The sequence below is a fragment of the Benincasa hispida genome, chromosome 9, assembly GCF_027475165.1.
Source record: "Benincasa hispida cultivar pf3 chromosome 9, pf3_genome.v1.1, whole genome shotgun sequence".
Classification (NCBI taxonomy): domain Eukaryota; kingdom Viridiplantae; phylum Streptophyta; class Magnoliopsida; order Cucurbitales; family Cucurbitaceae; genus Benincasa; species Benincasa hispida.
This window is the reverse complement of record NC_143486.1, coordinates 81,545,275-81,609,476: the sequence shown is the minus strand read 5'-3', so window position 1 is coordinate 81,609,476 and position 64,202 is coordinate 81,545,275. Positions and strand designations below refer to the sequence as shown.

Here is a 64,202-nt window from a genome sequence, read left to right as displayed (position 1 = left end):
GAATTAATTAATTATTAGTTTTTTTAAAAAGTAATTATTGAATTAATTTTTTGTAAAATTAATGAAATTTTAGATTAATCGATAGATTAATGCTGAAATTTAATATTAATTTTGAAAAAGAATTTCAAAATTAATAGAAAATTTGTTTTTGGAGAAATCCACTAAAGTGAGATTTTTCCACTTGCAAAAACACTACATCTTCCACTCAATTCCACTCAAATTTGACTAAGTAGTTGTTGTCTTCAAATCATGTAATGTGATTGCATAAAAAAGAGGCTAAATAAAACTCAGCAAATTTGAGCTAAGAAGTGAGCCATGCAAGTGATTCCCCCCCCCAAATTCAGCTTATTTTGATTCTCACAAATTAATCTAAGACCCAAGAGAATAGTAAAGAAGATCAAGTGGTGGTCTACTACAAATTTATGAAGAAAATCAAGCTAAATTTGAAGTTTGAAGAAGGTCTTTAGAGGTAATTCTTAAAACCCTATTTTTTTTATATGAACATGCTTACTAATTTGCTAAAATTGATGAATTAGAATGTCTAATGATCCTAAATACTTCCGCTTGTTACTTGCTAACTCCAATAATTGGTATCAGAGTATGATTTAAGTACTGAATTTGTGTTAATTTTAGCTTGGTGGGTGTTTTTCACAGGTTGTATGAAAATGATGATTGATATGGATATTTTCAATTTTGGCATTTAAATTCTCTTTAATTAAATATTAATTGTTGTAATTGGTTCTTTATTTATGGCCCAAAATGTGTGATTAAGAGTCTTATTAGAGTCAATAGAGTTGCAATTAGGTTGTAATTGAAAAAAGAAACAAAGAAGGTCAGCAGCAGAAATCTGGTTTTGAAGCTTCTACCAGGCAGCGTTGCGACGCTGCCCCTAGAGCGTTGCAACACTAGGATGAAGCATCACGACGCTGTTCATCCCAGCTCTGGAGATGCGCGCATCACCCAACTGGTGGTCCAAGTGAACCGGTTCAGTCGATTCGAGTCTGAGAGGTCCGATTCAACCCGTTTCGAGCCAGTTCGACTTGTTTTGATGACTTGGAGGTCTGGTTCAGGTGGTTCGAGTCCGATTCGGGTGGGTTCAAGCGGTCCAGAAGCATTTTGGAGTTGTTTTCAATTACTATTGTAATAATTTAGGTTATTTGTTTACTTAAAATGCCAAAACTGGTTCATATCAGTGCGTGTTTAATTATTTATACATTGTGAATGTATGTTATAATCAAATAAATCTTGTATGTGCATATAGTATGCCATGTAGATTTAAAATCTCACCATAGGAAGCATGTTGCATGCACTGAAAATAAGTTATAAAGAGTTATAATATATAGTATGCATATTTAGGGTTTCAAGTGTTTAATATAAGGTGTTATATTAAATCCCGAAATGCTTGATGATTGTTATGGATGCAAAGCATGTCTAAAGTTTTATAAGTTGTTATAAAATTGGATCAGACATTTAAAACCCATAACAAAGATAAATTGCATGCTCACGTAGGTTAACAAATAACAACTGTTTTAATAGATAAAATAGGTTGTTATCTTGTAAAACATTGGTTACAAACTCAACCAGTATATAATCTTGTCTAAGGATGGAGGTACTTAAGTTGATGGTCTATGGAACACTTCCTACCTAGGGATTATGGCCGAATAATTGAGCGTTGTTAACCTAGTTTTATGAGCATACGTGAGCGATGTGAGGTTTTAAAATTGGTTTATCACTTAGACATCATAGGTTAATTCCAAATATAAATGTTATACTTGGATAATCACCTAGACTTAGATTTTCTTAATTAGTTAGAACATACCTAAGTAAAGATTTATCCAAAATAAATAGAACACTTCGGTGGGAGATTAATAACATATACAATATGTTATTCTTAGTTCTTACGTCCCTAAGAGTTCACACTGTGAGATTCATGCTCAACTTCGTGTCACCTTGGGAGTGACCTTCATTCAGAAAGTGTTTGCATGGGTCAATAAGATGGTGAATAGGGGAAATAGTTCATAGTAAGTGGTTGAAGAATGTGTGTCAACATGTCCTATGGTCTCTTCCATTAGTTTGGACCATGAGATTCCTATGTTGCGCCTGCTTGCCGACTTTATGTGATCTACACTAGTCGTTTTTAAGGCAACATCCCCTCGGAGGGTTGTAACATGGGATTCGGAACAACTCAAACTCTAGGAATGGATAGGATTTCTTAGGTCAATTCCCAACCTTGACTCTCCAATTCGGTAGCACCGTTGGGGCCACTAACCTTTGAAGTCTTAAAATGAAGGGTTACACTTATAAAATTACTAAGTGTTTGTAAGTTCTTGACTGAAAATGATAACTAAATAACTAAAGGAATAAGAGTTATTCTGGAGATAGTATTTAATTAAGAATATCTTGCTTTAGTGAAGGAGTATTTGACTGCCCCTTGGTAGCACTTATTCTGATTCATTATAGTATCGTCACAAATAAAATAATGAAATATTGGGTACATTATTACTTTGCTAAAATATAATTGAATTTGAAAGCAATTCACTAATAGAATTTGTTTATACTTTCAGAATGACTAGCTCATTAATACAGTTGTTGGCTTCTGATAAACTTATTGGGGACAATTATGCTATATGAAAATTGAATTTGAATATGATACTGGTAATAGATGATTTGAGGTTCGTTTTAACTGAGGAATGTCCTCCAATCCCCAACTCAAGCACAAACTGAATTGTTCGGGAAGCATATGACAGGTGGACAAAGGCAAATGAAAAAGCTTGAGCCTATATTCTTGCCAGCATATTTGATGTTTTGGCGAAGAAACACGAAAGCATGCATACCGTTAAAGAGATTATGGAATCACTGTAGGGGATGTTTGGATAGTCTTCCTTCTCCCTGAGACATGATGCTATCAAGTATGTTTACAACTACCGTATGAAAGAAGGGGCCTTTATTAGAGAACATGTCCTGGACATGATGGTCCATTTCAATGTGGTCGAAGTAAACGGAGCTGTCATAGACTAGAAAAGTCAAGTTGGTTTTATTCTAGAGTCACTTTTGAAGAGCTTTTTGCAATTCCACACTAATGCGTTAATGAACAAAATAGAATATAACTTGACCACTCTTCTCAACGGGCTTCAAGCTTTTCAGTCCATTTTAAGGACTAAAGGACATGAAGTAGAAGTAAAATATCATATAAGTATAAGAGATCAACTTCTAAAATTTCTATCAGCATCTATAATTGATTGAAATGAAATAAGTGATAGAAATTTAAAGTAAGCCAAAACAAAAACAAAAACAAAAACAAAAACAGAAACAAAAAACAAAAAAAGAAAAAAAAAGAGATATAAGAACATATTAGAATTAATTTTTAACTCAACTGCAAATAATAGTACTTAGTTGTATTTTATAAAAATCATTAAGGTGAAGCTTACTCCACAATATTTGGCATGCACTCTAACCTTATGTTATTTAAAAATTAAAAAATATTCACATACAATGCATGTGGTAATAGACTAGTATCCATAAAGTACTATGCATTAAAAAAATCCATGAATAAATTCGTCAACACCCTATAACAAATGAGTCTAGCTATTCATAGTTGTCAAATACATATTCTCATACAATTTGACAAACATAAACGGTAAAGAAAATGGCACGTCATCGAAGTGATTCCTCGTTGTTGCACACAGTTGATCAAGCATTGATTTGCACTCAGGATCAGAAGCAGCCTCCAATGAATTTCCTTCACTCTTAACTCCTTTCTGCAGCAAAACTCACTTTAGGCTCTAAAATTTCGTGTCTTAGTTGGTTGGGCATCCTCATATCTTATAGAAAAAGTTCTCCTAAAATGCAGAAATTTTCAAATTTGGAAACTTGGCGTCAAAGTTCTCTCAAGGGATGCTTATAAATGGTGCCACATGCAATGCTTAGAACCGTCGTGGCGCCATACTGATTTGGGTTTCTTTACATTTTTTCACCCCAATTTTTGTAGGTTTGGCTGGATTTGACTCTTTTGACTTCCAAATCTTGTTTTCTTACTCAGTTCTTGAAAAACACTCACAGACGACATCAAATCTAACAAAATATATATATATAAAAAAATTGCTCTAAATGAAAGGCAAAGAAAATACAGTATTTTTCAGTTACCAGAATTAATTTTGTAAAACAAATACAAACATAACTCGTTACCTTCAAATCCTGCTAACATTCTCATCAACCAAACACAACAATCTTTTATTCCCAACAATCTTATTATTCACAAGCATCTATAAAACCTTAATTCAAACGAACCTAAGTGTTCAAACAAGAAAGTCATCAATAGCTGATTTAAAGCACATCCCGAAAAGAATTGAACTAGGTTCAACAATGGTTAATTTCATAATCGATAATGTTAATGATTGATGGATATAAGCCTATTTGTTTAATGAAAAAAATATCCTAGAGTTTTATATATTATGGTTAATTTCATAATCGATAATGTCAATGTTCTCCGTTTCTATTTTTTAATGAATGGTTAGGTCGTAAAATCTTATTCCTCAATTTTATTTGAAATTAATCAAAATAAATTGCCCCTAGAAAGAATTAAATTGGAAATTACCCTTGATATCGATGATAAACAAAGATGCCTCTCGAGACATCTGAGAATGATTTGAGGGTGTTGATTCTCTCTATTCCTAAAACTACTATATTATGCTAAAAGTTGAGGTTTTGAACCTAAACGGGTCATTCGTGTATCCAAAGAAAATGGAAATTGTTTGATGCTTCTACTTAATATATCATTCTCTTTACATGCAAGTATGGTATCGTCACCAACCATCATCTCTTTTCGGATCTTAGAACAGCAATAAATACTTCATTTGTTTACGACAACCACCTGTTTCTAGTGTCACCAACCTTTTCACATGATATTTTTAACAATCTTAGTTTCTAGAGAATGCCCCAATGAACAGATGTTTGGATATGTCAACCAAATGCACAGAACAGGTGAGCAGATTATACAACATATATAACTAGTTGAAAAAAAAGTTAAACTTCGTCTACCAAATGCAGAAATTCGACCCATTTATATTCCATATCGATAAAGAACACAAACTATAATCGTTCTTCCCTCCAGTGGCCAAGTGTTAACTCAGAACACGTGCACAAACATACTGTAAACTATTCTAGAGAGGTTGTCTTAGTCCTGCCATGAAAAATCTCCCTTGGCCTCCCTTAGGCTTCTTCCCCTTCTGTAGTCAAACTTTTGCATCAGAGCAGAGTAAACCAAGATTATACTTGCGACTATTTCTGGATGACCCTATCTTTGAAAATACGTCTTTTTCAACTTGGTTTGAAGTACTTAATCCTAACATGTTACCAAGTTGTCTTTGCAACTTACTGTCTGCATCAAACAGGTAATAATCGTAACCAGAGGTGGGCAATGAAGAATCTTAACTATTTATATTATCGGAATTGTGGGTCACGGTTTAGACTAATAGCTCGCTTGGGAAGAAAAACTGGAGCTAATATACATCGTACCTCCAAAAATCAACGCCCCTCCCCCCAAAAAAATAATAATAAAATAAAAAGAAAAAGTAAAAAGCTTTAATAATTTCACATTTAAACTCGTTTATCAAACCATATCTATATCTATATTTCTTTTGATTTCTCATTTTATGGAACAAGTGTGTGCTTCGGTGCCTGCAGTAACAGGGAACAACAGCTCACCTTTATAACCATTGTATAATGTTGGCACTCCAGTGCAGGTTTCCTTTTTGACAACCTTGTTAAGGAGAAGAATGATGAAGACCATGTCAGCAACAACAAAGCCACCGTGGTATTAAATGTGATACAATCAGCTGTTGAATGAATAGAGAAATTGCTTAACAGAATTGGTTAGGAAATGATTCTGATTGGCTAAGGATCACCTTTCCCATTCCAGAGCATCTCTTTGTCTCCTCAAATTTTCTTATTTTGTCCTTCTTAACTTGGTATCAGAGCAACTATGGCCAACACAAATTCAATAGCAACTCCCCCTGAATCCTAGTAGTAACATTTTCAGTAGCCCTCCTTTAAACCAGCTCCTTAATTAGATTACTTTCATAAAATTGGACCAGAGCAATTTTTTGTTGTGGAAAAATCTTGCCCTGCCTATTCTAAGGAGCTATAGACTTGAAGGTTACCTGACCGGCCAAAAGACATGTCCACCGATATATCTTCAGACCTCCATGGGAGAAGAATCGAATGTTGCAGGAGCCGTGAATATCGACACTAGTGAGACTCCTGTTAAAAAAAAATCTATTTGAACAGAATTACTTCTATTTGAGAAATATCTAGACCTCAGGCTGTGCAAAAAAACTTCAGTTGGTTTCAGTCATAATGTGACGCCCCAAAGTTTTTTTTTTAAAAAAAAAAGAGAAAGAAGAAAAAAAAAGTTGGTGGTTAATTTAGGAAAAAGAAAAGGGAATTAGGGTTATAAAGGTGTTTTGGGGGACCTTGGGTTGCGTGCCAGAGAGAAAAAAAAAGGAAAAAAGAAATTCTTTTCTCTTCTTCTTCCTTTTTCCAGAATTGCGCCAGAGAGGAAAAAAAAGGAAAAAAGAAATTCTTTTCTCTTCTTCTTCCTTTTTCCAAAATTGCAAACCCCCCTCCCCCCCCCCCCCCCCCCCCCCCAAGCGGTGTTAAAGTTTGATGCTGATTCATGGCCTTGATTACATGCTTATGTCTGAGATTTTAATGACTGTTAATTTCAGGATTCTTGATTGTATGCTTATCTCCATATGAGACTTCAGTGGCTGTTACTATTACCATTGAGCTATGCACATCGCATGTGTGAGCCTTCGGGCCACACCTTATGCTTATGTACGGTGTCTTTTTTGGGATCACCACTTGTGTTTATGCCTGTGACCTTTGTGTCACTATTTATGAAAGCGTGCCTTCGGGTTCGCCCCTTATGCCTATGCCTATGATGTTCTTGGGCATTTTGGTCCAATGGAAAGACTAACAGATCACTGAGTGGGCCCAGTAGTGGGCTGCTTACTGAGTATATTTTTATACTCACCATTTTCTTTCCCTATTTTTCAGTTAAGGGTAATGACAAACTACCGCATGACAAGAGAGATCCGTGACCTGGCCATTAGGATGATTTACTGCTTCTGCACTTAGTATCATGTTTTGAAATCTAGTTTAGGAGTTAGGCATTTTACACTCTCATGCAAAATTTATTAATTTTATTATTTGACTATTTAATTGTCTTCATTTTAAAGTTGGGTTTAGGGGTACCCCGAATTGTAAATTTTTATTTTATTTATTTTTATTTAATTATGTTTTCTTATCTTTGCTCATTTGAGCATTATTAAATAAAATTTGGCTTTTTTATTTGATGGTTTAAAAGAAAATGTACGGTTGAGCCTATGCATGCATGAAGTAGCATCTTAGTATTAAGTAGGAAACTAGGGTCGTTATAGTTGGTATCAGAGCCTAAGTTTTAGGTTCTGTAGACTGACTAACATCGCGAGTCTAATCTATTCCTTATGGCCACAAATGGATCTTTCGTCATCGCCAAGTATGTTGTTTTAAAATCTTTAGGGAAATATATTTATATATGAAATCCTACTTTTTGTGCAGTCATTTGATGATTTACCTTGCGTGTGGTCACTAGGTATGGCGCCACGAACTAGAGGAAGGGGCAGTTGAGGCAGGAAATTAGTTGGGGAGCGGGACCCCGACCTGCAAGAACCCGAGGTGCAGAGCCAAGAGGTGTGGGACCCACCACCTCGTGACCCCTCTGAGTCAACTTGGTATAGGGTTAGACCAATAAGTGGGTCTCGAGCTTCGACTGTGCCCCCGCCAGGATCGTCGTCCTCAGAAATTCCTATAGAATATACGGCTATGGCTGCAGCTATTGGGAATGTCGTCACGCAGGCCGTGGTGGGACAGCTGAGGGGCATTATGGCCGAGCAGATAGCCCAGCACGTACAGTCACAGCAGGCACCATCCTCGCCAGTCCCGTTTCCACCAGTTCAGAATCAAGATAGGGCCATGAGTCGAACCGTGGCAGACCCTTCTTTGGAAGTTGGATACCTGTGAGATTTTAAGAAGTATGATCCCCCGACGTTTAACGGGTCTCTAAAAGACCCCACAAATGCAGAATTGTGGTTGTCCAGAGATTTTTCAGTACATGAGGTGTCCAGAGGAGCAGAAGCTGCAGTGTGTCGCTTTCGTTCTCATCGACAATGCCAAGCGCTGGTGGCGCTCGGCTGAGAGAATGATAGAACTCGGTGGAGGCCAAGCCACATGGGATTAGTTCAAGGAATGGTTTTATGAGAAGTACTTCTTTGCTCATTTGAGGTACAACAAGTAGGCTGAGTTCATGAACTTGAAGCAGAGGACCATGACAGTGGAAGAGTATGAAGAGGAGTTTGACAAATTGTCTTGCTTCTCCTTTGATCTAGTGTCTACCGAAGCAAATAGGGTTGAAAGGTTTGTGCAAGGACTCTGAGACGGGGTCCGAGGCATTGTGCAAGCCCTAGAGCCTCCCACCTACAACGCAGCCTTCCGAGTGACAGCACGCATGGGTTGTCCTTCAAGGATAGAGTTCCTGAAGTCCCTGACAGAGAAATCGACCCTCGAACAAGTTAAGCAGAAAGCTACGGGACCTCCGCAGAAGTTCCAAAGTACAAGCAGGTTAGTAGGGCATGCCTAAAAACAGGCTACTACTTCATGAGGAGTTTGGAGGGAAAGGTCGGTGTCCATTCAATAAAATAACGCATCAAGTTTTTTGCACCGTTGTCGGGGACTTCGGCAAAATAGTTGTTAATGGTAATTTTTGTGATTTCTTTGCAGAACTCTCAATCTTTGGCGAACAATGACTCGGAGATTGAGAGAACATTTCGAAGGAGACTACGAGACTGCTAACAACAACCACAATTCGATAAAGAAGAGATGGTGGAGAAACCTGGAGATGGAGTACCAAATATATAATGTCATGGCGAATCCGATTTTGTTGGAAAATGATCGCTATAGGCCCATTAGGGACTATGCATCGCCAAACCTCTATGATTTCTCTCCGGGAATCATGAGACCTGCCTTCGACAGAAGAAGATTCGAGATGAAATCGGTGATACTGCGGATAATCCAGACTGCAGGTCAATTTGGAGGAAGGCGTGGCGAGGATCCGCACGCCCACCTTCGAAGTTTTATTAAAATCTGCAATACTTTTGTGTTCCCGAACATCTCTACTGAAGAAGTTCGACTAACATTGTTCCTATTTTCTCTTTGTGATCAGGCTAGGAAATAGGCTTATTCGCTCGAACTAGGAGAGATTACTTCTTGGGAGAAGGTAGTGGAGAAATTCATGAAAAAGTATTTTCAGCCTACCGAGAACGCAAGACGAAGAAAGCTTATTACTAATTTTGAACAAGATATGGACGAATCGCTCAGTGATGCTTGGGCGAGGTTTAAAAGGTTGGTTCGAGATTGTCCGCATAATGGGCTATCAGACTGCCTTCAAATAGAAATTTTCTATCACGGTTTAAATCCTGTTTCGCAGACCGCTGCCAATGCGGTAGCCGTTGGTGGTCTGCTTGACAAAACTTACGAGGAGGCGAAGAATATTTTGGACCGCATCTCCAAGAACCATGAAGACTGGAGGGAGAGTGACTAGAGATTGAGACTTAAAGATTCCGACGCAAATAAGGTGCCATTGTTTCGTTACAAAACCAAATGACTGCAATGATGAATTTGATTCAAGGAATGGCGATCAGCAACCCAACGCCGCAAAGTGGGCAAATTAATGCAATAAGTCAAAACACCGCAAGGTCTGCAACTTGCGGTGATGGGCATGCGATGGAAGATTGCCCACAAAATCAACAGTCTGTATATTTTGTAAAGAATAATCCTTTTTCAAACACTTACAACCCCGGGTGGAGAAACCACCCTAATTTTTCTTGGAAGAATCAACAACAAAATTTTCAATCTGTGGCGCAAAAAGAAGGGCCACCAGGATTCTTCCAGCGCAACAACGGTCAACAGAGCAATCAAGCAAGTAGCTCACAACAACCAACGCAATCTTTTTCTCTAGAGAGCCTATTGAAGCAATATATAGAGAAAAATGAGACAGTGCTTCAAAGTCAGGCTACGTCCATCCGCAACCTTGAATTGCAAATGGGCCAGATTGCGAATGAGCTAAAAAGCAGACCACAAGGGGCGTTGCCAAGTCAATCGAGCTTCCACGCAACCCAGGGGGATCAGGTAAGGAGGAATGTCAGGTTGTGACATTGCACAGTGGAAAAACTGTGGAGGGAGAAAAGAAGGATTAGAGTAGAATAACTTTCATCGCAACTGAGCCCAAGATTGCAGTAATGCAAGAAAAAGAAAGAGAGAATGAAGCAGTGGAACCAGAGGTTGCGTCGACCTCAAAGTCAAATGAAATAGGAACCGTGAAAGTCCAGTTACCACCTTTCCCTCAGAGGTTAAAAAAGAAGAAAAACGAAGAGGTACAATAACAACGCTTCTTATCTATGTTAAAGCAACTACATGTTAACATCCCTTTTAATGAAGCGATTGAGCCTGCCTATGCCAAGTTTCTGAAGGACATGGTAACTAAGAAGAGAGGCGTTGGAAAATTTGCCACGGTGGCATTAACGCAAAGTTCGAAATCTATTATTCCACCGAAGATAAGTGATCCTGGGAGCTTCACTATTCCTTGCTCCATAGGAGGACTCTATATTGGGCAAGCCTTGTGTGACTTGGGGGCTAGCATAAATTTAATGTCGCTGTCAATCTTTCGACAATTGAATGTGGGGCAACTTGTGCCCACATCAGTGACTCTCCAATTGGCTGACAGATCTTTGGTTCATCCAGAAAGTAAGGTGAAGGATATGCTGATCATGATTGATAAATTTATTTTGCCAGCCGACTTCATCATCCTAGATTATGAGGCCGACAAAGATGTGCCCATCATTTTGAGGCGACCTTTCCTATCAACGGGTCGTGCTCAAATTGATGTGCACAAGGGAGAAATCATTTTGAGCATAAACAGACAGAAGCTCAAATTTAATATAATTCGTTCTATGAAATTCCCGTATGAGGAAGATCTACAAGATTCTGACGATGACCTGAATTTGATTGAAGAAGAAAAGTCTGATGAAGAGTGTGAAGAAGAGGATGCCAATGCATCCGTAGCTGCCTGCAATGCGATCGTAGTAGAAACAAACAAAGAAGAAGGAACGATCACAACTCAAGAAGAAGAACTAAAAGAAGAAAGAAAAACAATGCAACATTCCCTCGTGGAACCACCAACACTTAAACTGTAGACCCTACCAATACATTTGAAGTACGCATTTCTGGGGCAGAATGAGAAGTTGCCAGTGATAATTTCCTCTGCGCTCAACGCAGATCAAGAGAATGCGTTGATAAGCATTCTCAAGAAACATGAGCGAGCAATTGGCTGGACACTCGCTGACATCAGAGGAATTAGCCCCGCGTACTGCATGCACCACATTCGTCTTGAGGACGACCACAAAGCAACTATTGAAAATCAACGCAGATTTAACCCTGCGATGAAGGAGGTCATAAAAAAGGAGATTATCAAGTGGCTAGATGTGGGCATTATCTATCCCATTGCAGACCGCACGTGGGTCAGCCCCATGCAATGTGTGCCGAAGAAAGGCGGAATGACGGTAGTCCCCAATGAGAACAATGAATTAATACCGCAAAGAACCATCATTGGATGGTGCATATGTATGGACTACTACAAATTGAATGCAGCCACAAAGAAAGATCACTTCTCTCTGCCATTCATTCATCAAATGATAGACAGACTAACAGGGAATGATTTTTATTGCTTCTTGGATGGATATGCTGGGTACAATCAAATCATGATAGCTTCTGAAGACCAAGACAAGGCCACATTCACTTGCCCATATGGGACATTTTCTTTTCGCCGCATGTCGTTTGGCCTCTGCAATGCACCGAGCACGTTCCAGAGGTGCATGATGGCGATCTTTTCAAACTTTCTTGAAGACTCAGTGAAAATATTTATGGATGACTTCTCCGTTTATGGGAACACTTATGAAGTCTGCCTAGCCAATTTGGAGAAAATTCTGAAAAGATGTGAAGAAACGAACTTGGTGCTCAACTGGGAAAAATTTCACTTTATGGTAAAAGAAGGTATAGTGTTGGGACACAAGGTCTCCCGAGAAAGGTTGGAGGTGGACAAAGCAAAGATCGACACAATTGAAAAGCTTCCACCTTCAACTAGTGTGAAGGCTGTGCGAAGCTTCTTGGGGCATGCTAGATTCTATAGACGATTTGTTAAAAACTTTTCTAAGATTGCATGACCATTGAGTGCGTTGTTAGAGGCGGACAGAAAGTTTGAATTTGACAACAATTGCCTCAACACATTCCGAGTTTTAAAAGATGCACTGATTACTGCGCCTGTCTTGATTACGCCGGATTAGACACTGCCGTTCGAAATCATGTGCGACGCAAGCGGGTATGCGATGGGAGCCGCATTTGCACAAAAGAAGAAAACTATTTTGCACCCCATTGCATATGCGAGTAAAACTCTAAACCCCGCTCAAATCAATTATACCACCACTGAAAAAGAACTCCTGGCTGTGATTTTTGCGTTGGAAAAATTTCGGGCATATCGGGAACCAAGGTACTCGTTCACACTGATCACTCGAAAATCAAATATTTGATGACAAAGAAGGACGCAAAGTCGAGGTTGATCAGATGGGTTTTCCTCCTTCAAGAATTTGATATTGAAATAATTGATCACAGAGAATCAAGTTGCGGATCATTTGTCCAGATTGGAAAATCCCGAGGTTGACCACAATGAATCTGAGGTGAGTGTTGTGTTTCCGGATGAGCAGCTATTCCACATAGAAGAATTGCCCTGGTATGTGGACATCGTTAATTACTTGGTTTGTGAACAATTCCCTGAAGATTACACTTACCATCAATGAAAGAAGCTCAAGAATGAATGTAGACACTATTCTTGGGATGAGCCGAATCTGTATAAAAGAGGTGCAGACCAAATCATTCGATTATGCATACTAGATGCTGCTCAACAATACATATTGTCACAGTGCCACGATTCGCCATATGAAGGGCACTTTGGAGGGCAACGTACTGCAGCCAAAATTTTGCAAAGTGGATTCTTTTGGCCTTCATTGTTTAAGGATGCTGCCGACTACGCAATGAAATGTGATCAGTGTCAACGCACAGGCAACATTTCATGGAAGTACGCAATGCCAATGAATAATATCTTGGAGTTGGAACTATTTTACGTATGGGGGATTGATTTCATAGGACCATTCCCTCCTTCAAACGGTACGCATTACATTTTATTAGCCATCGACTATCTCTCCAAGTGGGTAGAGGCAATTACATGCGTAGCAAGTGATGCGGCAATAGTCTCCTAGTTCCTGGAAAAAAAATATTTTCACTCATTTTGGCACTCCCCGTGCCATCATAAGTGATGAAGGATCAACTTTGTCAATCACAATATCAAGGAGTTGCTGTGCAAGTACAATATCCTCCATAAAGTGGCCACCATATATCATCTGCAAACAAATGGCCAAGCTGAAGTGTCCAATCGAGAAATTAAATTGATACTTGAAAAGGTAGTAAAGCCTTCACGAAAAGACTGAGCAACAAAGCTTGACGAGGCGTTGTGGGCATACCGGACCGCATTTAAAACACCCATTGGTATGTCCCTCTATGCGCTGGTATTTGGTAAGGCGTGTCACTTGCCTTTGGAGCTGGAATATAAGGCATTGTGGGCGGTAAAAAAGCTGAATTTTGATTTGAAAAAGGCAGGGAAAGCGCGAAAAATGAAACTGGTCGAGCTAGAAGAATGGAGAAATAATGCATATGAAAATGCAAAGATTTACAAAGAGCACACCAAGCATTGGCATGATCAATGCATATACAGTAAGAACCTCAAAATCGGGCAAAAAGTCTTGCTTTTCAATTCACGTCTGCGACTCTTCCCAGGAAAGCTAAAGTCACGTTGGTCTGGACCGTTCATAATTCGACAAGTACTTCCGCATGGTGCAGTGGAATTATCAAATGATGACGGAACCAACATATTCAAAGTCAATGAGCAGCGAGTAAAGGCATACCATGGAGAAGACTGGCATCGCCAAGTTGACTCCATGGAACTAAGAGACTTTGAATGAAGAAGGAAGTAGGTGGTCCCTGCGTTATCAAATGATCACAACTTATCTGGGACACAAGTTTTGGGAAACCTCAAGTCTTCAACTATTTTCTCCACTACTCGAAATTTTCACTATCTTTTCAATTCTGATTTATCTTTACTTTACTGTCACTATCGTTTTTACAAAAAAAAAAAAAATTGCAATAATGATTTTTATTTTGTTTAAAATAATTTGACCCTCTCTTTGTTTTTCTTACAACGGTCGAGGTGTTGGATTGCGAAAATGTTATGCGAAGCAACATTTATCTTATTACATCGCCGCAACCCAACGAAGAGTGATTGCCGTAAAGATGGATGTGTCAATACAATGCGGGCGACAGCGCAAAATTTGGGGTTGTACTCTTCTTAGCTCTATTTCCAATTTTGCGCTATCACATTGCATTTTAGTTTTCAAAATTTTATCACCACATCCTCTTTAATCACAGCAATCATTTGACACAGATAAATTTAGTGAGTTACCGCATTCTGTTTCTTATCCAAGTATGATTTCAATGATGATAAATATACTTCTATCTTTCGTATACACTAGAGTCAAATTAGTCTTAAAATAGTCGCCTCATGAAATATTTCTAGAAGTTAGGGGTTTGCTAGCTTTCTTTCAAACTCTCTTTACAAGCATTCTATGACCGTCGCATGACCTATTTTAACTTCTTTTGACAATAAGGACATTGCTGCATTTTAAATTTGGGGATGAGGTATTTATTTTCGACCTTGCTATCTTCTACAAAAAAAAAAAAAAAAAATTTAAGAATAACAACTCCATTGTCAATGCAATGGGAAACCCTTGTTGATAAGAGTTAAGTTGTGAAAGACACTTACCCATAGTTGGATGGCCGCATGACACACGTGGGGGCAGGCCAAAACGAAAGTAAGTCACCAGGATCAATGCATAAATCAATGACCACAATTCCACTGCCAAATCGGTATGAGTTTAGTCTAAGAAAGAGTGCATTGCTCGTAGTTGGATGTTCGCATGACACACGTGGGGGCTAGCCAAAACGAAGGCAAGGCACTCGGATCAACTCAAGGTCAGAAAAAAAAAAAAATAGCAATGAAGAAATTTTTTGTGCAAAGATAAAATCATTTAACACCCCGGAAGAAAATTTTCTTTTAAAATAAATCATGCGATGTTCCGGAATTTAGTAAAGTTCTTTTGAAAGTTAAGTTTGCAATCCCTAAGTCTTAGAAATATTTTAAGAAGAGACTTGAATAAGACTTAAGAAAATTCTAGTATATAGGATTTGAATGAAGTATTCTTGAGAAATCTAGGGAAGAAAACTTTGCAGTTAACTTGCTAAAGAAATCTTTAGCTTATGCTTGAGGACAAGCATTGTTTAAATTTGGAGGTGTGATAACGAGCAGAAATGCACGTTATCATAGTGCTAAGTTCTTAAACAATGTTGGATTGTGTTGATGAAATATGTTAAATTGCGTCCATTAAGCATAAATTCTATAATATTGCGGTCGCATGCGTCCAACGCATTAGAGTAGTTGATCTTTACATTTTTGTGTAGAATATGCATTAACGCAATGCAAAGATTGCGATCATAGGAATATATTGGTCGAGCACAACTTCACCGCAAGACTTTGCGTTGATCGTGCTCGCAAACATTCGTCCAAGAAGAATCATCGCAACTTGGTCAGCGCAACAAGGTGGGCACATCCAGGTGATAGGATAATTAAGAGCAATGGGATAGAAAGCTGATGACAGTCGGATCCAAATTAAGTAGACAGCCGATAACGGTCACAAAGTACATTCAACTTTATCGATAACAATCATCCGGCTCGTCAATCAGAAATTAAAGCTATCCCATCTGTACAACCGGGAGAGAGAAGCCGCCTTTCACCTTTGATGCCCTATAAATACCAAGTGCAATATTCAGAAAAGGGGTTGATCAGTTAACGAATTCATCATTGCTCTGTTCATAGTTTTCTTTTCCATTTTACGGCGAAGCACGAGAAGAGTGGTGACGCCGGAGATCACCCAAGGCAACTCGAGAGAGAACCTTGGGGCGTAAGAGCAGAGAGCGGGCCGACTCTCGCGAGAGCGAGATTATCTTTAGAGCACGAGTAGAAATAATGTAAACACCTGGCAGCAAGAAATTGCTACCAGACTCTTTACTGTACTTGCTTTGTTATTTTGTACTTCATCTCATATCTATTCAATGGAAGTTTTATTTCTACATCTGTTCACTCTCTTAATACGCATGAGTAGCTAAACTAGTTAACTGGGTTGAGAAGAACTAAGCTAACATGACCTAGGAAGTTCATCGCTTGCGATTGTCTTGTTGTATGTTGTGCAAAATACCCTTTAGAGTTATGCGAGAGAGAATCTAAAGAAAGAACCTAATGACTCGAGAGAGCTAGGTTAGAATCTGAACTTGAAAGGGCAAGATTAGGTTTGCATAAACAAGAGATAGGGACTTTGAGATAAGCTCTGTTTGTCAACTTGCATCACATGCATCCTAGGAATGGGAGTGATATTATGTGGTCGTATATTTGTGTGAATGTCATGTTGTTATCGCATAAATAGAGATAGAGGTTTATATGTAAACCCTGTAGACTTATCGTATATTTATCGCATGCATTCTAGCCTTAGAAGCCGTAGCATTCACGTTGAGAAGTGGTTTACTATTGTATGCATGTTGCATGATCACAAAGCATGGACGCATTCTAGGGAGTGTTAGCCGAAACTTTTCTCAACCCGTTCACCGCATATTCATCGTATTTCTCGTTTACCAAATCTTTTCAAACTTTGCCGCATTCATTATTTATTTTCATCAACGCAAACAACAAACCCAACGATTTATTCATTTAACTGGTTACAGCAAGTTTTCATAAAAATCACCAACGCAACTATTTTCACAAGTCCCTGTGTTCGATCCTGGACTTACCAGAAAACTAAGAGGAATTTACACTTAAATTCCACTGGGGAAACTTGAGTGCACAACGCAATCCATCAATGCATATCATCCATAATTCCATTCAATAAAATAACGCATCAAGTTTTTTACGCCGTTGTCGGGGACTTCGACAAAATAATTGTTAACGGTAATTTTTGTGATTTCTTTGCAGAACTCTCAATCTCTGGCGAACTACGACCCGGAGATTGAGAGAACATTTCGAAGGAGACTACGAGACCGCCAACAACAACCACAATCCGATAAAGAAAAGATGGCGGAGAAGCCTGGAGATGGAGTACCAAATGATAATAATGTCATGGCGAATCCGAATCTGTTGGCAAACGATCGCAATAGGCCCATTAGGGACTATGCATCGCCAAACCTCTATGAGTTCTCTCCGGAAATCATGAGGCCTGCCCTCGACGGAAGCAGATTCGAGATGAAATCGGTGATGCTGCAGATGATCCAGGTTGCAGGTTAATTCGGAGGAAGGCGTGGCGAGGATCCGCACGCCCACCTCCGAAGTTTTATTAAAATCTGCAATACTTTTGTGTTCCCGAACATCTCTACTGAAGAAGTTCGACTAACATTGTTCCTATTTTCTCTTTGTGATCAGGCTAGGAAATAGGCTTATTCGCTCGAACCAAGAGAGATTACTTTTTGGGAGTAGGTAGTGGAGAAATTTATGAAAAAGTATTTTCCACCTACCAAGAACGCAAGACGAAGAACGCTTATTACTAATTTTGAACAAGATATGGACGAATCGCTCAGCGATGCTTGGGCGAGGTTTAAAAGGTTGGTCCGAGATTGTCCGCATAATAGGCTACCAGACTGCCTTCAAATGAAAATTTTCTATCACTTGTTTGAATTCATCTTCGCAGACTGCTGCCAATGCGGCAGCCGTTGGTGGCCTGCTTGACAAAACTTACGAGGAGGCGAAGATTATTCTGGACCGCATCTCCAAGAACCATGAAGACTGGAGGGAGAGTGACTAGAAATTGAGACTTAAAGATTTCGATGCAAATAACGGTGCCATTGTTTCATTACAAAACCAAATGACCGCAATGATGAATTTGATTCAAGGAATGGCGATCAGCAACCCAACACCCAACGCAATAAGTCAAAACACCGCAAGGTGTGAAACTTGCGGTGATGGGCATGCGATGGAAGATTGCCCGCAAAATCCACAGTCTGTATATTTTGTAAAGAATAATTCCTTTTCAAACACTAACAACCCCGGGTGGAGAAACCACCCCAATTTTGCTTGGAAGAATCAACAACAAAATTTTCACTCTGTGGCGCAAAAAGAAGGGCCACCAGGATTCTTCCAGCGCAACAACGGTCAATAAAGCAACCAAGCAAGTAGCTCACAACAACCAACACAATCTTCTTCTCTAGAGAGTCTATTGAAGAAATATATAGAGAAAAACAAGACAGTGCTTCAAAGTCAGGCTACGTCAATCCGCAACCTTGAATTGCAAATGGGCCAGATTGCGAATGAGCTAAAAAGAAAACCACAAGGGGCGTTGCCAAGTTCAACCGAGCTTCCACGCAACCCAGTGGGATCAGGTAAGGAGCAATGTCAGGTTGTGACATTGCATAGTGGAAAAAATGTGGAGGGAGAAAAGAAGGATCAGAGTAGAACAACTTTCATCGTAACTGAGCCCAAGATTGCGGTAATGCAAGAAGAAGAAAGAGAGAATGAAGCAGTGAGACCTGAGGTTGTGTCGACCTCAAAGTCAAATGAAATAGGAACCGTGAAAGTCCAGTTACCACCTTTCCCTCAGAGGTTAAGAAAGAAGAAAAACGAAGAGGTACAGTACCAACGCTTCTTATCTATGTTAAAGCAACTACATGTTAACATCCCTTTTAGTGAAGCGATTGAGCCTACCTATGCCAAGTTTCTGAAGAACATGGTAACTAAGAAGAGAGGTGCTAGAAAATTTGCCACGGTGGCATTAACGCAAAGTTCAAAATCTATTATTCCACCGAAGATAAACGATCCTGGGAGCTTCACTATTCCTTGCTCCATAGGAGGACTCTATATTGGGAAAGCCCTATGTGACTTGAGGGCTAGCATAAATTTGATGTCGCTGTCAATCTTTTGACAATTGAATGTGGGGCAACTTGTGCCCACATCAGTGACTCTTCAATTGGCTGACAAATCTTTGGTTTATCCAGAAGGTAAGGTGAAGGATGTGCTAATCACGATTGATAAATTTATTTTGCCAGCCGACTTCATCATCCTAGATTATGAGGCCGACAAAGATGTGCCCATCATTTTGGGACGACCTTTCCTATCAATGGGTCGTGCTCAAATTGATGTACGCAAGGGAGAAATCACTTTGAGCATAAACAGATAGAAGCTCAAATTTAATATAATTCGTGCCATGAAATTCCCAGATGAGGAAGATCTACAAGATTCTGACGATAACCTGAATTTGATTAAAGAAGAAAAATCTAATGAAGAGTGTGAAGAAGAGGATGCCAACGCATCCGTAGCTGCCTGCAATGCGATCGTAGCAAAAATAAACAAAGAAGAAGGAACGATCGCAACGCAAGAAGAAACAAATAGAGGCCATCCCATTATCTTCAACCCCAACTACTCAGTTGCCTCCTCTCCTTCTTCCTACACATCCTATGATGACTCGTGGGAAAACATGTATTTTCAAGCCAAGAATACTTCTAACTAAGCCTTCCAAAGATTGGTCCACCATAGAACCAACTCGTGTTGCTGATGCACTCAAAACACCACAGTGGAAAGCAACAATGGATGCTGAATATTCTACCCTGATGAAGAATGACACCTAGTGCCTTGTTCCTTATTCATCTTCTCTTAATGTCATTGGCACCAAATCAGCGTTCAAGATTAAAAGGAATCTCAATGGTACAATCCAACGTTACAAAGCACGACTTTTTGCAAAAGGTTTTCACCAAAACCCCATGAGTTGATTTTTCCGAAACATTCAGTCCTGTGGTTAAAGCATCAACTGTTCGAATTGTTATTACTCTTGTAGTATCTTAAGGATGGAAGTTGAGGTAGCTCGATTTCAACAATGCCTTTCTCAATGGCACGCTTCAAGAAGATGTTTACATGAGTCAACCACCAGGATATATTAATCCTCATCATCCTAGCCATGTGTGTAAGCTGAATAAAGCCATCTTCGGGTTGAAACAAGCGCCAAGGGCATGGAATACCACTCTCAAAGAAGAGCTACTATCATGGGGATTTCGCAATGCTCAATCTGATACTTCTCTGTTTGTTCTTCAAAATGGTTCCACCCTTGTGCTGCTTTTAGTATATGTTGACGATGTCCTCTTAACTGGTAATGATGCCTCTGTGATGAGCAAACTAGTCAAGATGTTGGACAATGGTTTGCCTTAAAAGATCTTTGTTCTCTCCATTATTTCCTAGGCATTCAGATTCACTATTTGGACAATGGTGTCCTTCTTGACTAAGGAAAATATGTTGATGATCTTCTCACTAAATTGGACCTTCTTGATCTGAAGGTTTCTCCCCCATGCAGTGTCATGAATCGACAATTTTTTATCACTGATGGCACTCCTCTAGAAAATCCGTTTATGTATAAAAGTACGATTGGTGCTCTTCAATACCTAACAAACACAAGACCTGATATAACGTATATAGTTAATCAGCTCAGTCAATTCCTTAAATTCCCAACTGATACTCACTGGCAAGCAATAAAATGATTCCTCCGATATATCAGTGGCACCAAGCATTTTGGTCTATACATTCAATCAAGCTCAGATCTTTCAATCTCAACATTCTCTGATGTTGATTGGGCTGCAAATATTGATGACGGGAAGTCCGTAGCAGCATACTGTATTTTTCTTGGCAGCAGTCTTGTGTCATGGTCCTCCAAAAAGCAATCTGTTGTGCACGATCAAGTACTGAATCTGAGTACAGGGCCCTTGCTCATACCTCAGCTGAGATAATTTGGCTTCAACAACTACATGGAGAAATCGGTATTGTGCAACGTGCAAAACCAATCCTTTGGTGTGACAATCTAAGTGCAGGTGCTCTGGCCATAAACCCTATTTTTCATGCTAGAACAAAGCATGTTGAGATTGATGTTCACTTTGTATGAGATCAAGTTCTAAAAGGAAACTTGGATGTTCGATATGTACCTTTTTCTGATTAAATAGCCGATTGTCTTACAAAAACACTTACACATTCACAGTTTTTGCTATTCGGGACAAACTCGGGTGTTCAGACTCGGGAATCGATGTCGTTACTCAACCCCAAATTCGAACAAAAATTTAATTTATTTTTACCGATCTAAGACTTATACCATAAACGTAGTAAAGTGGTAAGATCGAAGTCGAATCCACAGGGAGACTGTTGAATCAATCTAAGATAATTTATGAATTCCAAAAGAAAGATTTTGATTATTTTGGTTTTAACAAGCGAAATTGAACAAAAGGAAACAAGAGCAAGTGCAGAAAAAAAGGTTTTGAGTCAAATTTAGGGAAAAATCTTGGGATTAGTTTGTATACTTTTTATTTTCTATCCTTAGGTCCTAGTTATTTTTTTCAATTATGTAAACCCCTCGACCTATTAGAAATTCTAATAGCCCAATTAGCCAATTTTTGATAAAAATCTAAATCAGCCCTAATTCAGTTTAAAACTTTTCATTCCTAGCGACGCCCAAGTTAAAACTGAAAAGCATTAAGAAAGGGTTCAATCGTCAAGACATTCAACAAGCCGGAAAGTCACATCTTGATGAATAATTTATTTGGGAAAGATTATATTAGAACCCACATGAACTTGGCCAGAAAAATTCTAGACCTCAACCATGCGATCCTAATGTTTGCAACTTAATCGATCAACAATGCATAGGCTAGAAAGATTTTGTAAACATGAAATTCAACAAATCAATTTGTCAGAAAAATTCATTAAATTCAATTAAAAATCAAACAAATCCCCGGGTTCACAACAATTGAATAAAATAAACTAGATGACCTTCAACAATTAAGACATATAAACTATCCCAAGAAAATAATTTAGCCTCTAAAAGACATAATTCAAACTAAAATGATTAGAAAAAGTAAGAATCGGGGCTAATTATACCAATAATTCCTCAGCAAATTGACTCAATTACTAAAAAACTGAACAAAAACTCTCAAATTCTCCTTTATTTAGTCTTAATCTCGATTGTGTAGTGGCTCCTCAAAGCTGACCCTAGAGGCCCTATTTATAAGATCCTCGCAGCATCGCGACGCTAGGGTCAAGCGTTGCAACACTGCGTTGCGCCGCGCATGCCTTAGGTCTTTCGTAAAAGTTTGCAAAGCTGCGACGCTCTAGGGGAGCGTTACGACATTGCACTACTGTCTTCTAGTGTCAGGGGGGTTGTAACGATGACGATGATTCAAATCCGACGCGTCACGACGCTCTAGACAGTGTTGCGACGCTGCCTTATTCCTGGAGCTACTACCTTTCAGCGTCGAATGAGCGTTGGACTAAGGCTTGGGATGAGCGTTGTGACGCTGACGCAGGGCAAAATCTCCCTTTTTCAACTCAACTTGATTTAGTGCGTTTGGACTCTAAATTTTTCCACTCTTTTGGCTTGATTCTTTGTCTTTTCCACGTGTCGGCTCCATGGGATTAATTCTCCTACAAAATAAGACAATAGAATCCAAAAATTACCTAAATATAGGAAGTTAAGGCTATAAAATTAGCTCCTTTTGAGAGCTAGCATCGGGGTTGTTGCACTCCCGTCTCGTTTGAGGGGGGATGTTAAGGAGAAGAATGATGAAGACCATATCAGCAACAACAAAGCCACCGTGGCATTAAAGGTGGATACAATCAGCTGCTGAATGGATAGAGAAATTGCCTAACAGAATTGATTAGGAAATGATTCTCATTGGTTAAAGGACCACCTCTCCTTTTGTGCCATTTGTAAATCCCAAATATCCCTTTATTCTTTATTTTTTACTTCATTATTTTAGGGCTCTCACTTGTATAAATCAAAACTGGCTGAAAGAATAATATCATCAATTCCAGAGCATCTCTCTGTCTCCTCAAATTTCCTTATCTTGTCTTTCTTAACTAACCTCAGGTACTGATTTAATACTTCTCTGACACTGTAAAGTTATATGTGTGGATTTTAGTTTTTTACCCAACAATGAGGTTTAATACTTTCTTCTGCTGACAGAATAGTTGAGGTAAAAGGTCCCACTGTAATTAGATGAACACGGTTTAGGGATAGTTTTTCGCTTTCGTACGAAATTTTTGTTCTTCTTTTTGTTTTATATAATTGTTTTCAATTTAATATTCCTTCAATTTTGGATTCAAAATTTTTGAATTATTAGGCTGGATTATAATTCCTACCTTTAAATTAGTTTTGAAATTTTGACCATTTTGATTTTAGATATTATTTAATATTGCTGATCTTTAGGACATATGTCAATGTTAAAATAATTATTAAGTGTATTTAAATTTAATTTTTAAATGTTTAGACATTTTGGATATAAAAACTTTGTTTATATATTTTTCAAAATTCCATTTTTAAATTAGATATTCGTCCACTCAACCCCTTATTTATTGTTGAGTTATCATGGACAATGTAGGATTGGGCTTGGATGGTTTTTGAGCTCCAATCAATTTGATTTTGGGCCAAAATAGTTTTTTTTTTTTTTTTTTTTCTTTTCTTTTCAATTGGACTTATGACCAGATATCATGACTCTAATGAATCAACCTAACTTATTCAATAAAAGAGTCATGAGACAAAAACAAATACATGATCGAGATCTCCCATCTTTTTTAATTTCAATTTGGGACACATGTCAAATTGCAATTAATCCCAAATTCAATGATTTATAATTTCATCATTAATTTGAAGAATAACAACAATCTATTATTAGACAAAAAATCTCATTCAATGATATTATTTGATTGTTTCATAGTCACGGCACACCTACAAATAATATATGCCATTTCCATTAAAAATCAAATACTAATTACTCGCATGTTAACCAGTGTCCAAAACATTTTTGAATGTATGCGTGTTCTAAGTTGACACTTTGTGCATCTTATTAGTGTAGATAGATAAGTTAAACCATTATTGCATATTCTCTGAGTCACACGTGAGATATGGTCTCACTCCCTCCACTCATGCATGGACCAAAAAAAACATGAGAAATTGTGAGAACGTGATGTATTGTGTATTGGTACTTGCATAAATAAGAGAAGAATCTAAAAAAGTAAATAAATAAAAGTTCTCCACTTACAAATGACGTTTACATTTTACCATCGGTTCGTAGCCTTACAACTAACCTCTTAGCATAAATAATATGAAGAAAAAAAAATAAATATACATACATATAAACGTATAAATATAAATGTGAACAAGAAAAATATAATTGGACGGACAAGGTTTCTACATGGGCATATAATATCTAAAATTAATCGGTGCAAGGATGAGGGATATGGATAAGTCTAAGTCTAGACTCTAGACACAACACAATGCAATGACCTAAAAAGACAAGGTGAAATTTATCCTTTAGACTCACCAAGTTCAATATCCTTAACAGGCTTAGACTCAATTCCTTCCTTCAGAAGTCTAATTTCCTCTTCCGTCAGGCTATTTTTCACATTGATATTAGTCTTCATACTAGATTGCTTCTCAACCTCCACAGCCCAACTATAAATGACCATACCTACAACTGCTAAAATCATGCCTGATATGTTCTTCAAAGTCAGTTCTGAATCAAAGAGCAGCCATCCCAATGTGAGAACACATACTGTTTTCATGTGACCTAACACCTGGAAGGAGACAGCTGAGAAACGCCCAATGCACAAGTATTGGCTGACATTGCAGAACACAGCAAGCGTGCATGAAAGGAGGATGAACAACTGCAAATATGGACCATCCTCAGAAATTAGTTGAAAATTGCGTAGATAAATGAGTTGGCTAGACTGATGCTGGAAAACGGCTGGTACTTACAATGGCACCATAAGACATTTTATAGTTCAGTAGAGATTTGTCACTAAGGTAGTAATCAATAAATGGACCGAGAACCAGGAGAGAAAGGGCTTGAATAGGTGCTGTCTTGCTCAGCAATTCAAAAGATCCAATGGAGTACTTCTTTTGTAGTGAACCTATAGTCTGTTGCAAGAATATACTTCAGAGATGAGAGTCAGAGTATCATCATAACTGCTGGTACTTTCATCGTTGTTTTTATAGTCATATGAGATAGATAAAAGTAGTCTGCTACAAGCAAAATACCATGTCAAGTTTAACAGAGAAAAGAATTCTTTTACATGCAAACCACGTCAAACGTGTATAGGCTGTAGGGAATAAAGTAAAGCTTTCTGCTGGCCTCTACCTAGCCTGACCGTAAGATGATCAGACAGAACACCAAAGTTCAGTCCCTTCAAAAAGTTCAAAATTAGAAATTAAACTTCAAAAAGTTCTCAATCTTGCCTGACCATGAGATAATCATATTTAGTGATTATTCCCAAAATGTCTGTATCCAAAACAACCTCAATTGAAAAATAAAAAATAAAAAATCAGAGGCCCAATTGCTATTTCTGATGCGATATTTCTATGAACATTGCAACAAGATTGCCTAGAGAGGAGCCCAAGGGTCTCTCGCTCAAGGTCGTTAGATTAAAACCAGAGTCGTAGAAACAATTTAAGTTTCACGGTTCTACTTTTTCTGTTTTGCTTCTTTCAGAAGAATAAACAAAAAGGAAAAAGAAAGAAAAACAGTCACGCCCTTGCTGCGAGAGGGAAAGAGTAAAAAACAAAAACCAATCAATCAACATATATACGAAGCATAAGGAGTAAAGGCCAAAATGGAGACCCCTCTCCCCCCCCCATAAAAAAAAAAAGTCAGCACGAGTATATAGGCGAAGTACTCACAATTTGCTGCAAAGATGTGGACAAAACGGCAATGCATGCACATAAAAACCCTTTGAGATTAACTTTTACATCAGTGACAGTGCAAACTCCCACACCAATTACTACTACTACAACAGCAGTTTTAACTTCTTTTGAGTAGTGCTTGTTATGAAGGATCCACTCCATCACACAAACCACAGGGATCATACTGAGTTTTGAGATCTGAAACAAACATATAAGAGAGGGAAGTGATCACAATAGGGAACAATAATGCATGAAAACACAGTTAGCATTCTTTAGCATAGCATACCCGATGCATTCTTATAAACTAAATTAAAGTGTCAAAGGTTCTCAAGATAGTCATATAGTAACCAGGGAATCAATCTTCTTAGTAAGTTCTTACTTGGTAGAATCCCACTGAGTTCAACATAAGACTAAAGTTCATTCCCGTGATGGACATATTTGCGACAATAGAAAACCAAAAGAGCTCCCACAAAGGAACGTGCTTTGATGAGGAATAACCAGTGGCATTTGAGACCAAACCAACCAGTGCAGTCACCGCAAAGTGGAACCCAGTCAAAGTTGTGGCTGAAAAGACATTTAAAATAAGTAAATAGGTAATATATCTTATTAGTTGGAAGCTAATAAGCATCACAGAATAAAGATCCACACAAAAATTCAAGAGAGAAGAAAACGTTGGTAAACTACAGCATAGAAAACTGTCCAAGCTTGCAAATTGCGATGTGACAATGAGGTAAAAAAATTTGCCTACAAGTGTAAAATCGTCATTGAGCATTGATACTAGATGTGAAATTCCACCGTAACAAAGAGACGGATCCTTAATTTTTCGCTATACATGAGAAGAAACGAGAGCGAAGTTAAGAGAACGAGAGCCAAGGACAGGATCTAGATCGATGAAAAACGAAAGTTACCACGAGGAGTTTTCAATAATTTAATCATTTTTTTTTTATTTTAAAGAAAGTGCATAATTTTGCAATCAGAGATCTACAGAACTCTGCGAGGAATGGGAAGATGAGAGAGTAAGAGCGATAAGATTTAGTGAGTCTCACCGAAACTGAAAGCATAGCCATTGGCAGACATGAGCTGCTTGTTGGCCATGATTATCCCGACTGAGCTGACGATATTCATCGCCCACGCCCCAACATCCGATACCGCCGATGATTTCTTTTCAGCTTCCATTTCTCCTCTCTCTCTCTCTCTCTCTTTCTCTCTCTTTTAAATAAACTAAAATTCGACAAAAATCTGAACGAGAGAAAAGGAAAAGGAGGAGATTGGAGGGACGGAGAGAGGAATTGAAGGACCCCCAAACAGCAGATGCCCAGATCGGATCTTAAAATATGTTTACAGATAAGTGAATGTAAAAGACGACGGAAAGACAGGCAAGACAACAAATAGGGAGGCAAAACAATAAAATTTCAAAAGAATGGGAAAAAAAGACAATATGAAGAAGGGGGAGGGGCGAGGGATGATAAGTGCTTTTTGGGTTTCTAAATACTACTTTCACAACCAATATTTTACAAATCTCTTAAAACTTACATTATATTTTATAACTAGATATTTTATTCATTAACAAATATGGTATATAAATTTTAGAAATATGATAGGGTAATTTCGTCTAAGGCGTTCGTCCATTGTTGTTCGAATTTCATTTCTTTCTTTTGCATCTGGTAGTGAGTTCTTGGCGGTATTTATGTATATATACGAGGTGGGTTTAAATGTTATTTTCATCCAATATTTATTTACAAAAATCTAGCCCAAATGTCTATATTGTTGGTTTTATGCCTTAAACTCGTGGTTTGTAAATAAATAAATAATTTACTGATTATTAATAAAATAATTTTCTACTTTATTTTGTGTCTTAAATTTGCATAATTCTGTCCAATAAAGCAAAATCCAAGGTTATTTACATTATACTTGAACAATATGTAGTTGATATATGGTGAATTATGTTTTACATTAGACTTGAACAATATGTAGTTGATATATAGTGAATTATGTTCGAGTAATAACCTAAAGGGTCTATAATAGATGAATAAGGTTGGGTGCTTCATTATGGTGACATTATAAATATGACTCACTTTGTAATTATTATTAATGATGTAATCCAAATCGTTCATGTAGAGACGTGAATGGAGGTATCCTATATAAAGAGTTCGTATAAGATTGGACCGCGAAATAATTAATCTCTCTTTGTAACTTGTTAATTGAAGAGATTAATATTTCATAGGATGAATATATATAACTCGATCTTAATTCTAAATGAGTTATGAACTCCTATTTATTAAGGATCGTCCTTTGATTTGCATGGTGAGAGTGTTGGGTTGGATGCCTTAAATCTCCTGGTCTTATAGTTTGTAATTGTATTTGTACAAACATTTAATTTATCTAATAAAATAAGAGGTATTTTATTTGATATTTAGTTGCATTAACCCAAAAACCAATAAACTAAGATCCAAGGTTATCTGATGCAACTTAAACATGTATGTGGAGACATACCAATGGACCATGTTTGAGTGATAACCTAAACGACTTGTAGTAAATGAATATGTTGGGGTTGATGCCCTAAAGTCTCGTGTCCTGTAGTTTGTAAACAGTTTGTACGAATGCTTGTGTTGTTAATATATGATATTTACTTCACATTTAGTATTTTGCTCATTTACTTGTTTTATTTGCTTTACCACAAACCAATAAACATAAAATCCCTGGTTATCTATATGTGACTCAAGCATGTATGTGGTGACATACAAGTGGATCATGTCTTGAGTGATAACCAAAATGGTTTGTAGTATATGGATAAAGGAGGGAAACCTTATCCTGGTAATGCTACGGATGCAGCCCACTTTGTGGAATGGTCACAAGTGTTGTGACTTATCACATATGGTTTGATCCTGATCATTCGTGTTGGGGACATGCGAGCGGGGGCGTCCTGTACAAAGAGTTTGTATAAGACCTAACCACGAAGTGTTAACATCTCGTTATATAATACCGTTCATTACAGAGACTTCACTTCTCTAGGATGACCATAGGTAACATGCCCTCAATCCTGAGTGAGTTGGGAACTCCTGCCATTGAGGGCGGTCCTTTGATTTGTATGGGTGCGAGTGGCCAGGTCTTCGATTCAAACCTACCATTTTGGGGATTCGTCTGATTTGGGAGCTAGAAACTTAGCTATACAAGATGGAATTCACTTCTTCCCTGAGGCAGGGGTAAGTAGATAGATGGCTCCTTTAAGGGCTGATTCTGGGGCTTGAACGATGTGGCGCCACACACCTTTTCCTAGCCCGAGAGGTGTTCACACATAGTTGGACTATGTTGTATTGTTCATTAGAGGAATCAGTGGTACTTAAGGAGTGAGATGTAACTATAGGGGCAAAACGGTAAATTGGCCCAGCTGTACTTACGAGCATCTGTGAAGGGCATCATACTCATGATTGGTTATAATTGATGGACACAGAAATATATCTGTGGTAAGAAGAGTTCAACTTTTGGTCTTTAGTGGAATGCCTGACAGTTAATGGATGGTGGATCTCGTGGCTAAAGAGTTTAGTCAGCTATTCACGTACCGTTGGAGCTTCGAGCCACAGGTCCATTAGGTCCCCTGGTAGCTTGGATAAAGTCGAGAACCAGTATTTGGGTTAATTTGAAATGTTCAAATTGACAAGAGGAAGTTCGATTATATATGATATAATTGGACTGGTTAATTATATATGATATAATTGGAAAATGTATGAGATGCATTATTATGGAAGAAGTTAGATATAAATATGATTTATATCAAGTAGAGGAGAAAATACTATAGTAGATATGTGATATCAAACTATAGGATATAAATATAATATGATTATATTAATTAATTAATTAATTGATTAATTATATGATAATTAGTCCATTTTTCCACGTTTGAACGTGGGTTAGTGGGCAGCATTGGTTATGGTAACCGATGGGTTAAAAATGAAAAAAATTTTCATTTTGAATCGTGCAATCGATATTCATTCTTCCGCCCAAAAGATTTCGTGAAACGATCGCCTGAGAGCCTATACGATAATTGCTTCTCCGCCTAAACGATCGTCCACCTTGCAATTTAACTGAACGATCGTATACATTTTTCCTAAACGATCGTTCAGCATTTCCTACACGATCGTGTAGTGTAAGACCCTAACCCTTAACCAAGACAATATTGGGTTAGAATAGAGAAAAAAGTCAGGGTCAAAGAGGAGAAAAAAATTCTAGGTGTCTAAATGGACTGCTTAGTAGTTTGAAATAAGTCATAACTAGTGAAAATTTGGTTAAGAATATTGTCAAATAGGAGTTATGCTTGGAAACCAAGGTAAAAATAGCTTAAAAATTAGATGATGTGTTGGCTTTGTGCTAAGTATTGATGTTAGTGTTGTCTATGCGTTGGTTTTAATCATTTAGAGGTTATTTGGACGTTGAGGGGAGCCAAAGTGTGGCCAAGAGGAACGCATGCGGCAAAAATGTCTTTAGAGGCTAGAACAACGCATGCGACGACCTCAAGTTGCGCATCCAAAGGTGCTGGACGTTGGACACGATGTATGTGTTGGTAAGCAGCCGAAGGCATGCGGCCGAAGGAAATGCGTTGGTAGTTCACGGTGATACGAGGGCATGCGATGCAAGGGCATGTGGTGATACAAGGGCATGCGGTGCAGGAGCATGCGGTGATGTGAGGGCATGCGTTGATGCGGTGCGAGGCATACGGTGATGGAGGCATGTGGCGATGGACGTGTCAGTGCTATGCGATGGATGCGGTAGTACTACGCTATGCGTTGGTGATGTGCTATGTGATGGTAATGTGTTATGCGATGGACATGTGCTATGCGTTGAACACTCGAAGGCATGTAGGCGCATAGAATAAGCTAGTAGTATGCATTGAAAGAGTGTTGGTCATAATCTTAGGCGAGCGCATAGGCAAAAGGTAAGCTATGCGGAAGAGGGCAAGGATGCGATGCTTTGAGTTTGACTCAAGTAATGCGCTGATAAGAAAGCCTCAAGTTAAGAATGGCTAACCAAGAAGAGGGCGTAAGGTTAAATGAACCTTGCGAGCATCTAGCATATGCGACCAAGTTGCACAAGGGAAGATTACACAATCAAGGTTAGTAGGTCACATATGGGAAAAAGTGTTATGCGACAATAGTTTGGAGAAACAATTCAAAAGCGCAAGCATTGATGGATGCATGCGCCAAGGAAGTGTCCAGACATTTGATATTGCGGTGATCGGATGAACGCATATGTGGTTGACCCTATTGATGATTGAATGAATACAAGTTGGCTTGCGATCAAGAGAGTATGGAATGTGCCCATAAGTGAAGCTAAATCATCCGGATAAATACTCTTAAACATTAAGCAGATGAGGTGGCTTAAGGATATTACATGCAAAGTGATTCTTATCTACTTAAGTAGGAGGTGTAAGGCTAAGATTACATGCAAAGTAAACAATTTTGTTGGCAATCCAAGATTAAAACAACTAAAGGCTTTGTTGACAAGGAATTAGTGTTGGCAGCATGAAGGAAAGACATTTGGATTTTGAGTTGTTGCAAGGGGAGGAGCCCCAGATATCTATAAATAGGAGGAATTGGTGTGAATAATTGACTCATGCCATTTCCAAATTTCCAGTGCTAAAATCCTAAATAGAGAGTTAAGAATAAGTTCTCAGGCTGCCATTATAATTGGAGTTCGAAGGAATTAGGAATTGTGTTGACAAGTTGAAGGGCCAGACAGACGCACAAGCCAGCACTTAACGCATCGACTGGACGCCGCGACCATCAGTGCAACGCATTGCGTGCCCGCCTCCTGCGTAAAGTCTGACGCTGCAATCCCTGCCCAACACCCTTTGCGCGCACGGCCTCGCCTTGTCACAAGCAGCAACACCCGATTTTGGTTGAAATAACCTCTAAACAAACTATTTGAGGTTTTTGGTTGAACTTTTGAGTATGGTAAGCTGGTAATTTTGGTATAAAAGGGTATTTTGAATATTTTAAAGTTATTTTGTGAAATAATGGTATTAATTGAGAATTTTCATTGAAATGGAGAAATTTCAGGAAAACACTTCAAAAGTAAATTGCAGTAGGAAGCCTTGAAAACATTGTGAGTGGTTATTGTGTATTGTCTAATTAATGCATTTCTATATATAAAAAAATGTATATATAGGGGGTAATATCAAATAGGCATGAACAAGGATGCATGTTTATTATGTCACTATGCTTGCTAAGATATTGCCTGTGTGTTGTAATGGAAACTGGAATTATACCCGGGATATATAGTTAGCATGCTTGAAAGGGTACTTGACGGGAAAATGTAGTCGACTTCGGTCGGCGGGAGATCATAGTCGGTGACGACCGGTGGGAAATATAGTTAAGTTACCTAAGCATAGCTAGCGGGAAAGAAATAGTCGATGTGCACATTGGCGGAAAAATAGGGTATAGGGAAGGTTTCCATAAGAATTATTGTTATGTTACTTTAAATTATTTCTGGTGGCTGGGAATGTTTGACCAGTGGATGAACTAGGGATGATTCAGTAGTTTAGCTGGAGGAATAATTGTGAACTTATGGTAATGTATTCATTGATTATGTATTGATTTCCCAATATTTCTATAATCAAAGTTATTGTTTATTTAAAAGATACCACTCACTGGGATTTATAGCTCATGCTTTCCAAATGTTTTCTTCTCTCTCCCCCCCAGGTAGCGTAGCGGAGCGTTCAAGGAAAAAGTCACCCAACCACCAAACACCAGGAACTTGGTAATCTCTCAGAGCATGACTCAGATTGGGTAGTGCGAAAATCAGTAGAATAGCTAGATCATTTGTATAAAAATTGTATTAATATTGTAGACATTCTAAGATTCTAAATCCTTAATAAGAGTAATGTAGATAGAATAGCTGTCCTAGAAGTAGATTGGCATTTCTTCACGCTCTCTTCTAAATCTTGAGCTAAGGCTCAGGAGGGGGTGTGACATGTAGCTCCTCTATGCGATAAGCACTTCTGCTATACAATAGCATTGCTAACTCTCCCACTTGCTTATCTCTTACACAACTCGTTTCCTCCGTCCTTTACCAAATTCACCAAAGCCCACCCTTTGGGTTTTCACTCCGAGAATACCCGAGGCTCATTAGTGGTGGTGTCGTCCTCGTTGCGGCGTTCATGTTTGCATTGATTGTGCTGTTACAGTCGACGTTCCTGTCGGGTGTTGGTAGATCTCTTGGAGGGTTTCCACTGCGTTGGAGTTATGGAGTGTGAAGATAGTCTTCAACTGGTATAGAACTCTATCCCTCATGATTTTGTTTATTCTTAGTATGCCGATAATTAGATTTATTTTCATAACTGTACGTGATGAATGTATATTGTTATATTTCGGTCACGGTGAGATCGGAGCGATCCATTTTGTAGTTGTTACAATTGTTGTAAAGTGTTACAAATGATATGATGATCCTGGTCATTCATGTGGAGACATATAAGCGGAGGTATCATATACAAAGAGTTTGAATAAGATTGGACAACGAAATGAATAGTCTCTCTATATAACACTGTTGCTAGAAGGGACTTACATTTCATCGAGATGACCACAGGTGATTTGATCTAAATCTTGAGTGAGTTGTGAACTCCTACCTATGAAGGTGGTCCTTTGATTTGCATGGGTGAGAGTGGTTAGATTCTCCGACTCAATATGCCTACTATTTTGGAGATTTGTTTTGATTGGGGAGCTAGGACCATAGTTAAACAAGAAAGAATTCACTCATTCCCTACTGATAGGACAAGTACATAAATTGTTGTTTTAAAGGTTGATTCCAGGGCTTGAACAATGTGACGCCACACCCTTTCCTAGTTTGAGAGGGGTTCAGTTATAGTTGGACTATAACTAATTGTTCATAAGAGGGATCGGTGATACTTAAGAAGTTAGATGTAACTACAAGGGCAAAGCGGTAAAATTTGGCTCAACTGTACTTAAGAACAATTTATGAATGGTTAACGCATTGTTGATTGGTTATATCTAATGGACACAAAAATGTATCTATAGTGCGAAGAGTGCAGTTGTCGGTCTTTAGTGGAGTGACTTAGAAGTTAATAGAAGTTGATTAATTTAATTAAAGAGTTTAATTAATTAATCAAGTACCATTGGAACTTCAATCTATAGGTCTATAAGGTCCCCTCTTTAGCTCAGTAAGGATCAATGATAATCAAATTAATTTTAGTTTAATTTCAATAGTTCAAATTCATTAAAGGGAATTTATGAGATCTAATTAATATAATGTGTATGATACATTATAATATAAAGTTCTAATGAGAGAAATAAAATATTTGAATATGATTCATGAAGAGAACGAATCCCACAGCGGAAGCATTGTAAACACCTTGCATTTCGCAATTCAATTTTTACATAAACAAATTCAGTATACTAATAAAGAATATAAACATGTAATATAGCATGCTTTAAGGAAAAACCCTCTTTAAGTTCCAACGAACGACTCCTCCAAAAATCTTGATCATGAACAATTTCTTGAATAGTCTCGAACACTACCATGAGAGTAACCTTGTTATTCTCTTGGATTCTAATAGAGGGATAGGTGGTATCCAACTATTAGTAGAGGGCAGAGAAGAAAAGGGTTTTGGAGAGTAGAGGGGATTCTCTTTGTGGCTTAGGAAAAATTTTACACAATAACACTTACGTGTTGTGTATTGTCAGTGTTTGTCTCTCCCAAAGGGGCCATAGAGAGGTCTTTTTGTTGGGATTAGTGTCCTAATAATCCCGAAGTCTCGTTATTTGTAATTTATACACATTGTTATGAATAAAATAAAAGTTATTTCATTCTGGCATTTACTCATATCCAATAAACAAAGATACATGGTTATTGTATGTAAATTTAAACATGTATATGAGATATATAAGTGGATCATGCCTTAAGTGATAACCTAAATAGGTCTGTAGTATAAGGATTAAGGTGGGATACCTGATCCTAGTGACACTATGGATATGGCCTGCTTTGTAGGGGTTTGCAAGTGTTGTAAACTAAAACAGATGCTAAATCTTGACCATTCATGTGGAGACATGCGAGCGGGGGTGTCCTATACAAAGAGTTTGTATAAGACCGGACCATGAGATGATTCGTCTCTGTATATAACACCGTTGATACTAGAGACTTACATCTCACCTAAACGACCATAGGTGACATGACCTTAATCTTGAGTGTTTTGGGAACTCTTGCCTTTGAGGGCGATCCTTTGATTAGTATGGGTGAGAGTGGCCAGATTGCCAACTCAACATGCCTACCTTTTTGGGGACTTGTCTGATTTGGGAGCTGAGAACTTAGTAATACAAGATGGAATTGACTCCTTCCCTGAAGCAGGGGTAAGTAGATAGATTGCTCCCCTAAGGGCTGATTCCAGGGTTTAAACATAGTGGCCACAGTTTCTCTTTGCAAGAGAGGACTCAGTCATAGTAGGACTATGACTTATGTTCATTAGAGGGATCATTGGTACTTAAGGAGTTAGATGTAACTACAGGGGCATAACGGTTATTGGTCGAGCTGTACTTACGAGTGATCTGTGAAGGGTTATCGTGCTATTTATTGGTTAAGATGGACACATAATATATCTGTAGTAAAGAGAGTTCAGCTGTCAGTCTTTAGTGGAGTGCCTGGCAGTTAACAGATGGTGGATCCCGTGACTAAAGAGTTTAGTCAGTTATTCACGTACCGTTGGAGCTTCGACCTACAGGTTCATAAGGTCCCCTTGGTAGCTCAATGGATCCAAGCTGAGGATCAGTTCTTGGTGTTGATTTGAAATGTTCAAATTGACAAGAGGTAATTCGATTATATGTTTATATGTTTATATGAGATTTACATTAAGTGCCAAGGAATAGAAAAAGAGCTATGGTTTATATGTTTCATGAGATGAAATATTAAAACTATAGGTTATAAATATAGTATGATAAGTTGGTTATCATTTATATTTATAATAATATTAATTATTGGATAATTATCTCTTTTTCTCTAATAACCAATTAAGTGGGAGGTTATTGGTGGTTTCATGGTAACCGTGAGATAAAAGAAAAATGTTTTCCTAAATTTAGAAGTATGTCGATTTGAGATTTCCAATATTGGAAAGTTCTCACGGATAGATTGTCAAGTAAATAAGATTTACTAAACGACAGCTTGGAGAGACTGGACGATCGTGGAGAGTTTCTATACAATAGACTCTGAGATGGTCGATGAGTTAAACGATCACATAGCTTTTGTTAGACGATCGCATAGCTTTTGTTAAATGATTGAGCATCGTCTTATATGATGGGCTTTGACATCTCCCACTTGCTCAACCTTTTACATGATTGTCCTCTTCCGATCTCATCCTCTAACTAAGTCCACATAGAGCCTACACTCTAGATTCTCACACCGAGAATACCAAGGTAACCTTTTTGGTGGTTTCATACTCAACTCGACACAGTTGAGATTCTTTGGAGGCCATTCATGGTGTTTGGAGTGTTCATGACCTTGGAGATCATTCTGTTCGAGTTTGCAGTGATCGTGCGGATCGTGCGGTGTTGCGGTTGTGCTGTAAGAGCGTTTGAGTGTTGCAGTGTTGCTGATTGTTTGAGTGTTCGTGATCAAGGTTTTTGAAGATGAGTCTTCAAAGGTGGTTAATTCTCTCCCTTGATCTGTAGTAAAATATGTTGTAATTTCAATTTATGCATAACCGTATGTTTCCGTTTCTTGACTATAATTGTATTGTACAAAAGAAATTTGGAACGATCCTTTCGCTGCTCATGCAAATCCTCATGTCCGATTTCCTTCAATTTTTATAAAGAAGGGCCAAGCCCTTTTCCTAATTCTTTTCCTATTTTTCTTTTCCACAATTAATTAATTAAATAACACCTATTTAATTAATTAGCCCAATTAATTAAATAATACTTATTTAATTAATTAACACAATTAAATAACACTTATTTTATTTAATTTGCACATTAATTAAATAACTCTTTATTCATTAAATTTAATTTTAATGTATATATATTTAATTATCATAAACATCATATTTATATGTGCAATACTTCTCTATTAATTAATTCTTTGTGAATCTAATTCACTTTAATTAATTAATTGAATCTTATTCGAATATTAATTTCCAATTTAATTTGAATATATATCATATCCATAATCAATTATATATTAATCACATTAATATATGGTTTCCTCAAATTGATTTGAACATTCAAATCTTCTCTCTTAAATATTCTCTAGTGAGCTAACAAGAGGACCTGGTGGACCTACAGTAGAAGTTCCAACGATATGAGATTGATTGGCTAAACTCATTAACCAAGTTAATCAATATTCGTTAACCATAGGTACACTCCACTAAAGACCCACAACTGCACTCTTCTCACTATAGATATATTTCTATGTCCACAAATATAGATCAATAACAGCAAGTTAGTCCTTTATGAGTGTTCATAACTCCAATTGGGTCAAATGACCGTTTTACCCTTGAGTTACCTCTGACTCCTTAAATACCAGTGTTTCTTTAGTGAATAATCTGTTTATGGTCTAATCAATAAACAAAATCCCTTTTTGGGCCAATAAGAGGGTAAGGTCATTTGTTCAAGTCTTGGAGACACTACTTAAAGGAACACTCATCTACTTACTCTTAAGATGGGAAGGAGTGAATTCCATCTTGTATTATTATATTCCCAGCTTCCTACTCGGTCTTGTCCCTAAAATGGTAGGCATATTGGGTCGGTGAACTAGCCACCCTCACCCATATAAATCAAAGGACAATCCTTCATGAACAGAAGTTCATAATATACTTAGGAATAAGACTAAGTATCCTAGGTCATCCTATTAAAGTAGGAACCTACCTAGTTAACTGTGTTACATCTAATGGTTACTATTTCATGGTCCGATCTTGTGCAAACTCATTGCATAGGATACCTCCACTCGCATGTCAACTACACGAATGCGTTGGATTATTGCATTTGTATCAAATACAAAGTGAGTTGTATCCATAGTATTACCAAGATAAGGTACCCAAAGAAGGTGAAGAATAACTTTAAAACAAGGCCCCACTATCTCTATAATTGTTAGAGCCAAATCTAAAGATGCTCTCTCTCCAACCCCACCCTCTCAACCCTTCCTTTACCCTCCTTCGTCGGACATGAGTTCTCTGACAACCTTACAAAGATGTCAAAAGCTCCATCACAGTCTTCCTGTATCGAAAAGAAAGCTTTCTCCATTGAACTAGATCCACGTTTTGGAGGTACATGGATGAAAATCAAAGAGATCAATCGCAGTAAATCATTTTTCATCTCCATCACACATCCCTATGTCGAATGGCTTACAGACTGTTTCAAGGAACTTAACTATGCACCCTAGACAATGATACCCATTGGAGAATATAGAAAAGGAAGGAAAGACTTTTTATCTCTCTTTATTACTTCTTCACCTACGAACTGCCCACCATTAACATATCAAAGTCTACACAACATCATCCACTTGTCGTCCATACCAAAAAGGATCCCCCATCTTACAGAGCCATTGTAAGATTTGATATTGTTGATTCCGTTGATCGTGTATTGCCAACAACTTATGAGGTTGCTGACGTATGTGCTTTGCGATAATAATAATATGCGATACTACGTTCTAAATGATGTATGTGGTGATGCTTAGATGCTTTCATAGTATTAGTTCGTGTAGTGTGCGCATGTCACAAATTTTCTTACGCTGGAACCAAGTATAATTCCAACGCAAGTTTCTCAGAGTGATCTGAGGTCGAACACGAGGATTGCAGTGATTAATGTGATACTGATGTGATATATGCGACCGAGAAACAAAAAGAATAATGAATTGGATTTAAAAAGTAAAATGCGATAATCAGTAAAATGCGATAATGAAAGTAAAATGCGATGGTAAATAAAGTGCGATAATAAAATGCGGTGATAAAATAAGATGCGATAAAAAATAAATGAATAAACAATTAAATATACAAGTTGAGGACTGGTTGTGAAGATGTGCAAAAGTATTTAATGAATGCGGTGGCAAGTCTTGTGAAATGTGTCAGAAAAAGAATGGGTTGAGGGAAAGGACATCGCAAGTTCGTTAATCCTGTTGAGGACGCAACTAAGGTTCCGCTTTCCCTTGGCTTACACCTTTCAGTGATCGGCCGCATTCCCATATGTCTATGGTGAAACAAGGATGAATGTGGTGAATGCAAGGTTGTTTCCATCTCTGAAAATACTTCTCGCTTTAGTTAACGCATTCTTCCAACCTTCTTTCGATAGGCGGAATAACATCTTCACTTCTACTCTCACAGGTGAAGATGTCGTTGAGCATGCATTAGCTAAAATTAGCTGATTTCTTTAACAAGGATTAACTTACTCACTTAATCCTTCCCCCTTACCCTGGGAAATTAGTTGCACATGGTGAAGGAAATGGATGATGAATGTATGGTGAAGAATAGAGAGATGATGATGAATATGATAATGATATTAAAATCTAACGATAAGTGTTTGTTACAGATAATGAATGAAAGATTAGAGATGAACACAGTAGATGAATAAAAAGTTAGAACAAAATACGGAAAGCGTGTCAATGTCTTGACACAGATCCCGATCGGAGACTATTTGCTTGCCGGCATGTGGGAGGAATGTAGTGGAGAACTTCCTTCTCGGGCTTCTTTTCCAGGTAGAAGTAATCTTTCCACAGAGCTTCTTCTTCGGGAATGGGAATGAATTACTTGCTCTAGATACTTACCTTTCAGTCTTGTTTCGTCTTTCTCCCTGGATTTTCTCTAAGTTGTCTCTTCAGACTAGCCTGCTTTCTTTGAATTTGATGTAGCTATTTATAGACCTTGGCACCTTCTGTATCAGTGGTCCTGGTCTGAAAAGCTGATTTTTCTTGCCACGGCTTGGTGGAAATTTCCGCTCTGCTCCACATTTAATTTGTCAGAATTGTACAACAGAAAAGCTGTACAATTTCAAAAGTCCTTGCAAATTCATCGCTCTTTACATCTACGATCGATCGCCGCATGCGGTGTAATTTCTTTGATCTTTTTATCGATTGCCGCATGTAGTGCAAATGCGTTGATCGTTTGCGTCCATGATTGATCATCGCATGTGCTGCAATTGCGTTGTTCTTTTTCATTCTCGATTGACCGCCGCATGCAATGTCAATACATTGTTCATTTTTGTCCTCGAGCAATTGTTGCATGCAGTGAACTGTTTCCTACAAAACAAAGACTTGGACATTCCATTTTTCCATCGCAATGGGGTTAGCGCGTGTGCTTACGACACTTTACAATTTTCACATTTCTAAGCCAATTTCTATACGGTCGATGCAAGTTTTCCCTTCTTTTTGCCACATAATCTAAATAAAACAGTATAAATAACTTGTATTTCTACAAGTTATCACACCCCCAAATTTAGATATATGTTTGTGCTCAAGCATATCCTCGACTAAGGAAATTCAACTCAAATCCTATCCTAACTTTGCATCGATCGGCTACTCCGAATGCTCCACCTCTACATAATTTCTCAAACCTACAAGTTCCTTCTATCCTCTGATCATTTCTTCAATATGCTCTACTTTATTCTTACCTAAGACAAACCTCTGCTCAAAGTTCTCTTCTTGTTTTGAAAAGAATGTTTTTCCTATTCTTGTAAAAAACAATGAAGTGCACCTTTATGCGGTGACCTGGTTTGTGTCATCCTATAGAGAACGTTGATCATGGTTACACCCTTCGTTTTGGCTTGCTCCCACGGGTGTCATGCAAGCATCCAACTTCGGTTGTGTACCAAGCTCAACTTCAACTCTTGATCCTTAGCCAAGTTTTACTTTTGCTGGTCAATGGAGTTGTCTCTTTTATTCTTATTTTCTCTCTCTCTTTTTTTTTGTATTGCGTCGATCCTTGTAACCTACCTTCATTTTGGCTTGCTCCCACGGGTGTCATGCGATCATCCAACTACGAGCAGGTTCCTTTCACGACTTAAATCTTATCAGGTTGGATTTTCCTTTGCGCTGATAGCAGAGTTATTATTATTTTTTTATGATGAACACATTTGCCTGATATGACCGCATCCGCTTGATCGCATTTGCCCACCCCCAAAATTTAGAGAGTCGCAAGGTCCTCATTGCGTTGTTTTGGATAGAAAAGACAAAACACGTAGTCAAAATTTTAAAAAGAAGGTTTGAGCAGAGTCTTGTAATAGAGAAGGTAAAGTAGAGCTATTGCGATGAATTGTCTAAATGTTAGGCAGAAATTGCAATGTATAAAGAAATTTCGCTAAGGTTACGCATACTGCTCATCATGGCAGCGCGAATAAACTATGCAAAAGAAAAGAAAAGAATTACCGCAATAATTGACAAAGGATGATAAAAATAAAGAGGCCAACGCATATGGAAAGAATAATTACTCAGTTATATAGAAATTGTCTAAGTACACAAAGAATTATATTGATCGTAAACACAGAATTGTAAGCATGTACAGAAGAATACAAGGTATAGCTATCTATATATAAAAAATGAATGACAGCAAAAAGAATGCAAAATTGTGGAGAAGGTGGTACACCCCCAAATTTAGATTTGCGGCGGGGGCTCTTGGTGAGGAAGGTGTTACGGAGGAGCTCTTTGTGTCGCTTCTTGAAAGTGCAGAGGCTGCTATAGATGTTGAGGGACCATGGGACCATGTAAATTGGCAGTTAAGAAATTGAAGTACTCATGGTTGCATTCAGCCATCTGTCTTTGATTCTAGGGAATGGTAAAAATGTTACGTTGAATATTGACCATCGCCTGTCGCAGTTCTGCGTTGCTTTCTCGCAACTCCATTAATGAATGGTGGAAAAAGGATAGTTCTTGAGATAAGAAACCCCACATATCTTCTAAGGCAGCAACAAGGGATGGTGGAAGGTTGCGCCGTCGATGTTTCATCAGCATCGGTTTAGGGTTAAGCGGAAGGGTCTGTTTGTTACACCCCCTCCCTAGCCTTAGCCCCCAAGACCTGGAAGGGAGCGTGAGGGTACACCAGTAGTATTCCAAGATAATATTTCAATTTAACATTCCGCGCCCTCCTCCCCCCTCCATATCCATTAAGATTTTGACATGTTTATAACATTCTATCTACTTTCATACACATAGTTCAATTTCCTATATTCTTTATTACATGATTCGAGCCGTGCCCTGAGAATTTACCAAGTCCTGGTGTGATGGTGGTTAGTAGACTCCTTCCTGAACGCTCCGCTTTGCAACCTGGGGGGGGGGGGGGAGGATATAAGAAAACATTTGGAAGAGTGTGAGCTACTAATCCCAGTGAGTGGTTCTTTTAAAAAATAATAATCACTTTGCAAATCATATTTTTGGCAAATCAATCACATAATCATAATTCCAGTATAATTTATGCATGATCATGTATATATTCATTCAATCAACATCCTTCAGTTCCATGCTATACGTGGCATGCTCATATCATGGACACATTATCAATCATCACAACTTTTATGGAAACTTTCCTATAACCCATTTTTCCTGCCAATGTGCACACCGACAATTCTTTATCCCGCTAGTCATGCTTAGGTACTTGACTATATTTCCTACCAGTCATCACCGACTATTATTTCTCGTCGATTGAGGCTGACTATATTTTCCGCCAAGCACCTTTTGTTAAGCATGCTAACTTATGTAATCTGGGTATAATCTCAGTTTCCATAGCAATATCACAAACAATATCATGGAAATCAATATAACATCATAAGCATGTATTTTGTACTTACATATGCATTTATCCAAATATCAACGCATAAAACTAAGTAAACACTCACCGTTAGCAAGTTTTTCCACTAAAATCACCTTGAGAATACCTTCATGAGAATTCCTCCATATCAATGGAAATTCCTCAATTAATATTTTTTATATCAATAAATAATGTCAAACTAGCCAAAATACTATTATATAATGAAAACACCAGCTTACCCTACTCAATTTTAGCCAAAATCCCAAAATTAGCCTCTTTAGAGGTTATTTAGACCGTGGTAGGCAGTTGGGCGTTGGGCAGTAGGTAGGGTGGGCGTGCTGTGCCGCATAGGGGACTGATGCGTCTGGACGTGCGTTGTGCTGGGCTTGATGCGCCGCACGGGGAAGGCTGCTGCGCTGGGCTGGCGCGCGGGATGCGTCGAGCGAGGCACGCGCAAACGGACAAACGTAGCACTGCGTGCGCGCAGGGTGTGGGCTGGCTGTGTGTCCGGCTGACTCAATGCCTCACCAACGCAACCTTGCTTTTTTTAATCTCCAATCAACTTGGCAGCCTAATAACTCAAACGTAACTCTCTAAACTTGCTCTCAACACACGATTTAAGTGATGGTATGAATGAATTCCCCTTGCCCAACCCCTCTATTTATAGCCATTTCAAACTCATCCCATGTTGACAACACAACTCCCATTTGTCTCACTTTGGAGCTGCCAACACTTAGTCTACCCACCTAGCCTTAGCCTAGCCTTGAGTTGTTCTCATTTTAGCTTGCCAGCCAAAATCTCTTTTTTTGCATGAAATCTCCTTCACCCACCTCCTTCTTGGGGTGATAAGACTTCAACTGCATGAAATCTCCTTTAGCCACCTCCTACTAGAATTTTATGTGATTCTCCTTTTGCCACCTAAATTACTTAAATACTTCACATATTTCTCTACTTAAATTTTTTAAGACTTATACTCGTATACCCTTGGCATTCTCCCTTGAAGTTTTCCATCAATTAGCCTTACCTTTTATCCTTAACGCATAGCAATTCACCCTTCCTTCATCAAAGTCTCACTTAGCCAACACATGAGTTGGTCATCACCAACGCATAGGGTAGCCGCTTACCCTCGATGCATGACTTGCTAGGTGGTGCTTGCTCGGTCTATTAAGCATGGATGCATGGTGCTGTCCATCGGCGCATGGTGTGCTGCCTAGGCACTTGCGCGCTTGGTCGCATAAACACACTCGGCCGCGTGGGCGTGTCTTGCTACATGGGCATGTGCTTGGCATAGCGCATCGACGCATGGCTGCTCGACAGACTTGGCAGTGCTTCGACGCATAGGATGGCTTGCCCGCTTGCCCGTTCGACACATAGGCAGGGCGCTCGACATACACCATCGACGCATGGGCTGCGCTTGATGCACGTCTGTGTGCTTGTCCTCGACGAATGGCTGCGTGCTTGGCGCATGGCCTGTGCGCTTGTCCTCGATGCATGGCCTGCACACCTAGCATGCTCACTCGACGCATGCTTGCTGCCCGTGTCCGCATGGCTCATGTATGCCTTTGCGTTGGTTGTATGCAACCCTTAGCCTTTTTTTTCAAGTTTTCTTACTTCCATCCTTTATGTCTTCTTGTGTCCAATATGTTTCAAGCCCTTCATAGGCGTTTGAATTTCTAGTCACCTTTTGGATAATTGATGTTTTTCTCCCTTTGCCCCACTATCCATACTCAGGATTTTTCTTCTCTACATTTAACCTCCACTTTAGATTTAGTGTTAGGGTCTTACACTGCTCCCAAACCGTGTGGGTCATCAACATGCGGTGATGTTGGCGATGAAAAGTGGGGTGGAGATGAATGGCGGGTTGAAGCTGCTGGAGATGCAGGGTTGGAGTCGGGGGCAAGGAGGAGATTGGTGAATTGTTCGGGAAGAGGGGAAAGGGGTTCATTTGTTGGACGAATGACTAAGGGTAAAGGGTCCAAGGGTAGATTGGTTTACTTCTGATGTGAACTTCCTTGGATGATTTCCTTCCCTTTGTCATTGCGGCGCTGCTTCTTGGGTCTTGGTGGTTGCGGCACATTTAAATCAATAAGGGACCATTTTGGTGGAAGCTCGGGGCAATGCGGCAAATCCTTGAGAAGCATTCGTAGGATTTTGGTGTTGATGACGCCGTGCACTTCTAGCATGGGTTCTTCTTCAATGCCTGTACCCACAGATAGGCATAGGCTTGAAACTGTCCATGGGAAGAAGTACTGGCCTCTCACACGGCCAACAAAACCTCAGATTTGCTTCGCAAGAAGCTGGCTCACATCGATCGGAATGCCGCGCAGTATGCAATATGCGACCATAACTCGATCCCTTGAAATGGTTTTGTCATGCGATGTTGGGATGAGTCGCCTCTTCACCAAATAAACCCACAGGCATGCTTCTGGTAGTAGCTGGTTAGAGGCGAGGGTTCTTATGCCTGTTAAGGACACCGTCCAATTAGTGCTCAGTTGCGTTAATACTCTCAACGCATCCTTCATATGCTCTTCTTCAAGATCATCAATCAGTTTGTTACCCGGTGCATCCGGGAAATTGTTCAACTGGTAGAGTTTATTGATGTCCTCTGTGCTGAACGACACTACCCTCCCTTCGATGATCACCACATCTTCGGTGTCGTGGAGCTGACCATGGTAGAAGGCCCTCACTATCGATAGAATTACGATGGTTGGACACTGGCAGAAAGCTTCCCACCCATGTTCCACCACAACGCTGATGATGAGATCTGAAAGTGGCGCTGGCACAGGAAAGAAGCCCATTTCCATCTATAAGTCATCATTTTCCTTTTTGGTTGTTGGGCGTCTCCTGGCCGGCACAAGCTCCCTGCTCTCCACTTTTGCTTTGCCCTTTTCCTGAGCAGACACAAGGCGGGATTTTTGTCTTTGGATGTGTTTTTGCACCTTGCGTTGCTCTTGTTTTTCCTTTTCCCACTCTTCCACTTCTTTACTTTTCTGCTCTCTAACGAGCTGAATATTAGCTTTGCGGCGTCTCTTCTTTTCCTCCTTTTCCTTCTTCTCCGCTTCTTCTTCTTCTTTCATTTCCTTTTCAAATTGCTTCGAGGCGAGCACAATGCGTTGCTCATCCTCGAGCCTTCTTCTCTCTTCTTCTTCTGCCCTTGCGTTGTCACGACGAACTTCCTTATCATGAAGCTTTATGGCCAAATCGCCTGATGCGATGATTTGGTGCGCCCATGATCTCTTCTCTTCCTTCTCCTCTAATTGTCTTTTTCTTTCTTTTTTCTCCTTCTCTATGCGTTGAAAAAAATGTTGGGTCACTTGTGGACCCTTGCGGTGCATTCTCCCTGCGATGCCGCATTAGAGGGGAGATGTTAGGATCTTCTTTGTCGTTCAACGCAACTAATATGGAATGTGGCGATGAAGTTAGTAGTTGCACTGATGATTTAGCTTGCGTTGACATCCCCTCTTCCACCCTTGCGGTGGTTGATTCTCCGTCGACATCTAAACTTTTTGCCCTTCCTTCTTTCTTCCTCTTTCTTCAGGCGCTTCTCTTCTCGCCTGCGTTGTTTTCTTTCACTTTTCTTCTTTTCTTTCTTCTCCTTCTCCAGTTGGGCGACTTCATCTTTTTCCACCCGTTTTTCTTCATTTTTTTTCTTCTTCTTCTCTTCAAACTTCTCTATTTGTTTCTTCACCTCCACAACCTCCAAAACAACCCTTATAGGTCCCTCATTGGAGTCTGTTGGGGCAGTCTTCTTAGGATCCAAAATGGTCAAGGCCATTTTCCGCGAAGCCACCGCTAACTCCTCCTCTACGGCAGGGGCTGATTCACTACTCTGACCTTCGACAACCCCCCATCTGTTTCTAAATGGCTCAGAATACTCCCGAATGTTTACTTGTCGTCTTTTCGTTTCAGTTCACTCTCGGTTGAAGGTACTGGGAGTGCCACCCCAGGTCTGGTGGCAGAGGCACTCTTCGTGCTCGGCACCTCATGGTGGGTGGGTGGTATTGCGGCTACATAGGTTTTTTGCTTGGGTTTTCTTGTGAATCTAGAGGATGGCTTTAACTGGGCGGAGAGGCGGCAGCTGACAGTGAGGAAGGCCGCCTCCCGCGCGGTGACGGGGGCATGGGAAAGGGATGAAGGATGGGAAGAGGAATGGGATGATTGTCCGGCCAGTGGTTTGGTTAAGTGAAAGAGATTGGAAATACTTTGTTCTTCATAAGAAAGTTCGGAAGGGGATGATGGTATGTAGAGAGATTTTTGCTTAGGGGTTTTCGTGAAGAGACAAAAGTGAGCTCCTTAGGCTTAAGGAGGTGCGATTTATAGGTTGGGCCTTGATGGGCCCAACGCGATGCTGCGTGATAGGCTTTGGTATTCCAAAAAGCCTGCCGCGCCCCTTCCATCATGACTTAGCAGGAAAAGATGTCATTTCGTTAAGTAATAATTACCTTGGGAGCTGAAGCGATTCGACTACCCTTTCCGCAAATATTTTATCTTTTTTTTTTATTTAATAGGACGGGTGCAATGTTAAGTGTTTAATGCAATGCATCCATTACCGCAAATGCATATTTGTGGAGGACAGGCGCAGTGTATGTATTAGCGCAACACAACCATCAATGCAATGCATTTCTGGAGGATGGGTGCAAGGTATTTCTACTAGCACGACACATCCGTCAACACAGTGCGTATTTGCAGAGGATGGATGCAGTGTACATACGAGCGCACTCATCCGTCAACACAATGCATTTTTGGCGGACGGGCGCAAAATGTATCTATTAACGCAAGATACACTGCCGTTGCAGTGCATACCTGACGTTATTATGTATCACTAACATCGCAACGCTTATCCCAAAACCATATTGATAAGATGTTGCAGTGTTCATTTACAACATTCATTCATAAAAAAATTAAGATCAACGCAAACTGAGACTGGAATGGAAATAAATTCAACTAGGCAGGAAACCAAATTAATGCAAGCTGAGATTGAAGTAGAAATAAATTCAAGTAAGTAGGAAACTAATTTACAAAAGCAATAACAAAGCAGTAAAGAAAGCGGTAAAGATAGTGACAGGGATGCTGTTTAAAAAGATTCTTCAGGGTTACCGCAACTGCATCCCTGCAGGCGATCAGACTTGCCTGCCTAATGTCACTTGTGACATTGTTCATTCCCACTCGATCCAGGGGCTTCCGAGTTGCTGGGCAACGTACCAGGTTTTCTATTTCTAAGCTCAGCCGTCAGTTGCCCGACCTGGATCTCCAAGTTCCTTATGGAAGATGCTTGCGATTGCATGATCGCATCATTTTTCTCTATATACTGCTTGAGCAGAGCTTCCAAGGACGATGAATTCGCTGAGGTGTTAGATGAGGACGGTTGGTTGTGCGATTGCCTATTTTGATAATTGCTCTGATTTTGACCTTGATGAAAAGCCAGAGGATTACCTCGATTCCCGGAATGATTGTTCTATAGATTCCTTTGGCCTCCCTGGTCGTTGTTTCCTCCCTAACTGAAGTTGGGATGGTTCCTCCAACCTGGGTTGTATGTGTTACTGAACGGGTTGTTCTGGATGGAGTACACTACCTATTGGTTTGATGGGCACATTTCCACTGAATGACCCCATCCACATTGTACACAGCTTATTGTTGCCACTTGCATTAGCGCATTAGCTTACGCTGCACCCTGGGAGAGAGTTCCTTGATTAATAGCCATCGTTTGAAGGAGCGAGGTAATTGCGGCCATTTGGGGCGGCCAATGTGGTCATTGTATCCGCAGGTAGAATGGCGCTTTCCATTTTTCTTCGCTTTGGGCCTCTTCCTCCATACCCATCATCAATCCAGTCATCTGTATTTTGCGAGATGCAATCCAAGATGACTTTTGCTTCAATGTACGTCTTGTCCATAAATCCTTCTGCTGTGGAGGCATCAACAACAGCTTGCATCGATCTATCTAGGCCATTATAAAATGTTTCCATAAGAACGCAATTAGGAATCCTGATATGCGGACAGTTCTCCACCAGTCTTCTAAATCACACCCATGCAGTGCTCATAGTCTCATTCTCTATTTGCTCGAAATTTAACACGTCCCTTCGTCTTCTTGCGTTGATTGTAGGAGGGAAAGATTTCTTCATAAATCGCTCAACCAACTAATCCCAAGAATTGATTTCATTTAGCTCTAATGAATGAGCCCACCTCTTAGCCTCATCCCGAAGTGTATACGGGAAGAGATATAGTCTTATTCCTTCAGGAGTCACACCAAGGATGGAGAATGTATTACACATCTCTACGAAGCTGGTCAAATGAGCATGCGGGTCCTCTCCTTGAAGACCTCAAAACTGACCTGCATTTTGAATCATTTGGAGCATGATCGACTTGATTTCAAATCTTGCATTCTCCTCCATCGTAGGTCTCGCAATTTCAGGTGAGAAGACATATAAATTAGGTGCCGCATAGTTCCTTATAGGAATGTTGCGGTCAGCGGCCAGAAAAACTGGGTCTTGCGCCGACCGATTTATTCCTTGATTCTCCTTGGGTCTATCGTTGCTATTTGCCATGTTTCTTCTTTGCCTCGCTCGGTTCTGACGTGCTCTTGTGCGAAAGGTTCGCTCGATCTCTGGGTCGGCATCGAATTTTGGTTCAGTCCTAGTACTCACACACCATTAGCCTGCTCTTCGCGTAAACAAACTGTACAACAGAAATCTGTCCTGCAAAATACCACAAAAATATTCAACATTAAAAATTGCCAATCCCTGGCAACGACGCCAAAAACTTGTAAGATTTGATATTGATGGTGTTGAGGACGTAACTAAGGTTCCACTATCCCTTGAGTTACACCTTTCAGTGATCGGCCGCATTCCCATATGTCTATGGTGAAACAGGGATGAATGTGGTGAACGCAAGGTTGTTTCCATCTCTGAAAATACTTCTCGCTTTAATTAACACATTCTTCCAACCTTCTTTCGAGAGGCGGAATAACATCTTCACTTCTGCTCTCATAGGTGAAGATGTCATCGAGCATGAGTTAGCTAAACTTAGTTGATTTCTTCAACAAGGATTAACTTACTCGCTTAATCCTTCCCCTTTACCTTGGGGAATTAGTTACACATGGTGAAGGAAATGGATGATGAATGTATGGTGAAGAACAGAGAGATAACAAAGAACATGATAATGATATTAAAATCTAAAGATAAGCGTTTGTTACAGATAATGAATGAAAGATTAGAGATGAACAAAGTAGATGAATAGAAAGTTAGAACAAAATACGGAAAGCGTGTCAATGTCTTGACATGGATCCCGATCGGAGATGATTTGCTTGTCAGCGTGTGGGAGGAATGTAGTGGAGAACTTCCTTCTCAGGCTTTTTTTCAGGTAGAAGTGATCTTTGCACAGAGCTTCTTCTTCGGGAATGGGAATGAATTGCTTGCTCTAGAGACTTACCTTTCAGTCTTGTCTCGTCTTTCTCCCTGGATTTTCTCTAAATTGTCTCTTCAGACCAACCTACTTTCTTTGAATTTGATGTAGCTATTTATAGACCTTGGAACCTTCTATATCAGTGGTCCCGGTCTGAAAAGCTGATTTTTCTTATCATGGCTTGGTGGAAATGTCCGCTCTGCTCCACATTTAATTTGTCAGAATCGTACAACAGAAATGTTGTACAATTTTAGAAGTCCTTGTGAATGCGTCACTCTTTACATCTATGGTCGATCACTGCATGCAGTGTAATTGCTTTGATCTTTTTATCGATTCCTGCATGTGGTGCAAATGCGTTGATTGTTTGCGTCCATGATCGATTGTTGCATGCGCTGCAATTGCATTGTTCTTTTTCGTTCTCGATTAACCGCCGCATGCAATGTCAATACGTTGTTCATTTTTGTCCTCGAGCGATTGCGCATGCAGTGACCCGTTTCCTGCAAAACAAAGACTTGGACATTCCATTTTGCCATTGCAATGGAGTTAGCAGGTGTGCTTATGACACTTTATAATTTTCGCATTTCTAAGCCAATTTCTATATGGTCGACGCAACTTTTCCCTTCTTTTTGCCACATAATCTACGGTATAAATAACTTGTATTTCTACAAGTTATCAACCATCTTCAACAATGATAAACCACCAATCACCAAGACTGCAAAGCTTTCAAAGGCTACCCTTTACCCATCGACAAAGAGCAACCTCGAAACATCCACTGTTGTCTACAGAAGATCTTTTCACAATGACTGGTATCGTATCAACAGAGTTTTCAACAACACATCAGCCACTTTTGTGCCATTAACCCATTCTTAGCGGATCGAGCTATCCTCAGATGCGAAGGCATAGAATCAGCGAAAATTCTCTGCAATTTTAAAAGTTGGTACAATGTGGGTCAATTCTTGCTGAAATTTGATTGGTGGAACCCCGACACGGCCTACTGAAATCCGGTTGTTCCATCATATGGTGGATGGATAAAAATAAAAAATCTTCTGTTACATAGATGGGACGAAGATACTCTAATGGTCATTGGTGACCAATGTAGGGATTATAGGGATCGGATCCCACAACAGAAGCGTTTTGACGAGGAATGCCTTGCATCCCGCGATTCGATTTTACATTAAACAAAATCGTTAAACTAAAGAGAATAAATAAACATGTAAATTAGCATGCTTTTAGGGAAAGGAATATAACGATTCCTACCTTTGTAGATTCCCTAATGCTACGAATAAGTCTCTCCAAGGTTCCAACGAACATATCTCCAAACGATCTTGATCACAAACAACTCCTAGAACGATATTGAACACTACCACGAGAGAAACCTCGTTATTCTCTTAGGATTTCAATAGAGGATAGGTGGTATCAAACTATTGGGAGAGGGAAAAGATAATAGTGTCTTTTGGAGTGTAGAGAGGCTCAGAGAAAATTTTGCACAATAACACTAGGGAGTTGTATATTGTCAGAGTTTCTCTACGATGATACTATATTGTGTGTATAGCAAAAGGCCATAGGGAGGTCTTTATATAGGGAAGGGCCAAGGCCTTTTCCTAATATATTTTTAGGAGTATATCAGCATTCAGCGGAAGCAACAAGGATCAATAAGCATTTTAACTCATTAATTTTGACTATAAATAAAGCATGCTCATACAATAATAAGAGGGTTTCAAATCATACCTTTGTAGAACCTTTTGAATCTCGAATTTAGTTGTAAATCTTCTCCAAATCTTCTTGTGAACCACCTCAAGGTCTTTTCTACTATTTTCTTGGAGCTTTAGATTGAGTTGTGGGAGTCAAAATAATCCTGAATGAAGGGAAATTGGAGAAGAAGCTCACTGCAACACCCTCTTGAAGAACAACTTCTTCAACTCAAGTTTTTCACCAAAAACTCAATTGATGCATGCTCGATTTCCACTTCAATCTTCTTTATTTATTGCAGGATAATCATATAATGGAGAAGGCTGCATGAGGAGCAGCTCATGCTTGGAGATTTGAATAAAAAATCAAGTGGGATTAGTGTGCGCTACTTGCTTAATTTAGTGGAGAAAACCAACTTTTTCAAATTTATGTTTTTCTAATTTTTTCTAGTTTCAAAATGATTTCTAAAATCATTTTGATTTAAAAAATTGAAAACTTCATTAATTTTACTAAATTAATTTTCTAATAAAATTAACAATAATTAATTAATTAAATAATTTTAATTAATTTTAATTAATTTAATATCAAATATTAAATTAATTTTACACAAATTCTACTTCATGAATCCCTATTCATGAATTTAATATTTAAATCTTATTTAAATATTAATTGATTCTCCAATTCCATTTAATTCCAAAGTTAAACGCATAATTATATCTCATATAATTACTAATTCCCTTAATTCTAATTTGAACGTTTCAAATTAACTTATCACGCTACTCTAAGGCAAATCCATTTACAATCTAGTAGGGGGACCTCGTGGACCAACAGATCATGAGCTCCAATGATCTGAGATTAATTGACTAAACTCTTTACACTGAATTAATTCCCATTCGTTAACTAATGGATCACTCCACTAAAGCCCATAGTTGCACTCCCCTTACTGTAGATATATTTTGCCCACTCGTTCATGATTAGTAAGTTAACCCTTCACAGGTTGTTCGGAATAATGGCTGGGTCAAATGTCTATTATACCTCCGAGATTTCCTATTGTTTCTTAAGTCCCACTGATCCTCTAATGAACAATTGGTTTGTGATCCGATCAACAAACCGAGTCCTTCTTGGGCCAATGAGAGGGTGGGCCCCTTGTTCAAGACTCGAAGTCAACACTAAAGGGAACAATCTCTCTACTATCCCTAAAAGCGGGTAGGAGCGAATTCCATCTTGCACCCTATGTCCCCAGCTATCTACCCATTCTTACCCCTGAAATGATGGTTTATTGAGCCGGTGCTGTTGAGCCAACCCTCACTTATGCAAATCTAAGGATAATCCCGAATAAACCGGAGTTCATAGTTAGCTCGGGATTAAGGTCAAGTTACCTAGGTCATCGCTTTGAAATAGTCAGTCTTAAACAGTAAACAATGTTATAAAGTAAGAGTGACTGATTTCATGGTCTGAGCTGGAATACATAAGCATGCAACGAAAGCAAACAGAATTAATAAGTACTCTAATTACATTTAATTTGAGTTCTAAAGCATGTTATTTCATAAATTCAAAAGAGGCTTTCAAGAAGAACATACATTTGATGATTTCTCATGAATCCAAGCTGCTCTTCACTCTAACCACCACGAGATCTTCTTTACTATTTTCAGCCTTGAATTTGAGTGGTGGAACTCGAATTTGAGTGAATTTGGTGAAGAATATTGAGGGTTCTTGTGAGGAAGAAGATGAAGTAGCAGAAACTCTTTTCAACTCAAGAACCACTGTTTTTCTTCTTTAAAATTGAGAGTTTTATATTTCTTCAGCATGCAAGCATTCCTCAACCATCAAATGACTAGCACCTATTTCTCAATTCAAGTGGGATTTGTGTATGCTTGTAGGAAGAACATCTCCTACTCAAGGTGTTTTGTGGGCAAACCCATATAATCCAAGTTTTCCAAGTTTTCATTTCAATAATCAATTAATTAAAAAAATAATAAAAAAAATTGATTTAATCAATTCATAATTAATCAAATATCAAAATTCAATTTCTTAAATTGAATTTTAAATTGGAAATTAATTTGAATTTTAATTAATTAAACATAATTAATTAATTAATTTAATATCAAATATCAAATTAATCACACATTAAATTTAAACATGAATCTAATTCATGTAATTGATATTTAAATGAATATTTAAATATCATAAACTCTCCAATTTCGTTTAATTTCAATACATTAAATGTTAAATAATTATATTAAATATAGTTTATACAAACCCTAATTTGAATTTGAACTTATCCAAATTCAAACCCTAATTTCAATTTGAACATTTTAGATTGATATCAATCCAAATTTACTCAATTTAATAATTCAAGGTATTCATATTTTACGAGTTAGTAGAGAGACCTTATGAACCTACAGATCATGAGCTCCAACGATTAAGATTAATTGGCTAAAACTCTTTAGACCAAATTAATCAGTATTCGTTAACTATCAAGTCACAGCACTATAGCTCAATAGTTGCACTCTCCTCACTGTAGAAAAAATTGTGTCCACATGATTTAACCATAACTAGTAGGTTGACCCTTCACAGGTTGTTCATAATAATGGCTGGATCAATATGCTGTTTTACCCCCGATATTACGTCTTGTTTCTTAAGTTCCTACTGATCCTCTAATGAACAATTGGTTTATGATCTAACACTAAACCGAAATCCTCTCGGGCTAGAGAGAGAGTGGGGCCCTTTGTTCAAGACCTGGATTCAGTACTTAAGAGAACAACCTTTCTCCTATCCCTAAATCAGGTAGGCGTGAATTCCGTCTTGCACCCTATGTCCCTAGCTATCTACCTAGTCTTACCCCTGAAATGGGAGGCTTACTGAGCCAACGCTGTTGAGCCAACCCTCACCCATGTAAATCTAAGGATAATCCCGAATAAATAACTCATTGAATTTTCAGAATAAGTTTTATTGTTTACAAACCACAAGTTTTAGGACATAAAACCCAATAATATTTTCCTTTTCCTAATAATATTTTCCTTTTTGTAATCAATTAAATAACACTTATTTAATTAATTAACCCACTTAATTAAATAACACTTATTTAATTAATTAGCCAACTTAATTAAATAACACTTATTTAATTAATTAGCCCAATTAAATAACACTTATTTAATTTTAATTTTCACAATAATTAAATAATCAATTATATATTAAACCCAATTTAATGTATATATTTAATTATCATATACATCGCATGTATATGTGCAATATCTCTCTATTAATTGATTCTTTATGAATCTAATTTACTTGAATTAGTTTTGAATCTTATTCGAATATTATTTTCCAATTTAATTATAGATCATATCTATAATTAATTATATATTAATCACATTAATATATAGTTTCCTCAAATTAATTTGAACAATTCAAATTATCCCTTTTAAGTATCCTCTAGTGAGCTAACGAGGGGACTTGGTGGACTTATAGATCAAAAGCTCTAATGATATGGGATTAATTGGCTAAACTCATTAACCAAATTAATCAATATTTGTTAACTGTGGGCACACTTCACTAAAGACCCACAACTATACTCTTCTCACTACAGATATATTTATGTGTCCATGGATATAGACCAATACCAGTAAGTTAGTCCCTCACGAGTGTTCGTAATACCAATTGGGTCAAATTATCCTGTCTTCTAACTGATTTAGATGACCCTTTTTAACTAATCTCTCAATCCCGTTGAGATTTATGTGACCAAGTCTGAGATGCCAAACATAAGCGTTAGGAGAAATCTTCTATTTTTTTAAAAAAAATTTTGAGTTTCAGCTGTTTTAAACATCTCTATACTTAAAATGGTTTTTGCTTCACTTGGTTTTAACATATACAAGTTATTCTCAAGTCTAGCAGAATAAATATGAACACCTCTTGAAAAAACGGACACTTCATTAATTTCAAAAGATACTTTATACATATTTTCAAGTAGACAAGAAATGGAGATTAAGTTTCTTTCCATCTTTGGTATATAATGTACATTTCTTAACAAGACAAAAGAATCTCCAAAAAAACAACTTGGCATCTCCCACTGCTTCTGCTGAAATGACTTCCCTCGTTCCCACCTTGAAAGTCATTTTATACTCTGAGAGTTGTTTCCAAGAACTAGTTTCCTATAGAAAAGTGCAAATATGGTTAGCGGCTCCTGAATCTAATATCCAGGTTGAGTGAGAATTTTCCACTAAATATGTTTCGAAAACAAGTAAGTCTAATTTACCTTGGTTTTCCTTTTCCGCTTTCTTTTTAGCTAAATACTTCAACCAGTTTCGTTTCCAGTGCTCGTCTTCTCCACAATGGAAACATTTTCCTTTGGGAGCCTTGTTTTTCTTTACAATGGGATGGTTATTCCCTTTTCCCTTTTTCTTCATCTGTACATTTTTGTCTTTAGATGAAGAAGGGTCAAACTTCTTTTTGTCAGCGGGTTTCATTCCTGATGAAGAACCTTTAGAAATTTCTTTTCACGTGAAACAACATTTGCTTCACTTTCTTTTAATTTCATCATTGATTGATAAGTTTGCAGTTCGTTCAATAAAGTAGTCAAGTTGTAACTTATCTTATTCATTACGACATGTCACACCCCCTCCCTAGCCTTAGCCCCCAAGACTTGGAAGGGAGCATGAGGATACACTAGTAGTATTCCAAGACAACATTTAAATTTAACATTTCCCCCCTTATCTATTAAAGACTTTAACATGATTACAATAATCTATCTAACTTTCATACATATAGTTCAATTTTCTATATTCTTTTATCACATGATCCGAGTCGTGCCCTGAGAATTTACCAAGTCTCGGTGTTATTGTGGTTTGTAGACTCCTTCCTGAACGCTCCGCTTTGCTACCTGGGGGGGGGGGGGGTAGAAGAAACATTTGGAAGAGTGTGAGCTACTAAGCCTAGTGAGTGGTGCTTTTAAAATAATAAACACTTTGCAAAACATATTTTTGGGAAGTCAATCACATAATCATAATTTCAGTATACTCTATGCATGATCATGTGTAATTTCATACAATCATTATCCTCCAATTCCATGCTATACTTAGCATGTTCATATCATGCACATACTATCAATCATAACATCTTTTTATGGAAACTTTCCTATAATCCACTTTTTCCGCCAATGTGCACATCGACAATGATTTTTCTGCTAGTCATGCTTAGGTAACTTGACTATATTTTCCGCCGGTCATCATCGACTATTATTTCCCGTCGACCGAGGTCGACTATATTTTCCCGCCAAGTACCCTTTTTAAGCATGCTAACTTATGTAGTCCGGGTATAATCTCAGTTTCCATAGAAATTTCACAAACAATATCATGGCAAACAACATAACATCATAAGCATGCATTTTGCACTTACATATGCATTTATCCACATATCAACGCATAAAACTAAGTAACCACTCACCGCAAGTAAGTTTTTCCACTAAAATCACCTTGAGAATACCTTCCTGAGAACTCCTCCATATCAATGGAAATTCCTCAATTAATACTTGTTATATCAATAAATAATGTCAAAATAGCAAAATACCATTATATTATTAAAATACCAGCTTACCCTACTCCAATTTAGCCAAAATCCTAAAACTAGCCTCTTTAGAGGTTATTTGGACTATGGTAGGTAGCTGGGCATTTGGCAGTAGGCAAGGTGGGCGTGCTGTGCCGCACAAGGGGCTGACGCGTTGGGCGTGCGTTGCATGGTGGCCTGTTGAGCTAGGCGTGATGCATCGCACGGTGGGGCTGCTGCGCTGGGCTAGTGCGTGGGATGCGTCGAGTGAGGCGCACTGACAGGTGGATGCAGCGTTGCAAGGCGTGCGTACAGAGTGCCGGATGCATTGGCTGGCTGTGCGTCCGGGCTAGCTTAATGCTTCACCAATGCAACCTTTGTTTCTTTTGAATTCCACTTAACTTGGTAGCCTAATAACTCGAACGTAATACTCTAAATATGCTCTCAACACAAGATTTTGGTGATGGTATGAATAAATCCCTTTCGCCCAGCCCCTTTATTTATAGCCATTCCAAACTCACCCCCTTGTGACAATTAAATTCCCATTTGTCTCACTTTGGAACTGCCAACACTTAGCCTACCCAGCCTAGCCTTGAGTTGTTCTCACCTCAACTTGCCAGCCAAAATTTCCTTTTTTGCATGAAATCTCCTTTACCCACCTCCTGCTTAGGGTGATAAGACCTCCATTGCATGAAATCTCCTTTGTCCACCTCCTGCTAGAACTTTGTGTGAACCTCCTTTTGCTACCTAAACCACTTAAATACTTAAACATATTCCTCTACTTAAATTGTTTAAGACTTATGATCTTATAACTCTTGACATCTTCCCTTAGAGTTTTCCATCAATTAGCCTTTCCTTTTGTCCTTAACGCATAGCAATTCAACCTTTCTTCATCAAAGTCCCCACTTAGCCATCGCATGAGTCGGCCATCATCAACGCATAAGGTGGCCGCTCACCCTCGATGCATGGCTTGCTAGGTATGCTTGCTCGGCCTACTAAGCATGGACGCACGACGCTGACCATCGACGCATGGGTGTGCTGCCTAGGCGCTTGCACGCTTGGCCGCATGGGCATGCGCTTGGCATAAGGCATCGACATATGGCTGCTTGGCAGACTCGGTAGTGCTCAACGCATAGGATGGGCATCCGGCTTGCCTGTTCGATGCATAGACAGGGCACTCAGCATACATGCTTGATGCATGGGCTACGCACTTGGCCTCAGCGCATGGCCTGTGCGCTTGGCCTCGACGCATGGCCTGCATGCCTAGCATGCTCACTTGACGCATGCCTCCAATGCATGCCATGCTTGTGTCTGCATGCCCTTGCGTTTGTTGTATTCAAGCCCTTGGCCATTTTTCAAGTCTTCCTGCTTCCATCCTCCATGCACTCTTGCGTTCAACATATTTAAGCCTTCCATATGCGTTTGGTCTTTTGGTCACCGTTTTGGATAATTTAGTATTAATGTTTTCCACTCTTTGCTCCAATATCCTTACTTAGGATTTTTCTTCTCTATTTAACCTCCCACTTTAGATTTAGTGTTAGGGTCTTACACGACATTAGTACGAAAAATTAGGTAGCTCTTAGGAAGAGACTTTAATATCGTATTGACTTGACTAGTTTCGTCTATAATAACCCCGTGAGCTTCAGTGACATTAAAATGAACCATCATGTCTAGGACATGTTCTCAGACATTGGTTCCATCTTTCATTCTCGAGTTATAAACATATTTTATTATCTCGTGTCGAACAGAAGATGACGGTTTCTCGAACATATCCTGTAATGATGCCATAATTTCACGGGCTATGGGCATGAGATCATGTTTCTTGTTGAGCACATCAGATATGCTCGCTATGATATAAGCCCTAGCCTTTTCATTCACCCTCAACTACCTATCATATGCATCCCGAACACTTTGGTTTATCGTCAAACTAGGAATAGGAGGACATTCCTTCGTTAACACAAACCCTTCAATCATCAATGTTTGAATTTGACTTCCAGTTGGAATAACCCCCTCTATTAAATTTGTCAGAAACTAGAAGCTGTATAATTGAGTTTGAAATGTTGAAAAATAAACAAATTCTATTATTAAAGTGCATCTAAATCCAATTTTTAGCAAAAACTAATAAAGTACCCATAGATCTTTATTTATTTGCAAAGATACTATAGTGATTTAGAATAAGTGCTACCCGAGGCAGTCAAATATCCCTTCAATAAAGCAAGACATTCTTGACTATATACTGTCTCTAGAATAACTCATATTTCGATAGTCATTTACTTACCGTTTTTCAGTCAAGAACTTACTAACACTTAGTAATTCTGTAAGTGTGACCCACAATTTTTAGATCTTATAGAATGGTATGAACATGCCCCCGAATTAGAAGACAATGTACAAAACGGAACTATAAGACCCTATTGATTTTTTAAGCTTGGGTTGTTCTGAATCCTATGTTACAACCCTTCGAAGGGATCATCAATGTTAACGACTAGCTAGTGCCGCCTAAAAATGCGGCAGACGCAACATAGGAATCTCACGATTCAAACTAATGGAGGAGACCGTAGGATACATTGACACATTTCCTTCACCCACTTACTATGAACTACTTCCCTCATTCACCTTGTTATTGACCCATGCAAACACATTTCAAATGAAGCAGTCGAGGTAAAATCGACACGAAATTGAGTATAGATCTCACGGTGTGAACACTCGAGGATGTGACAGCTAAAAAATGATATATCATATATATTGTTAATTTCCCACTGAAGTGTTCTAAATGGTTTGGGTATTCTTTAACTTAGGTTTGTTACAGCTAATTTTAAACAACCTAAGTTTATGTGTTTATTATCCAAGTATAATGTTTATATTTGGATTTAACTTACAATGTCTAGGTTAAAACTAATTTTATACCTCAGATCGCTCACGCATGCTCATAAAACTGGTTATCAATTCTCGTTATTTTAGTCATAATCCCTAAGTAGGAGGTGTTATGTAAACCGTCAACTTAAGTACCCTTAGCCTTAGATAGGATTGTGAACTGGTTGAGTTTGTAACCAAATTTTATAAGATAACTGTTGGGTTTTATGTCCTAAAACTTGCAGTTTGTAAAATGATAAAAAAAATTTATAATCAATAAACTTATTATTGATTTCATAAATTGTATGAAAATCTAAATCCAATAAACTAAGACCATTGACTATTGTATGAGTACTTGAACTTTATGTGGAGACATAAGAGTGGATAAGGTACGAGTAAATAGTCAAAATGATCTATGGTACATGAATAAGATTGGGTATCTTATTCTGGTAACACCATTAGATGCGGCGTACTCTGTAGTTGTTACAAAGAGTTGTAAAGTGCTACATACGATGTGATCTTAATTCGTACATGTTATGACATGACGGGTGGGGGCGTCCTATGCAATGAGTTTGCATAAGATCAGGACTAAGAAATAAGTCACTCTTACTTTATAATACTGTTTACTGTTTAAGACTGACTATTTCACCTAGATGACTGAGGTAACTCGAACTTAATCTTGAGCTAACTATGAACTTTTGTTTATTCGGGATTGCCCTTAGATTTGCATAGGTAAAGGTTGGCTCAACAGTGCTGGCTCAATAAGACTCCCATTTCAGGGGTAAGACCGGATAGATAGCTGGAGACATAGGGTGCAAGACGGAGTTCACGCCTACCCGATTTAGGGATAGGAGAAAGGTTGCTCTCTCAAGTGCTGAATCTAGGTCTTGACCAAGAGGCCGCACCCTCTCACTAACCTGAAAGAGTTTGGCTTAGTGATTGGATAAAAAATCAGTTGTTCATTAAAGGATTAGTAGGGACTTGAGGAATAAGACGTAATCTTAGGGGTGAAACACATATTTGACCCAATCGTTATTACGAACAACCTGTGAAGGGTCGACTTGCTGATTATGGTTAAATCATGTGGAATAATATATCTACAATGAGGGGCGTGCAACTATGGGCTTTAATGGAGTGACCCATTAGTTAACGAATGAGGATTAATTTGGTCTAGTGAGTTTAGCAAATTAATCTCGGATTGTTGGAGTCCATGATCTGTAAGTCCGCGAGGTCCTCCTACTAGCTCATAACGGACTAGCTCTAGAATAGCGTGATAAGTTAATTTGAATCGTTCAAATTAGAATTAAGGGAATTAGTAATTATATGAGATATAATTACATGTTTAATTTGAGAATTAAACGAAATAGGAGAATTTATATATTTAAATTATATTTAAATATGTAAAGATGGATATGTGTTAAAATTAATTTAATATTTGATATTAAATTAATTAATTTTTATTTAATAATTAATTTATGAAGTTAATTAAAATTTTCATTTTTAAAATCAAAATGGATTTTATAAAATCAGATTTTGATTTTGTGATAAAATTGAAAAAAGTGAAAAACAAAACACAAAATGGAAAAAAGTTGATTTTCCATTATCCATCTTTCAACTTGCTCACTCAAATGGAATTCTCTTTGCCTTGTCTTTTCCAAGCATGAGCTGCAACTCATGCAACTCTCTTCTTTGCATGTTGATCTGCAATATAATGAAGAGATTGGAGTGAAAATCGGGCATGCAATCTATAGAGAATTTTAGAGAAAATTCGGGTTGAAGAAAGGGTTCTTCAACAAGATTACTACAGTGAGCATTTCTCCTTCATCCTTTGATTCAAGCTTGTTTTGAGTCCCACAACTCAATCTAGAGTACCAAGAGAATAGTGGGGAAGATCTTAAGATGGTCTGTAACAAGATTTGGAGAAGATAGCAGATGGAAAAAGAGCTTTGAAGAAATTCTACAAGAGGTATGTCTTAAAACTCACTTGTTTTATGCAAGAACATGCTTTATATTTTGCCAAAATTAGTGAATTTGAGTGCTTAGATGATTCTTGTGCTTCTGCTGTTGTTGATACAATCCTAAAATTGGTATCAGAGCATCGTATAAGCATTCAATTCGGTTTAATTTTGGTTTGGTGGGTGGTGTATATGAGAAATATGAAATTGATGCACTGATATGGTTTTCTGAGTTTTGGTTTTTTAATTCTCTTTAATTTCTCATTGAAAATTGTAATTGGCTCTTGTTTGATGAGCTTTTATGTGTTAGCAAGAGTCTGTAATTTATTTGGAGTCATTAGATTTGAAATTAAGATGTAATTGAAGAAACAATTGAAGGAGTTCGAGCTGCTGTTCTAGTTTTTTCAGCTTCTACTCAAAATCATTGTTAAGGTTCAGTTGCTAAACGATCGTCTAACTCCAGATGCTACACAATGTGAAGAAAAGCTAGACGATCGTATAGCAATGGGCGCTGGTCATTGTGATGCTGAATGCTAGATGATTATGTACCTGCGAGAGCTAAACGATGTGTTCAATTTGCTATACGAAAGCATTAAATGATCGTTTAGCTTTGGCATGGGAATTAAACGATACATTGAATTTACTATAGATGGTATTACACGATCATTTAGCTACAATGCGTGCTAAGAGATGCGATGAAGTGCTAACCGATAGCACTGAGCGATCGTTTAGATGCGAAGCTAAGTGATCATGTAGAAGAAATGCTAAACGACGCGATGATGTTCTATACGATGGAGCTAAGCGATCATTTAGCTACGGCAGATACTAAACGATGACATGAAGTGCTAGATGATGGTGTTAAGCAATCGTTTAGTTTTCTACGATGGAACTAAGTGATAGTTAAGCGATAGAGATAAGCGATCATGTAGTTCTATACGATAGAGCTAAACGATCGTTTAGCTTCGGCAGACACTAAGCAATCGTGTAGTTCTATGCAATAAAGCTAAATGATTGTTTAGTTGAGGCAAACACTAAGCGATCGTGTAGTCCATCACAACACAAAGCGATGGATATAGACGATTGCCTTCAGTGCTACACGATCGGCCTTTGCAAGACTTTGAGGTTAGACTGAGAGCAGCCGGTTCAACCGGTTTTCTCAATGTCCAATCTGGTCCAACCTAAAAGTGTTTATGGCTGGTCTGGTTTAGACTTTGATGGTCAGGTTCAGATTCATCCAGTTCGATTCAAGGTGCTTGGGTTCGGTTTAGAGCGATTCGAGCGGTTCAAAGACGGTTTTGAAGCTGCTTGTAATAGTTAGGCTTCTGTTTGCTTGTTTATGCCAAAACTAAAACCTTATCAGTCTATGTTTAATTATTTATGCATTTTATGTATGTTATAATCAAATAAATCTTGTATGCGCATATAGTATGCTATTTAGATTTAAAATCTTACCATAGGAAGCATGTTACATGCATTGAAAGTATGTTATAATTGTTATAATATATAGTACGCATGTTAGGATTTCTTGTATTTAATATAAGTGTTATATTAAATATTGAATGCCTTATGTATGTTATGGATATTTAGCATCTCTAAAGTCTTATAAGTTATTATAAAATTGGGTTAGACATTTAAAATCCATAAACAACAGATGCATGCTCACGTAGGTTGACCACCTATTTTAATTGTTAAAGCTTATAAAACCTAGGTTACAAACTCAACCGATATATAATCCTGTCCAAGGCTGGGGGTACTTAAGTTGACGGTTTATGGAACACCTCCTACCTGGTGTTATGGTCGAGTTATTGAGCGTTGGTAACCGATTTTATGAGCATACGTGAGTGATGTGAGGTAATAAAATGGTTTATCACCTAGACATCATAGGTTAAAATCCAATTATAAGAGTTATATTTGGATGAACTACAAAGACTTAGGGTTGTTTTATTAGCCGAAAAGAACCTAAGTATAAATCTACCCAAACAGAACACTTCAGTGGCAGTTTAATAACCTCTATATGATAGAGTTATTAGAAAACTTTAGTGGGAGATTAATAAT

General features: G+C 38.5%; 1 protein-coding gene, 1 long non-coding RNA gene and 1 other non-coding gene across 3 annotated transcripts; all 3 read right to left on the bottom strand.

The window, feature by feature from the left end:
* Positions 1–3,515: 3,515 nt before the first annotated feature.
* Positions 3,516–6,460, bottom strand: LOC120087020 (uncharacterized). Its single transcript, XR_005484405.2, has 2 exons — positions 5,704–6,460; positions 3,516–3,758 (listed from the first exon to the last, which is right to left on the bottom strand). It is a non-coding gene; the product is annotated as an uncharacterized LOC120087020 (long non-coding RNA).
* A 2,901-nt stretch (positions 6,461–9,361) lies between these two features.
* LOC120087401 (small nucleolar RNA R71) lies at positions 9,362–9,468 on the bottom strand. The gene has a single exon (XR_005484539.1). It is a non-coding gene; the product is annotated as a small nucleolar RNA R71 (small nucleolar RNA).
* Positions 9,469–24,328: 14,860 nt separating this feature from the next.
* On the bottom strand, positions 24,329–27,524 carry LOC120087165 (Nucleotide-sugar transporter family protein). Its single transcript, XM_039044069.2, has 5 exons — positions 27,041–27,524; positions 26,374–26,558; positions 25,992–26,192; positions 25,071–25,232; positions 24,329–24,979 (listed from the first exon to the last, which is right to left on the bottom strand). Exons 1-5 carry the CDS (start codon positions 27,168–27,170, stop codon positions 24,620–24,622), a joined length of 1,038 nt encoding a protein of 345 aa, XP_038899997.1. The 5' UTR covers positions 27,171–27,524; the 3' UTR covers positions 24,329–24,619.
* Positions 27,525–64,202: the final 36,678 nt, after the last annotated feature.

Bases quoted from the DNA above. Each gene is read 5' to 3' on its own strand.
- LOC120087165 (XM_039044069.2), bottom strand. From the start codon at position 27,170: ATGGAAGCTGAAAAGAAATCATCGGCGGTATCGGATGTTGGGGCGTGG. The intron at 26,559-27,040 runs GTGAGACTCACT...ATGTCTTTTCAG, and splicing joins TGGCTATGCTTTCAGTTTCG to CCACAACTTTGACTGGGTTC. The intron at 24,980-25,070 runs GTAAGTACCAGC...CCATATTTGCAG, and splicing joins AAATGTCTTATGGTGCCATT to TTGTTCATCCTCCTTTCATG.